The sequence below is a fragment of the Babylonia areolata genome, chromosome 20 (genome assembly GCF_041734735.1).
Source record: "Babylonia areolata isolate BAREFJ2019XMU chromosome 20, ASM4173473v1, whole genome shotgun sequence".
Classification (NCBI taxonomy): domain Eukaryota; kingdom Metazoa; phylum Mollusca; class Gastropoda; order Neogastropoda; family Buccinidae; genus Babylonia; species Babylonia areolata.
This window is the reverse complement of record NC_134895.1, coordinates 55,247,507-55,319,595: the sequence shown is the minus strand read 5'-3', so window position 1 is coordinate 55,319,595 and position 72,089 is coordinate 55,247,507. Positions and strand designations below refer to the sequence as shown.

Below are 72,089 nucleotides of genomic sequence, written 5' to 3'. Positions count from 1 at the left end.
CTCCTGGTCAGTTTGTGTGTATGCTTGTGGGGGGGTGGAGGGATGGTGTGGTTGGGGGTGTTTGTGTGGGGTGAATGGGGGTAGGGTGTGTGTGTGGTGTGTGTGAGTGAGTGCATGTGTGTGTGGTAGGGTTTGGGGAGGGGGGGTATTTGTGTGTGGGTGAATGGGGGTATGATGTGTGTGTGTATGTGCGAGTGAGTGCATGTGTGTGTGTGTGTGTTTTTGGGGGGGGGGGTTGTGTGGGGGTGAATGGGGGTGGTGTGTGTGTGTGTGAGTGAGTGCATGTGTGTGTGGGAGTGTTTGGGGGTGGGGGGGTGCTTGTGTGTGGGGGTGAATGGGGGTATGGTGTGTGTGTGTGTGTGAGTGAGTGCATGTGTGTGTGGGAGTGTTGGGGGGGGCGGGTGTTTGTGTGGGGGGTGAATGGGGGTGGTGTGTGGGTGGGGTTGGGGGTGGGGGGGTGTTTGTGTGTGTATGTGACTGACTGTGTGTGTGTGTGCAGTAATGCCTCCCTGAGAAACAGAAACAGAAACTCTTTCATTCCTTCCTTCCTTCCTGTGCCCACAGACAGCTACGTGAAGACCTACCTGGTGGAGGGCCACAAGACCATCCAGAAGAAGAAGAGTCAGGTGGTCAAGGCCAGCACAGACCCCATCTTCCGGCGCAAGATCAAGTACTCCGCCTGCAACGTCCACGGCAGGCACATGAGGGTGAGACAGCTGTGTGTCTGCAACCCTCCTCACACCCCCAGCCCCACCTTCCTCTTCTTCTCCGTCATCATCATCATCTTCTTCTTGATAATTGCGAATTTGTGCGTGTTTTTTTCTTGTGTGTGTGTGTGTGTTCTTCTTTTTTCTTTGTCCAGGGCTGGGTGGAAAAAAGCATGTGTACTTGCTTATCTCATTACCCTGGTGAAATAAAATTTCGTTTTGTTTCGTTTCGTTTCATTTCGTTTCTTCTTCTTCTTTGTCTTCTCCATCATCATCATCATCTTCTTCTTCATCATCTTCTTCGTCGTCTTCTTCATCCTACTTCTTCATAATCTTCATCGTGTTCTTCTTTTTCTTCTACCTCCTATTTTTTCAATCTTTTTCTTCTTCTGATACTTCCTCTTCTTCTTTTGAAAACTGCTGTCTTAGCAGTGATCGCTGACAGCTACTGTCTTAGCCGTGATCACTGACTCTATATCCTCTTATTAAATTCACGCACGAATATGTGTCGACCAAGCATGATTTGATATGCATGTTTATCTTGTTTCCAAGTTATTCATCTAATCATCGACGTTTTTACCCCCTCTTTCTCAACACACTTTCCCTCTTGTTTCCACGTTATTCATCTAATCATTAACATTTTTACCCTCTTTCTCAACACACTTTCTCTCTTGTTTCCAAGTCATTCATCTAGTATTATTTTCTACTGAATTATTTTATTCATTTAACTTTTTTTGAGCGCTATTATTTTATCTATGTAATGATTTCATTCATTTACATATTTTTTTGTTCTTGTTTTCTGTTTTGGATAACCAGATCGTGGTGTGGGAAACGCTGCAGAACTTTGAGAACTAATATTTTATCTATGTAATGATTTCATTCATTTACATATTTTTTTGTTGTTGTTTTCTGTTTTGGATAACCAGATCGTGGTGTGGGAAACGCTGCAGAACTTTGAGCACTAATATTTTATCTATGTAATGATTTCATTCATTTACATATTTTTTTGTTCTTGTTTTCTGTTTTGGATAACCAGATCGTGGTGTGGGAAAAGCCGCGGAACTTTGAGCGCAAACAGAGCCTGGGGGAGACAGTGGTGAGGCTGGACGCCCTGGACCTCAGCATGCACACCATGACCTGGTACAAGCTGTTCCCTGTCAACAGCACTGACCTCGGCTCCACAGACTCCCTCAGTCAGTGGTGATGGTGATTGGTGACTACACACTGCTGCTGACTCCCCCTCTGTCAGTGGTGATGGTGATTGGTGACTACACACTGCTGCTGACTCCCCCTCTGTCAGTGGTGATGGTGATTGGTGACTACACACTGCTGCTGACTCCCCCTCAGTCAGTGGTGATGGTGATTGGTGACTACACACTGCTGCTGACTCCCCCTCTGTCAGTGGTGATGGTGATTGGTGACTACACACTGCTGCTGACTCCCCCTCAGTCAGTGGTGATGGTGATTGGTGACTACACACTGCTGCTGACTCCCCCTCTGTCAGTGGTGATGGTGATTGGTGACTACACACTGCTGCTGACTCCCCCTCTGTCAGTGGTGATGGTGATTGGTGACTACACACTGCTGCTGACTCCCCCTCTGTCAGTGGTGATGGTGATTGGTGACTACACACTGCTGCTGACTCCCCCTCTGTCAGTGGTGATGGTGATTGGTGACTACACACTGCTGCTGACTCCCCCTCTGTCAGTGGTGATAATACAGTAATGACCCCAATGTCAGTGGTGATGATCCCTCTGTCAGTGGTGATAATACAGTAAGGACCCCCTCTGTCAGTAGTGATAATACAGTAAGGACCCCCTCTGTCAGTAGTGATAATACAGTAAGGACCCCCTCTGTCAGTAGTGATAATACAGCAGTGACCCCCCACCCCCTCTGTCAGTAGTGATAATACAGCAGTGACCCCCCCCCCCTCTGTCAGTAGTGATAATACAGCAGTGACCACCCCCCACCCCCTCTGTCAGTAGTGATAATACAGCAGTGACCCCCCCCATCCCCTCTGTCAGTAGTGATAATACAGCAGTGACCACCCCCCGCCCCCTCTGTCAGTAGTGTCAGTAGTGATGATACAGCAGTGACCCCCCCCCCCCCTCTGTCAGTAGTGATAATACAGCAGTGACCACCCCCCACCCCCTCTGTCAGTAGTGTCAGTAGTGATGATACAGCAATGACCACCCCCCACCCCCTCTGTCAGTAGTGTCAGTAGTGATGATACAGCAGTGACCACCCCCCACCCCCTCTGTCAGTAGTGATGATACAGCAGTGACCCCCCACCCCCTCTGTCAGTAGTGATAATACAGCAGTGACCACCCCCCCCCCTCTGTCAGTAGTGTCAGTAGTGATAATACAGCAGTGACCCCCCCCCCCCCTCTGTCAGTAGTGATAATACAGCAGTGACCACCCCCCACCCCCTCTGTCAGTAGTGTCAGTAGTGATGATACAGCAATGACCACCCCCCACCCCCTCTGTCAGTAGTGTCAGTAGTGATGATACAGCAATGACCACCCCCCCCCCTCTGTCAGTAGTGATAATACAGCAGTGGCCACCCCCCACCCCCTCTGTCAGTAGTGTCAGTAGTGATGATACAGCAATGACCACCCCCCACCCCCTCTGTCAGTAGTGATAATACAGCAATGACCACCCCCCACCCCCTCTGTCAGTAGTGATGATACAGCAATGACCACCCCCCACCCCCTCTGTCAGTAGTGATGATACAGCAGTGACCCCCCACCCCCTCTGTCAGTAGTGATGATACAGCAATGACCACCCCCCACCCCCTCTGTCAGTAGTGATAATACAGCAGTGACCACCCCCCACCCCCTCTGTCAGTAGTGATGATACAGCAATGACCACCCCCCACCCCCTCTGTCAGTAGTGATGATACAGCAATGACCACCCCCCACCCCCTCTGTCAGTAGTGATGATACAGCAGTGACCACCCCCCACCCCCTCTGTCAGTAGTGATACAGTGACTCCCCTCAGTCAGTGGTGATACAGTGACTCCCCTCAGTGGTGATACAGTGACTCCCCTCAGTCAGTGGTGATACAGTGACTCCCCTCAGTGGTGATACAGTGACTCCCCTCAGTCAGTGGTGATACAGTGACTCCCCTCAGTGGTGATACAGTGACTCCCCTCAGTCAGTGGTGATACAGTGACTCCCCTCAGTCAGTGGTGATAAAATGACTCCCCTCAGTGGTGATAGTGACTTCCCTCAGTGGTGATACAGTGACTCCCCTCAGTCAGTGGTGATACAGTGACTCCCCTCAGTGGTGATACAGTGACTCCCCTCAGTCAGTGGTAATACAGTGACTCCCCTCAGTGGTGATACAGTGACTCCCCTCAGTCAGTGGTGATACAGTGACTCCCCTCAGTGGTGATACAGTGACTCCCCTCAGTCAGTGGTGATACAGTGACTCCCCTCAGTCAGTGGTGATACAGTAACTCCCCTCAGTGGTGATACAGTAACTCCCCTCAGTGGTGCTACAGTGACTCCCTCAGTGGTGATACAGTGACTCCCCTCAGTCAGTGGTGATACAGTGACTCCCCTCAGTCAGTGGTGATACAGTGACTCCCCTCAGTCAGTGGTGATACAGTGACTCCCCTCAGTCAGTGGTGATACAGTAACTCCCCTCAGTGGTGATACAGTGACTCCCCTCAGTGGTGATACAGTGACTCCCCTCAGTCAGTGGTGATACAGTCACTCCCCTCAGTCAGTGGTGATACAGTAACTCCCCTCAGTGGTGATACAGTGACTCCCCTCAGTCAGTGGTGATACAGTGACTCCCCTCAGTGGTGATACAGTAACTCCCATCAGTGGTGATACAGTGACTCCCTCAGTGGTGATACAGTGACTCCCCTCAGTGGTGATGAAGTGACTCCCTCAGTGGTGATACAGTCACTCCCCTCAGTCAGCGGTGATACAGTGACTCCCTCAGTGGTGATACAGTGACTCCCCTCAGTCAGTGGTGATACAGTGACTCCCCTCAGTCAGTGGTGATACAGTGATTCCCCTCAATCAGCGGTGATACAGTAACTCCCCTCAGTGGTGATACAGTGACTCCCCTCAGTCAGTGGTGATACAGTGACTCCCCTCAGTGGTGATACAGTGACTCCCCTCAGTCAGTGGTGATACAGTCACTCCCCTCAGTCAGTGGTGATACAGTGACTCCCCTCAGTCAGTGGTGATACAGTGACTCCCCTCAGTGGTGATACAGTGACTCCCCTCAGTCAGTGGTAATACAGTGACTCCCCTCAGTGGTGATACAGTGACTCCCCTCAGTCAGTGGTGATACAGTGACTCCCCTCAGTCAGTGGTGATACAGTGACTCCCCTCAGTGGTAATACAGTGACTCCCCTCAGTGGTGATACAGTGACTCCCCTCAGTCAGTGGTGATACAGTGACTCCCCTCAGTGGTGATACAGTGACTCCCCTCAGTCAGTGGTGATGCAGTGACTCCCCTCAGTCAGTGGTGATACAGTGACTCCCCTCAGTCAGTGGTGATACAGTGACTCCCCTCAGTCAGTGGTAATACAGTGACTCCCCTCAGTGGTGATACAGTGACTCCCCTCAGTGGTGATACAGTGACTCCCCTCAGTCAGTGGTAATACAGTGACTCCCCTCAGTGGTGATACAGTCACTCCCCTCAGTCAGTGGTGATGCAGTGACTCCCCTCAGTCAGCGGTGATACAGTCACTCCCCTCAGTCAGTGGTGATACAGTGACTCCCCTCAGTGGTAATACAGTGACTCCCCTCAGTCAGTGGTGATACAGTGACTCCCCTCAGTGGTGATACAGTGACTCCCCTCAGTCAGTGGTAATACAGTGACTCCCCTCAGTCAGTGGTGATACAGTGACTCCCCTCAGTGGTGATACAGTGACTCCCCTCAGTCAGTGGTGATACAGTGACTCCCCTCAGTGGTGATACAGTAACTCCCCTCAGTGGTGATACAGTGACTCCCCTCAGTCAGTGGTGATACAGTGACTCCCCTCAGTCAGTGGTAATACAGTGACTCCCCTCAGTGGTGATACAGTGACTCCCCTCAGTCAGCGGTGATACAGTGACTCCCCTCAGTCAGCGGTGATACAGTGACTCCCCTCAGTCAGTGGTGATACAGTGACTCCCCTCAGTCAGTGGTGATACAGTGACTCCCCTCAGTCAGTGGTGATACAGTGATTCCCCTCAGTGGTAATACAGTGACTCCCCTCAGTCAGTGGTGATACAGTGACTCCCCTCAGTCAGTGGTGATACAGTAACTCCCTCCGTGGTGATACAGTAACTCCCTCAGTGATGATTACTCACTCTGGGGTAATACACACTCCTCTAGAGGTGATATTGTCTCCCCTCAATATATAGACTCATGTAGAAGTGATACCAAATCCTTTCGAGGTAATATTGACTCCCCTCAGAGTATGTGACTTACTCTGTGGTGATACCAACCCCTTTAGAGGTAATATTGACTCCCCTCAGAATATGTGACTTACTCTGTGTTGATACACACTCCTTTAGAGGTAATACTCTCAATACATGATTTGCTCAGTGGCACTGTCAACTCCTTTAGAGGAAATATTGATGCCCCTCAGTACATGAGTAATATTGACTCCCCTCAGTATGTGACTGTACTCAGTGGTTATATCAACTTTAGAGGCTATACTAACTCACCTCAATATGTGACAGTGGTGATGCTCCTTTAGGTAATATGGACTCTCCTCAGTGGTTAACAGTGGTGATACCCACCCCTTTGGAAGTGATGCTGATTTTCCCTCAGAATATTATCTACATCATTCTGGTGGCACTGCTGTTTTGCCTTTGTGATGATACTGGATTCCCTCATGCAGTCCGTAGTGGCACTTGCTCCCTCAGTCAGCAGTGATACTGTCACTCCCATATTGTGTTTAACATACTTTCTCCCTCTCACATCAAGGATGGGTTCAGATTCTAACCAAAGGCACTGTGCTGTTTGGGTGGCAATTCGGACTCCCCTCTGTGGTAATACGGTGATGATACTGACTGTCCTGAGAGGTAATATATCACAACACTGGTGATACTAAGTCCCCTCAGAGCTGATGCTGATTCCCCATCATATCATGGTGTGCTGAGAGTATGGTATTACACTTCAAAAGTGTTTCATCACTCACTAAAGATACCAACTAAGCACCAGATATCAAATAATATTCATGTATTTCAGTGTTTAACGGAAGTCAACTCTGAACAAACAAATACACACAAAAAAAACCAACCATTCAGCCTTGTCTCATTTCAAAATCAGATTTTAGTTTCATTGTCATTGTTAACTGCTGTTGTTTTCATCTCCAAAACGCAAACAAGGAACGTGATTGTCCAATTCATTTTACATTTTCCTCCGACTTTGAACGAGTATGCACATGCATGTGAGTTCTTGATACATGTTTACTTGTGTGTAATGAACATCAATTTATACTGAATGACAGGGAAAAAGTTGTCTGCTGTTGATGTTTGCAGCAATGTTGGCCAGTGCCCCCCACCCTCCATTTACAACCAAATTAATGTGACATGTGGTAAAGGATAGTTTGTGTGTGTGTGCTCTCACACATTTGTGTGGGTGAATGTCTGTATGTGTAAGGGGGATAGGTGGGTGGGTGCACATGCATGTGAGTATGTTTACATAATTTTACTTGTGTGTAATTTGAAGGGTGAATATCACTCTGGATGATGGGGAGGTGGGGGGGGGGGGAGAGAGTTTTTCTACAGTGGATGTTTCCAGCCAGCAGTGTATTTGACTCCCACCCAACCCTCTAACACTGGATATGACATGTGGTAAAGGAATATTTTGTATCAGTGTTGCCCTTACTTTTCTATCAGATTTTGTAATTTCATTTGTTTATGAAACTAGCTGCAGGACTTGCAATATATATGTGAAGAACAGAACAGGGGTTATATACATGTGCTTTGTGCCTAATTAAGAGCTGTCTGCGCCCTTACACAAAGTCCACACACAATTTTCAATTCGCCAAAGTGTATTAATACAAAGAGCATTTACAGCATTAAGAGAGAGAGATTTATAACTTTTGTATACTTATTTTGTGTACAGCTGTTGTATTTGCAGCCCGTCTTGTGCCTAAAATGATGTAATCATTTGCATTAATTAATGCTGTCAAAAGTGAGCATTCATGTCACCATAATTATGACACCTGTCATTGCAGCTGTTATGTTCCCATGTCCGGCTGAATCTGCAGAATTCATTATTGGCCTGGTCATTAATGTGTTTCGTTCAGGGCTTTTCATTTGGGTTATGCGCCATGTCCATGGTGGCAGTCGGCTGTTGCTTTTTCACTTTAGTGAAGGTGACCACACAGATACCCATCCCCACCCAGTTTCCCATCTATCAAACTATGCTGTATTCTTTTGGTGTCTATGCTGTGTATTTTGTTGTGCCTTTCAAGTTTAATGCTTGCAGCAGGTGTTCGTCTTTTTTTCTATTTATTTGCTATGTGTCACAAGACATTGTGTTCTGATGTGCAATGTGTCACAAGGCATTGTGTTCTGATGTGCTATGTGTCACAAGATATTGTTCTGATGTGCTATGTGTCACAAGGCATTGTGTTCTGATGTGCTATGTGTCACAAGGTATTGTTCTGATGTGCTATGTGTCACAAGGTATTGTTCTGATGTGCTATGTCACAAGGCATTGTGTTCTGATGTGCTATGTGTCACAAGGCACTGTGTTCTGATGTGCTATGTGTCACATTGTGTTCTGATGTTCTATGTGTCACAAGGCATTGTGTTCTGATGTGCTATGTGTCACAAGGCATTGTGTTCTGATGTGCTATGTGTCACAAGGCACTGTGTTCTGATGTGCTATGTGTCACATTGTGTTCTGATGTGCTATGTCTCTCAAGGCATTGTGTTCTGATGTGCTATGTGTCACAAGGCACTGTGTTCTGATGTGCTATGTCTCTCAAGGCATTCTGTTCTGATGTGCTATGTGTCACAAGGCACTGTTCTGATGTGCTATGTGTCACTAGGCATTGTATTCTGATGTGTTATGTGTCACAAGGCATTGTTCTGATGTGCTGTGTGTCACTAGGCATTGTGTTCTGATGTGCTATGTATCACTAGGCATTGTTCTGATGTGCTATGTGTCACAAGGCATTGTTCTGATGTGCTATGTGTCACTAGGCATGGTGTTCTGATGTGCTGTGTGTCACAAGGCATGGTGTTCTGATGTGCTATGTGTCACAAGGCATTGTGTTCTGATGTGCTATGTCTCTCAAGGCATTGTGTTCTGATGTGCTATGTGTCACTAGGCATTGTCCTCTGATGTGCTATGTGTCACAAGGCATTGTGTTCTGACGTGCTATATGTCACAAGGCATTGTGTTCTGATGTGCAATGTGTCACAAGGCAGTGTTCTGATGTGCTATGTGTCACAAGGCATTGTGTTCTGATGTGCTATGTGTCACATGTCACAAGGCATTGTGTTCTGATGTGCGATGTGTCAGTAGGCATTGTCCTCTGATGTGCTATGTGTCACAAGGCATTGTGTTCTGATGTGCTATGTGTCACATGTCACAAGGCATTGTGTTCTGATGTGCGATGTGTCACAAGGCATTGTCCTCTGATGTGCTATGTGTCACAAGGCATTGTCCTCTGATGTGCTATGTGTCACAAGGCATTGTGTTCTGATGTGCTATGTGTCACATGTCACAAGGCATTGTGTTCTGATGTGCGATGTGTCACAAGGCATTGTCCTCTGATGTGCAATGTGTCACAAGGCATTGTCCTCTGATGTGCTATGTGTCACAAGGCATTGTGTTCTGATGTGCTATGTGTCACTAGGCATTGTGTTCTGATGTGCTATGTGTCACTAGGCATTGTGTTCTGATGTGCTATGTGTCACAAGGCATTGTGTTCTGATGTGCTATGTGTCACAAGGCATTGTTCGATGTGCTATGTGTCACAAGGCATTGTGTTCTGATGTGCTGTGTCACAAGGCACTGTGTTCTGATGTGCTATGTGTCACTAGGCATTGTGTTCTGATGTGCTATGTGTCACTAGGCATTGTGTTCTGATGTGCTATGTGTCACAAGGCATTGTGTTCTGATGTGCTATGTGTCACAAGGCATTGTGTTCTGATGTGCTGTGTGTCACAAGGCATTGTGTTCTGATGTGCTATGTCTCTCAAGGCATTGTGTTTTGATGTGCTATGTGTCACAAGGCATTGTGTTCTGATGTGCTATGTGTCACAAGGCATTGTGTTCTGATGTGCTGTGTCTCTCAAGGCACTGTGTTCTGATGTGCTATGTCTCTCAAGGCATTGTGTTCTGATGTGCTATGTGTCACAATGCATTGTTCTGATGTGCTATGTGTCACAATGCATTGTGTATTGCTGTTCACATAGTGACTCATCAATTCTGGTGACAAGTGGCCAACCCTGAAATGAAATATTAGGGAGCAGAGTTTGAAGAGCGAAGACAAACACACACACACACAAAAAAAACATACATGGTCAGATTCCTAAGTCAGACCTGACATCTTTTGCCTCCATGGTGAGTATGGTGGTCAGTTGTGTCCAGCCATGACCAACAGAGCTTTAAGGAAGAGGCAACCACAGCCCCCGACTATCTGAGCTGTAATTTGATTTCAGTGGAGAGTATCTTGAATCTGATTTCAGTGGAGAGTATCTTGAATCTGATGATAGTGGAGAGTGTCTTGAATCTGATGATAGTGGAGAGTGTCTTGAATCTGATGATAGTGGAGTGTCTTGTCTAAGATGCATCCCCACTCTCTCGGCCAAGTGGGTGTCAGGAGAGTTGGCGGCAGTGGGTATTGTTCAACTGACAAAACCCTGATCTCTGTGCTATCATCTCCGCATGGTTGACAGTGAAACAGAGCGTGGCACATCAGTGTACTGGAACTTGAGTCTGATCAGTCTCTTCACACCTTTTGGTGTCCACGGCCAGGTGGAAAAAGCATTATACACAAATGTATAGGCAGCTGTTTTTCTGATGAACATTCTCCACACACACTTTATTGTGATGATTTTCATGAAGGTTCTTTCATCATACATGCTTGTAAAGCTTAGCGTTAAAATTACACACCCCTCCAAAAAAGTGAGACCAAGGAAAAGTGCCATCACCCACTACAAAGACTGCAACTGGCAGTTTCTGAGCAGGTGGTAGAGCATTCGAAACATGCTGGTTAAACTGAAAAGTCAAATGCTGCCATTCTTGTGGTGTCTCAAGTGTAAAACAGAAAAAGTGTGTGTGGAGTCAAGTCTTGTGCCCTGATAGCTTATGGTCCAAGTTGTCTGGTGCTGGGTTTCTGTGGTGTGACTACTGTACATGTCACTCCAATGTAGCTTCCTTATATTAGAGTAGCTTGCTTCTCTGAATAACTCAGAGCAGGACTCTATCTCTGTCAATTCAATGACAAGCCAAACAGATAGTTTGGTTCATATCTTATTTCTATTATTCTGCATCTCTATCACAAAGGATTGTGTATCTCCAGATAGAGCTGTGATATCTTATTTCTGATATTCTGTATCCCCATCGCAAAGGATTATGTATCTCAAGATAGAGAGAGCTCAGTTATTTCCAGTCCAGTTGTGCAAAATGGCAACTTCATGCTTTAAAAGAAGACAAATCTGTGTGGAAAATATTACAATGCAGTGTGAGAATCGTAATCAGAATATATTTGAACTTTAATTTCCTTTTTGTGTGTATCATTTGTCAAAATAACTTCAGTCAATCACAATATATAATCTGAGCTTTGGTAATTTGGGTGTGGTATATTCATGCATTGACTGCCAATTTGTTCATTATTCTGTGGATTATGTTTGTTACATCTGGTATATTCCTGTATTGACTGCCAAATTGTTGGTTATTCTGTGGACTGGTATATTCCTGTATTGACTGCCAAATTGTTGGTTATTCTGTGGACTAGTATATTCCTGTATTGACTGCCAAATTGTTGGTTATTCTGTGGACTGTGGATTATGTCTGTAACATCTGCAGTAGCCTTAACAAGTGCTTGCTTCCATATCATTTCAGGTGTCAATATCAAAATGTATATCTTCAGTTAAAATGAACATTGAATAAACTGTTTGGATTTGAAATGTCTGTGTGTGCATACCCATGCTGACATGGTTGTACATTCCATCCTGAAATGTGTGCTTGTTCAACACCCATTTTGGGATGCCTGGCATTTCTTCACTGATAAATAGTATCCCCCACATTCCACAGATTCTGTGCCACTAATTTCCTCTTTAGCTATGCTCTTTAATATATCTTTGCTGCACTGTGTATGTTCATGTTCTTTTCACATCCTCTGGTGAGAATTGTGTAAAAAAAAAAAAAAAAATTTTTTTTTAAGAAAAAAAAGGGTCAATGTCAGATATCATGGGGGTTTTGGCTGTCATGGGACCACCACCAAAACACTGACAAGAGGCATCAGGAACACAGTGACAGACCAGAGAGAATTACAACACAGAATTTTCAGGTGGGGGTATAGGACTGAGAAGTTCAACATGGTTACACGTTCTGCACATTTCAAAATACAAACTTAAATTCTTTCATTTTTACGTTCAGACATTGGTGGATTCTGCAAACTGATGACAAAAAATGATCAGAATATATATGTGTGTATGTATACCAGTATTCATGTGAGAGTGTGCCAAGCATGTATCTCGTTTGTACTGTATACATGTAGGTTCACGTCAGATGAACACACAAACCATGGGCTGAAATGAGCTAGACTACTTAAAAGTCTTTGTTTCAACACCAAGCTTACAGAAACAGACATGCCAACCCCTGTCAAGGGTTTGTAGAACAATCAGGAAATTTGGTAGGAACACTCAGACTTTGAGCCACATCAGCAAACGTTCATTTTATCCACAAGACAAACAAACACATGGGCCTACCTGCAACACGGTGTTACTGCTGCCATTAAGCTGATTGGTCCACTCAGTGCTGTTTCAATGTAAACATGCACGCCATTAGCTGAACATCATGACGAGAGGTTAACAATCACCGTCCTGGCTGCATGATCGATAGCTCTAGAGCGTCTGGGTAATGGTAAGACAGGAAAGAAGCTATCTAGTCAAAAATGAACTCATTAGACAGTGGTGTAATGTCAGAACACACTGCAATGAGTGTAACAAAATACGGCGAAATCTGACATGTACTCGCATAACTGTATAAATGATACATGCTTGGCACATGCTCACATAAACACTGATGTACATACATACCACACACATGCATACATGTATACTGTATATACATACTGTGGCACTGTTTTTGATAACAGAATGCATCCACTGTTTCTGATATCCATGCCATGTTACCTGGAGATGTACTTCCATAACAAATTTAGATAAACTTCAACGACAAGGTATCTAAACATTGATGAAATACAAGAGGACTTTAATGGAGATAATTTTACAATGAAACTTTCACAGCTCCACAAATCACAGAAATTTGATGGCAGAACAGTTAAGTCAATACACCTTAAGAACAAACCAAACAACAACAACAACAACAAAAAACCAACCCCCCCCCCCCCAACTCCCACCCCCCCCCCAAAAAAAAAAAAACAATGGTGATAAAGTGAAATTTTCAAAGAAATGCAAACTTCAGTGGCAATAAAGTTGACTAAACTTCAATGGCAAAATATTTAAACCTAAATGGCAATGCTTTGAAACTTCACTGAAAATCCTGCTACACCTACATGGGAAAACATTTTAAATCTCAATGGCAACACACACTCAAATTTAAATGGCAAAAACAAACACAGGGGAAAAAAAAACACAAAAAACTTCAATGGAGATTGGTTTAAACTTCAAACCAACCAGCATGGCAAAGTGGTTTGCGTCATGGACCAGTTACTGGGAGGATGTGGGTTCAAACCCTATCAGAGATGGGGAAAGGGGGGGGAGTTGACCACCACTGCAGGAATGTGTGTTGACCAGGCCTGGTTGATCCTGGGCTGTATCAAGAAAGGAAGCTTAGCTGCAACCTCATCACAAAGCTCCAAACCTAAACCAACATCCACAGCAGCATCGTCATCATCTCCATAATCATTCGCCAAAACAAAATTGCACATAATTCTGAAGCACTAATGGAAAAACAAAATAACCAAAAAAACACAAAAAAAACATAAAAAAAACCAACAAAAAAACATAATCAAAAAAAAAAAAAAAAAAAAATTCAGTGGCAGTACAGTCTAATCTTCAATAGAGATAACACTGAACTTCAATGGCAGTACAGTGAAAAAAAAACAAAACAAAAAAACTCAGATACAGTTGAGCATCAACTCCTTTATGAACTTCAATGGCAGTACAGTCAAAAATAAACTTGAACACAGATGCAGTTGAGCATCAACTCCTTTATGAACTTCAATGGCAGTCAGAAATAAACTTGAACACAGATACAGTTGATCATCAACTCCTCAATGAACTTCAATGGCAGTGCAGTCAGAAATAAACTTGAACACAGATACAGTTGATCATCAACTCCTATATGAACTTCAATGGCAGTGCAGTCAGAAATAAACTTGAGCACAGATACAGTTGATCATCAACTCTATGAACTTCAATGGCAGTGCAGTCAGAAATAAACTTGAGCACAGATACAGTTGATCATCAACTCTATGAACTTCAATGGCAGTGCAGTCAGAAATAAACTTGAGCACAGATACAGTTGATCATCAACTCTATGAACTTCAATGGCAGTGCAGTCAGAAATAAACTTGAACACAGATACAGTTGATCATCAACTCCTATATGAACTTCAATGGCAGTGCAGTCAGAAATAAACTTGAGCACAGATACAGTTGATCATCAACTCTATGAACTTCAATGGCAGTGCAGTCAGAAATAAACTTGAACACAGATACAGTTGATCATCAACTCCTTTATGAACTTCAATGGCAGTGCAGTCAGAAATAAACTTGAGCACAGATACAGTTGATCATCAACTCCTATATGAACTTCAATGGCAGTGCAGTCAGAAATAAACTTGAACACAGATACAGTTGATCATCAACTCCTATATGAACTTCAATGGCAGTGCAGTCAGAAATAAACTTGAACACAGATACAGTTGATCATCAACTCTATGAACTTCAATGGCAGTGCAGTCAGAAATAAACTTGAACACAGATACAGTTGATCATCAACTCTATGAACTTCAATGGCAGTACAGTCAGAAATAAACTTGAGCACAGATACAGTTGATCATCAACTCTATGAACTTCAATGGCAGTGCAGTCAGAAATAAACTTGAACACAGATACAGTTGATCATCAACTCCTCAATGAACTTCAATGGCAGTGCAGTCAGAAATAAACTTGAACACAGATACAGTTGATCATCAACTCCTATATGAACTTCAATGGCAGTGCAGTCAGAAATAAACTTGAACACAGATACAGTCAAGCCTCAACTCCTCAATGAACTTCAATGGAATTGCAGTTTATGAAAAACTTTAACCAAGATACATTCAAGAGAAGGAAAACGCTGCCAGCAGGAAACATTTCAACAGATGAGTACAACCTGCCCTTGCACACACACACACTGCCACACTCATGCCACAATCCATTCTGTTCATGTGTTGCTGCAAGTTCCCTAACTTCTCCACTTTTCAACAGAACTTCAACAACACAGTGCGGCACAGGGGGTGGTGGTGTTGCTGCAAGTTCCCTAACTTCACTTTTCAACAGAACTTCAACAACAGAGTGCGGCACAGGGGGTGGTGGTGTTGCTGCAAGTTCCCTAACTTCTTCACCTTTCAACAGAACTTCAACAACAGAGTGCGGCACAGGGGGTGGTGGTGTGACTGCAAGTTCCCTAACTTCACTTTTCAACAGAACTTCAACAACAGAGTGCGGCACAGGGAATGGTGGTGTGACTGCAAGTTCCCTAACTTCACTTTTCAACAGAACTTCAACAACAGAGTGCGGCACAGGGGGTGGTGGTGTTGCTGCAAGTTCCCTAACTTCTCCACTTTTCAACAGAACTTCAACAACACAGTGCGGCACAGGGGGTGGTGGTGTTGCTGCAAGTTCCCTAACTTCTCCACCTTTCAACAGAACTTCAACAACACAGTGCGGCACAGGGGGTGGTGGTGGGGCTGCAAGTTCCCTAACTTCTCCACGTTTCAACAGAACTTCAACAACACAGTGCGGCACAGGGGGTGGTGGTGTTGCTGCAAGTTCCCTAACTTCTCCACGTTTCAACAGAACTTCAACAACAGAGTGCGGCACAGGGGGTGGTGGTGTTGCTGCAAGTTCCCTAACTTCTCCACTTTTCAACAGAACTTCAACAACACAGTGCGGCATAGGGGGTGGTGGTGTTGCTGCAAGTTCCCTAACTTCTCCACGTTTCAACAGAACTTCAACAACAGAGTGCGGCACAGGGGGTGGTGGTGTTGCTGCAAGTTCCCTAACTTCACTTTTCAACAGAACTTCAACAACAGAGTGCGGCACAGGGGGTGGTGGTGTTGCTGCAAGTTCCCTAACTTCTCCACTTTTCAACAGAACTTCAACAACAGAGTGCGGCACAGGGGGTGGTGGTGTTGCTGCAAGTTCCCTAACTTCTCCACGTTTCAACAGAACTTCAACAACACAGTGCGGCACAGGGGGTGGTGGTGTTGCTGCAAGTTCCCTAACTTCACCTTTCAACAGAACTTCAACAACACAGTGCGGCATAGGGGGTGGTGGTGGGGCTGCTGGGATATCTCATTATTCCCAGGCCAAAAATAACCCTACACTTTTTTTACTTCTATATATAGTTTTCTTATACAATGTTGACATACCTTGATTTGAAGGTGATGCTGCCCATCATGTCTGCATTTTTTCAAGTTCTTTTGGAAAAGACATGGGTATGAACACGTAAAAACCATTACATACATGACATCCAAGTGACACACACATATATATATCTCTCTCTCTTTTATTTGGGGGGGTCCTGTTTTTTGTCTTTGATAAAGAATCTCAGCATCTTCCCTCTGAAACAGAACAACAATGACGACAAAAAAGAAAAAAAAAAAGAAAATAAAAGTAATCAATGTAGTAGTAGTCGTAGTTGTGGGTAGTTCCTTTCAAACCATCAGTGAAGTACCTCAGGATCGCTATTGATCAGACTTTATCCATGCACAAACATATTAGTTTCATTGTGCTTGTTACTTTGCGTTAAGACATATATCCATTTGGTCATTTCTTTCTACCACCACGTGTGCTTGTTACTTTGCATTAAGACGTATCACCCATTTGGTCATTTCTTTCTTTGCATCAAGACATATCATCCATTTAGTCATTTTTTTCTACCACCATATGTACTTGTTACTTTGCATTAAGACGTATCATCCATTTGGTCATTTCTTTCTACCACCACGTGTGCTTGTTACTTTGCATTAAGACGTATCATCCATTTGGTCATTTCTTTCTACCACCGCGTGTGCCTGTTTGCATTAAGACGTATCATCCATTTGGTCATTTCTTTCTACCACCACATGCCCTTGTTTCTTTGCATTAAGACGTATCATCCATTTGGTCATTTCTTTCTACCACCACATGCCCTTGTTTCTTTGCATTAAGACGTATCACCCATTTGGTCATTTCTTTCTACCACCACGTGTGCTTGTTTCTTTGCATTAAGACGTATCACCCATTTGGTCATTTCTTTCTACCACCACATGCCCTTGTTTCTTTGCATTAAGACGTATCAACCATTTGGTCATTTCTTTCTACCACCACGTGTGCTTGTTTCTTTGCATTAAGACGTATCACCCATTTGGTCATTTCTTTCTACCACCACATGCCCTTGTTTCTTTGCATTAAGACGTATCAACCATTTGGTCATTTCTTTCTACCACCACATGCCCTTGTTTCTTTGCATTAAGACGTATCAACCATTTGGTCATTTCTTTCTACCACCACATGCCCTTGTTTCTTTGCATTAAGACGTATCAACCATTTGGTCATTTCTTTCTACCACCACATGCCCTTGTTTCTTTGCATTAAGACGTATCAACCATTTGGTCATTTCTTTCTACCACCACATGCCCTTGTTTCTTTGCATTAAGACGTATCAACCATTTGGTCATTTCTTTCTACCACCACGTGTGCTTGTTTCTTTGCATTAAGACGTATCACCCATTTGGTCATTTCTTTCTTTGCATCAAGACGTATCATCCATGTGGTCATTTCTTTCTACCACCAAATGTACTCGCCTTAACTACACTCCCCGTTGAAGCAGTTTCACAGTTACAATGAGTTCAAAACAGCCATGCGCAGCTGATTCTAAGAAAAAATATGCATGATCACGTTATACTACTTGTGAGAGAGCTACTTTGATTACCTGTTAAGTTCTGCAGTCCCTGCCTACTGCCAATTTGATGGGACATTTCCACCTTACCTGTAGGCCATCACAGTGATGTATACATGAAAAATAAATAAAAATACATACTCAATTTGTTTTTCTAGAAGAGGTAACAACGGACTAGACTGCTTCAATCAAGGCACACACACACACACACACACACACACACACACACAAGAAATCAGCAACAGAAATAGGCCATCACAGTCATGTATAGACAAAAACATCCTCACCCACAGGCGACAGCTTCCTCTTAATTTGACATCTTCCCCTCCCACACTTCTAGAACCACACGCCATATGCACTGATCACAACTGATATTCCACAGACCCTCCCATACTTCTAGAACCACACGCCATATCCACTGATCACAACTGATATTCCACAGACCCTCCCACACTTCTAGAACCACACGCCATATCCACTGATCACAACTGATATTCCACAGACCCTCCCACACTTCTAGAACCACACGCCATATCCACTGATCACAACTGATATTCCACAGACCCTCCCACACTTCTAGAACCACACGCCATATCCACTGATCACAACTGATATTCCACAGACCCTCCCACACTTCTAGAACCACACGCCATATGCACTGATCACAACTGATATTCCACAGACCCTCCCATACTTCTAGAACCACACGCCATATCCACTGATCACAACTGATATTCCACAGACTAACACGGAAACAAAACAAAAACTTTCTTCTTTTTTTTAAGATAAAAAAAAAACTACTTCCATTTAACAATATCACAGGCTCATAACAAACTGACAAGAGATACACTGTGGCCGAGTCAATATGTATTATATACATCCTATTTCAGAGTCAATATGTATTATATACATCCTATTTCAGAGTCAATATGTATTATATACATCCTATTTCAGAGTCAGATCAGCGTTAAAAGGTTGTTTTGTTTTGTTTTGATCTCATGTACAGAGAAGAAACAAATGATAAAATTACTTTATGTGGCAGTTTCCCTTTAACAACAAGAAGAAGAAAACTAGGGGACTTGCTATTGGTTTTCAGAGTTCTGTGTTTATGGATGTTCTCGGTTATTTGCATAGGGTTTTTCCCCTTTTAAAAGTTTTAATTTTATGATGAAAGTACTAGTGTGTTCCTTGACTTCCAATACCCCTCCCCCCCCCCCCCCCCCACAACCCCCTCCCCCATGCACACTCCTGCCTCAACGTCCCCAATACTCAGATTTCTTTCTTTTTTTTTCTCAGATTAAGGTTTCACACATTTTTCATTCACAAGTAAAATGTTTGGCACAACATACACTTCATTTCTTATGAAAGAAAAAAAGAGAGTGTAAAATCAATGAATCCATTTAGTAACATGCTTCAACTTAAAAAAAGACTTTATAACATAACCCCCAAAACCAAAATAATGATGAAACAAAAACACCCAAACACTGACCAGATCAGTATTTGTCATGAAAAACAAACAACATGTGCATTAGCAGTGAGCAGACATCAACTCTTCAGACTAAACTGAGATTAATAAAAGAAAAGAAAAAAAGCTGAGCTGATTAAAAACAAACAACATCTTTACCTTCACTCACTACTTACATGTAGTTGGTTAAAATGGATTCCATGACACATGTGCATCCATACCATACTTGTAACAAACCTATATGTATACCTATCATACTAACAGCCTGAAATTTCTCAACATCAAAACACACACACACACACATGCACACACACACACACACACATATACACATACACACACACACACACACACACACACACACACACAGAAGCCCAAAGGTGTCTGGGGGTGGGGCGATTCAGGTTTTTACTGTTTGAGACATGTAATTCTGAAATATCTGTAGACGTGTAATTTACAACATGTGATACACACTTTTTGCAGGTCGCATTCCATTTAAATGACCCTTAATGATAAATCAATACATTGAGAACGTTTTCAAATATCTGTATATTTATATGAGGCCACAACAGATTACCTCATGGTGAGAGACAAAAAAAATGTATACTTCATTTTCACACACATGAACAACCCACGACGCTAACGTTTTGTTTCCTCCACAGAAATATTGTAGGGGAAAAATCTATATCTATATACATCTGTGTGTGTGTGTGTGTGTGTGTGTGTGTGTGTGTGTGTGTCTGTGCATGCGTGTGTGTGTGTGTGTGCGTCTGTGTGTGTGTGTGTGTGTGTGTGTGTGTGTGTGTGTCTCATCCATATACATATATATATATATATATATATATATTGGAAAGAAGGGTGGGAAGTGGGAAGTAAAAAAAAAAACAACCACACACACACAAAAAAAGAAAAGATGAATGGGAGGAAGGAAAAAAGAGGTAGACAGAAGAATTTTTTTTTTTTAAATAATAATAAAAAACCACAGATTTTTAACATGACATTACCTCTCCATTAACAGTCCAGAAAGCTCTAAGTTATGAAAACACAACTTACAACTCTTTGACTAACAATACATGACAGAAACAAGCACGCCCCAAAGTCTGAATGTTTCAACATCTCAACAAGGTGAAAAAGCTTCAAACAGCAAACAAGCCAACAAAGTTGTGGACAACACTGATGGTCACGTTACCAACACAACTGAGTCGTGGACAAGCCCTGATGAGCGATGCAGCAGTGAGGCTGACCTCAATTTGATGCATGTTATGGGCGCAAGAACTCAGCAAAACTGGAATTACATGACATGATTTTCTTTTTTTTAAGTCCTGACAGAAATACAAGGAGAGGGGTTGTTGGGGTGGGGAAAGGGGCGATCCTGGGGAGGGGGTGGGGTGGCGATGATTGTGGGTGTGCAGGTGTGTGTGTGTGTGTGTGTGTGTGTGTGTGTGTGTGTGTGTGTGTGTCTCCTCTGTGTGCCTGTGTTTCTTCACTCTTTCATTTACTACTGTCTATCCACAAATGTGATTTCTAGATGAAAATCCAGCCAACACATACCCTAAGTCATCACTGCTTTCCCTGTTCATCTCTCCTCAATTAGCATTAAAAAAAAGAATATAAACGAAATAAAACTAATTCTCTGTGTGTTTGTGTTTCTGTATGAGTGTGTTTTTGTGTGTGTGTGTGTGTGTGTCTATGTGTCACTGTGTCTGTCTGTGTCTGAATTTCTTCGTGTGTGTCTATCTGTGTGTGTGTGTGTGTGTGTGTGCACGCGCGCACGTGCACGCATGTGCAAGTGTGTGTGCAGTAGCCTGTCTCGCAAAACAAAACACCAAAGGATTGCTCAGCTGGTGTTATACTACAGAGCGGAAACAGCCACTTGAAAGGAAACATTTTGACCTGACTCCGTTCAACAGAAATCCCAGATGATAAGCAGTGTCACTAGTCCATTGAAATGAACACATGCCCTATACTGATTAGAGAAAAAGATTCACTGGTCCATTGACATGAACACATGCCCTATATTGATCAGAGAAAAAGATACACAGGTCCATTTAAATGAACACATGCCCTATATTGATTAGAGAAAAAGATTCACTGGTCCACTGACATGAACACATGATGCCCTATATTGATTAGAGAAAAAGATACACTGGTCCATTGACATGAACACATGCCCTATATTGATCAGAGAAAAAGATACACTGGTCCATTGACATGAACACATGATGCCCTATATTGATCAGAGAAAAAGATACACTGGTCCATTGAAATGAACACATTATGCCCTATATTGATCAGAGAAAAAGATACATTGGTCCACTGACATGAACACATGATGCCCTATATTGATCAGAGAAAAAGATACACTGGTCCATTGACATGAACACATGCCCTATATTGATCAGAGAAAAAGATACACTGGTCCATTGACATGAACACATGATGCTCTATATTGATCAGAGAAAAAGATACACTGGTCCACTGACATGAACACATGCCCTATATTGATCAGAGAAATAGATACACTGGTCCACTGACATGAACACATGCCCTATATTGATCAGAGAAATAGATACACTGGTCCATTGACATGAACACATGCCCTATATTGATCAGAGAAAAAGATACATTGGTCCATTGACATGAACACATGATGCCCTATACTGATCAGAGAAAAAGATACATTGGTCCATTGACATGAACACATGCCCTATATTGATCAGAGAAAAAGATACACTGGCCCATTGACATGAACACATGCCCTATATTGATTAGAGAAAAAGATACACTGGTCCATTGAAATGAACACATGCCCTATATTGATTAGAGAAAAAGATACACTGGTCCACTGACATGAACACATGCCCTATATTGATCAGAGAAAAAGATACACTGGTCCATTGACATGAACACATGCCCTATATTGATTAGAGAAAAAGATACACTGGTCCATTGACATGAACACATGATGTCCTATATTGATCAGAGAAAAAGATACACTGGTCCATTAACATGAACACATGATGCCCTATATTGATCAGAGAAAAAGATACACTGGTCCATTGACATGAACACATGATGTCCTATATTGATCAAAGAAAAAGATACACTGGTCCATTGACATGAACACATGATGCCCTATATTGATCAGAGAAAAAGATACACTTTTCCACTGACATTAACACATGATGCCCTATATTGATCAGAGAAAAAGATACACTGGTCCACTGACATGAACACATGCCCTATATTGATCAGAGAAATAGATACACTGGTCCATTGACATGAACACATGCCCTATATTGATCAGAGAAAAAGATACATTGGTCCATTGACATGAACACATGATGCCCTATACTGATCAGAGAAAAAGATACATTGGTCCATTGACATGAACACATGCCCTATATTGATCAGAGAAAAAGATACACTGGCCCATTGACATGAACACATGCCCTATATTGATTAGAGAAAAAGATACACTGGTCCATTGAAATGAACACATGCCCTATATTGATTAGAGAAAAAGATACACTGGTCCACTGACATGAACACATGCCCTATATTGATCAGAGAAAAAGATTCACTGGTCCATTGACATGAACACATGATGCCCTATATTGATCAGATAAAAAGATACACTGGTCCATTGACATGAACACATGATGCCCTATATTGATCAGAGAAAAAGATTCACTGGTCCATTGACATGAACACATGATGCCCTATAGTGATCAAAGAAAAAGATACACTGGTCCACTGACATGAACACATGATGCCCTATAGTGATCAGAGAAAAAGATACACTGGTCCACTGACATGAACACATGATGTCCTATAGTGATCAGAGAAAAAGATACACTGGTCCATTGACATGAACACATGATGTCCTATATTGATCAGAGAAAAAGATACACTGGTCCATTGACATGAACACAAGATGTCCTATATTGATCAGAGAAAAAGATACACTGGTCCATTGACATGAACACATTATGTCCTATATTGATCAGAGAAAAAGATACACTGGTCCATTGACATGAACACATGATGTCCTATATTGATCAAAGAAAAGATACACTGGTCCATTGACATGAACACATGATGCCCTATATTGATTAGAGAAAAAGATACACTGGTCCATTGACATGAACACAAGATGTCCTATATTGATCAGAGAAAAAGATACACTGGTCCATTGACATGAACACATGATGCCCTATATTGATCAGAGAAAAAGATACACTGGTCCATTGACATGAACACATGCCCTATATTGATCAGAGAAAAAGATACACTGGTCCATTGACATGAACACATGATGCCCTATATTGATCAGAGAAAAAGATACACTGGTCCATTGACATGAACACATGCCCTATATTGATTAGAGAAAAAGATACACTGGTCCATTGAAATGAACACATGCTCTATATTGATCAGAGAAAAAGATACACTGGTCCATTGACATGAACACATGATGTCCTATATTGATCAGAGAAAAAGATACACTGGTCCATTGACATGAACACATGATGTCCTATATTGATCAAAGAAAAGATACACTGGTCCATTGACATGAACACATGCCCTATATTGATCAGAGAAAAAGATACACTGGTCCATTGACATGAACACATGATGCCCTATATTGATCAGAGAAAAAGATACACTAGTCCATTGACATGAACACGTGATGCCCTATATTGATCAGAGAAAAAGATACACTGGTCCATTGACATGAACACATGCCCTATATTGATTAGAGAAAAAGATACACTGGTCCATTGAAATGAACACATGCCCTATATTGATCAGAGAAAAAGATACACTGGTCCACTGACATGAAACACATGATGCCCTATATTGATCAGAGAAAAAGATACACTGGTCCATTGACATGAACACATGATGTCCTATATTGATCAGAGAAAAAGATACACTGGTCCATTGACATTAATACATGATGCCCTATATTGATCAGAGAAATAGATACATTGGTCCATTGACATGAACACATGCCCTATATTGATCAGACAAAAAGATACACTGGTCCATTGACATGAACACATGCCCTATATTGATCAGAGAAAAAGATACACAACAAAAAGAATACAACACAACCATGAGAAGACAGGCAGGCAGACTGACAAGAGAGAGCGAAAGTGGGACATGTGAGCAAAAGAAGAAGAGGCTCTGTCTGACTCACCTTCCACCGCTTCCCACAGTCGTTACACAGCACAAAGGTGGTCATGGGTTCATCGGAGCTCCTCGTCTGCAGCTATGACACAACATCAATACATGATCTGTGTCAGTTCTGAGAGGTCATAGATAATCCCTTGCCACTGTACCTATGGTTTTAGAAAACCTGAGTTGATTCTATAAATGCAGTAACATACATTACCCTTGGTAAATTGGTAGAGTGTAGTTCTGATTGAAAAAAAAAGGAAAAAATGTGGGTGGTGCTGGCAACAAACTTCAGACAGAAAAATCTTCTATGACAAAAAAGTAATAAAAGTGAACTGTTCACACAAATGACTGTTGTAAACACACACACACACAAACACACACCCTCTCTCTCTCTCTCTCTCTCAAACACACACACACACATTATCGTGGTGTGCATATGACAGTTTCAGAATAGCATATGACTTGATATATACAGGAATGCGTTCATGTGTGTGTGTGTGTGTGCATGTGTGTGTGTGTGTGTGTATGTGTGTGTGTGTGCATGTGTGTGTGTGTGTGAGCTTATGAGAATGCTGGTATTTTCTCAAAGAATCAGAATCTCCATTTAAATGGGTCTGCTCTTGTGTTTCAAGAACTGTTGATCTGTAGAAGAGGTAAATGTTGAATCAATTTTGCTGTTTCATCAACACTAAAGCTTACTGTCTGTGTGGTGACAAAAACACAGTAAGGCATCAACAGGAAAGACCAGTTTCTGAAAACCTGTGGTTAATAACAATTTGTTTAAAGGTCCTACTTCCTTTCATGACCCATGGGGACAGTGAATTCCTGTCTGCGGTATCCAGGGCATAGCACAGGATAGCACGGCCCTATCCTCTCCTTCCTCCATTTTCTCCTTCCCTGACCAGTTGTGTACACCACTACATCTGTTCCCTGACCAGTCCTGTACACCACCACACCTGTTCCCTGACCAGTCCTGTACACCACCACACCTGTTCCCTGACCTGTCCTGTACACCACCACACCTGTTCCCTGACCAGTCCTGTACACCACCACACCTGTTCCTGACCATTCCTGTACACCACCACACCTGTTCCCTGACCTGTCCATGTACACCACCCACACCTGTTCCCTGACCAGTCTGTACACCACCACACCTGTTACCCTGACCTGTCTGTACACCACCACACCTGTGCCCTGACCTGTCGTACACCACCACAATGTTCCCTGACCTGTTCCTGTACACAACAAATGACCAGTTCTGTTCACTACCAACTGTTCCCTGACCGTCCTGTACCCACCACACCTGACCAGTTCTGTACACCACCACACCTGTTCCCTGACCAGTCCTGTACACCACCACACCTGACCAGTTCTGTACACCACCACACCTGTTCCCTGACCTGTCCTGTACACCACCACACCTGTTCCCTGACCTGTCCTGTACACCACCACACCTGTTCCCTGACCTGTCCTGTACACCACCACACCTGTTCCCTGACCAGTCCTGTACACCACCACACCTGACCAGTCCTGTACACCACCACACCTGTTCCCTGACCAGTCCTGTACACCACCACACCTGACCAGTCCTGTACACCATCACACCTGTTCCCTGACCTGTCCTGTACACCACTACACCTGACCAGTCCTGTACACCACCACACCTGTTCCCTGACCTGTCCTGTACACCACCACACCTGTTCCCTGACCAGTCCTGTACACCACCACACCTGTTCCCTGACCTGTCCTGTACACCACCACACCTGTTCCCTGACCAGTCCTGTACACCACTACACCTGACCAGTCCTGTACACCACCACACCTGTTCCCTGACCAGTCCTGTACACCACCACACCTGTTCCCTGACCTGTCCTGTACACCACCACACCTGACCAGTTCTGTACACCACCACACCTGTTCCCTGACCTGTCCTGTACACCACCACACCTGACCAGTCCTGTACACCACCACACCTGTTCCCTGACCAGTCCTGTACACCACCACACCTGTTCCCTGACCAGTCCTGTACACCACCACACCTGTTCCCTGACCAGTCCTGTACACCACTACACCTGACCAGTCCTGTACACCACTACACCTGACCAGTCCTGTACACCACTACACCTGACCAGTCCTGTACACCATCACACCTGTTCCCTGACCAGTCCTGTACACCACCACACCTGTTCCCTGACCAGTCCTGTACACCACCACACCTGTTCCCTGACCAGTCCTGTACACCATCACACCTGTTCCCTGACCAGTCCTGTACACCACCACACCTGTTCCCTGACCTGTCCTGTACACCACCACACCTGTTCCCTGACCAGTCCTGTACACCACTACACCTGTTCCCTGACCAGTCCTGTACACCTGGCTGGAGTGAAGAAAACAGTAACGTGCATTAGAGCCAGGAATAAGACACCATGCCAGGGACAAGACACCATGCCAGACACCATGCCAGGGACAAGACACCATGCCAGGGACAACACAAGACACCATGCCAGGGACAAGACACCATGCCAGGGACAAGACACCATGCCAGGGACAACACAAGACACCATGCCAGGGACAAGACACCATGCCAGGGACAACACAAGACACCATGCCAGGGACAAAACACCATGCCAGGGACAAGACACCATGCCAGGGACAAGACACCATGCCAGGGACAAAACACCATGCCAGCGACAACACAAGACACCATGCCAGGGACAAAACACCATGCCAGCGACAACACAAGACACCATGCCAGGGACAAGACACCATGCCAGGGACAACACAAGACACCATGCCAGGGACATGACACCATGCCAGGGACAAGACACCATGCCAGGGACAAGACAAGACACCATGCCAGGGACAAAACACCATGCCAGGGACAAGACACCATGCCAGGGACATGACACCATGCCAGGGACAAAACACCATGCCAGCGACAACACAAGACACCATGCCAGGGACAAGACACCATGCCAGGGACAAGACACCATGCCAGGGACATGACACCATGCCAGGGACATGACACCATGCCAGGGACAAGACACCATGCCAGGGACATGACACCATGCCAGGGACAAGACACCATGCCAGGGACAAGACACCATGCCAAAACAGGGCCCTGAACCCTGAGCACTGCTGAACAATGGATGTCAAGTCCAACTTCTCACTCATTCTGCCATGGCACCTCCTCAAACACCTCACGTCAGTCATCAGCACCTCCTCAAACACCTCACGTCAGTCATCAGCACCTCCTCAAACACCTCATGTCAGTCATCAGCACCTCCTCAAACACATGTCACCTCATGTCAGTCATCAGCACCTCCTCAAACACCTCATGTCAGTCATCAGCACCTCCTCAAACATCTCACATCAGTCATCAGCACCTCCTCAAACACCTCATGTCAGTCATCAGCACCTCCTCAAACATCTCATGTCAGTCATCAGCACCTCCTCAAACACATGTCACCTCATGTCAGTCATCAGCACCTCCTCAAACACCTCATGTCAGTCATCAGCACCTCCACAAACACCTCACGTCAGTCATCAGCACCTCCTCAAACACCTCATGTCAGTCATCAGCACCTCCTCAAACACATGTCACCTCATGTCAGTCATCAGCACCTCCTCAAACACCTCATGTCAGTCATCAGCACCTCCTCAAACACCTCATGTCAGTCATCAGCACCTCCTCAAACATCTCACATCAGTCATCAGCACCTCCTCAAACACCTCATGGCACCTCATGTCAGTCATCAAAATTAGTCCCTCACCACTTTCCTTTGATTATCGTCTCCTGATCGCTTTCACAGCAGTGTTTTGTGCCTACTGCTGTTGATAACACTGATCCACAATGCACTGGTCGGTTCATTTTCACAGCAGTGTTTTGTGCCTACTGCTGTTGATAACACTGATCCACAATGCACTGGTCGGTTCATTTTCACAGCAGTGTTTTGTGCCTACTGCTGTTGATAACACTGATCTACAATGCACTGGTTGGTTCATTTTTCTTTCTGTTTCTTTTTTTTTTTTTTTTTTTTTTTTTAGGTGAATAACAATATTCATTCAATGTTTCATGAAATGCTGATATGCAATGGCTGCAGAGTTATTTCCCCTGCCTTGAGAACCAAGCAGTCATGGTTGGATCTGGGGAATCTCAAAGTGTGTGTGGAGGGTCAGAGTCTTGTTTCCCATCAAATTACTTCATTGTGTGATGATGATGATGATGGCAGTTTCTGTGCATCTGAAGATGAGGGAGAAGATGTTTGCCCAAGGTGGCATGATTTCTGATGACTGCAGAGACTGGTCCTTGGTCTCCATCTCTTCAGCAGGAAGGGCAGGTACCCAGACTGGATGTGTGGGTGTCTGCAAGGCAGCATCCTTTCTACTCTTTTGCCTTTCCTCAACAGCTGCCCTCCTAGACATGTCAGCCAAATATGCTGCTGTACAGCTGGAAACCTAACAAAGGGTAAAGCAGCACACTATTCAATCGTGGAAGGTTTGAAAAGTTCATCCTTGAAACCACAATTATTTGGGGCCACCCTGCTATGGGGTAGACCTCAGATCAAACTTAAACTTACAGGCAAGTCTCGTTTATGCCTCACTTTGAGTTTCTCAAGGAGGCATTATTGTATTCAGACATCCAAATGTGATACACCACACCTGCTAGGCCCATGTCTGACCTTAACCAATTCTGCAACCGTCCTCTCAAGTTTCATTTTATCTTCAAATCAAACTCTACTTACACACATGTACAGCCTTTATAAAATAAAATGTGATGATGTAGATGTGTGGTTTACCTGGCTGTAGGTGCAGTTCTTGTTGCCGCACCTCTTGCACCTGAAGAGGTCAGTGGTGGTGCCCATGGTGGTGTTGGTCATCTGGTGGTCCTTGATGGCCTCCTCCGTCAGCCGGGCCCGCAGCTCCTTCATCTGGTCACTGGCCATCTCCTGCTGACCACAGGAGTTAGCCCTCACTTTTCTCTTCAGGCCATACACTTAAATCCCACATGTAGATACAACATTTAGAGTTATAGCCACTAAACAAAAAATACAAGTCAACACCCATCTCAGGTGGTACAACTAACTGGAAAAACCAGCCCTGGGTAGTTGGATGGTCCAGGGGGAGAGGGGAGGAGAGGAAGGGAGGAGGGAGAGGACTGGGGTGGGGGAGGGAGGAGGGGCACTGACACTATGCTGTCAAGCTTCCAGGCTTGATACCACCCACCCAGAGTGCAAAGCCCACCTTCATTAGTTGATAACTTTCCAAGACTTTTTCACAATACTGACAGAGCAGATGTTGGCAGAAGCGATCTATGTTCTGGTTATGTACCCCTAGCACAAACAGATCCTCCAGCTGCCCAATCAGCACTGCACTGTATCACACGGCTGTTTCCCCTGGCTTGGGGGCCAACATGACCCACAATGTTTTGGACCTACTTCATTTCAACAATCACACTGATCAAACAGTATTCCTGCCATCAAACTATGCACTGTATCACACGGTTGTTTCCCCTGGCTTGGGGGCCAACATGACCCACAATGTTTTGGACCTACTTCATTTCAACAATCACATTGATCAAACAGTATTCCTGCCATCAAACTAAGCACTGTATCACACGGCTGTTTCCCCTGGCTTGGGGGCCAACATGACCCACAATGTTTTGGACCTACTTCATTTCAACAATCACACTGATCAAACATTGTATTCCTGCCATCAAACTAAACACTGTATCACATGGCTGTTTCCCCTGGCTTGGGGGCCAACATGACCCACAATGTTTTGGACCTACTTCATTTCAACAATCACACTGATCAAACAGTATTCCTGCCATCAAACTAAGCACTGTATCACACGGCTGTTTCCCCTGGCTTGGGGGCCAACATGACCCACAATGTTTTGGACCTACTTCATTTCAACAATCACATTGATCAAACAGTATTCCTGCCATCAAACTATGCACAGCGATAAACACCATCAAAACAACTGTCAGCTTTATCACATACAAAGCTATCAAGATACAAAAGACTTAGGAAATGCACAAGTTGCTGTGTGTGTGCACAGTGAACGTTGACAAAACTGAGCCACCTAACTCCCCATGAGTGAGGTAATCCACAACGATATTGAAACAACATTGAGTGTCAGCACATATCAGGCATGCCAATAATCCAAAATTACCTTTTCTTCCAGTTTCTTTTTTCCATACAATATCAACATGCTTGCCATAAAAATCACTCACATCAATTGTCAGGACCATCACATTTCTGAAGAAAAATATCTGCACATGCACAACCTAAAGTTGGGTCAAAGTGAAGGAATGAGGTGTGAGGCTTTCAACACTGAACTGAGTGTGCAAAGAACAGAAATCTGTACTGATTACCGACCAACACTGAACTGTGAGAGTGTGCAAAGAACAGAAATCTGTACTGATTGATGACCAACACTGAACTGAGTGTGCAAAGAACAGAAATCTGTACTGATTACCGACCAACACTGAACTGTGACAGTGTGCAAAGAACAGAAATCTGTACTTATTGCTGACCAACACTGAACTGTGACAGTGTGCAAAGAACAGAAATCTGTACTGATTGCTGACCAACACTGAACTGTGACAGTGTGCAAAGAACAGAAATCTGTACTGATTGCCGACAAACATTGAACTATCTGAGTGTGCAAAGAACAGAAATCTGTACTGATTGCCGACAAACATTGAACTATCTGAGTGTGCAAAGAACAGAAATCTGTACTGATTGCCGACCAACACTGAACTGTGAGAGTGTGCAAAGAACAGAAATCTGTACTGACTGCTGACCAACACTGAACTGTGAGAGTGTGCAAAGAACAGAAATCTGTACTGATTGATGACCAACACTGAACTGAGTGTGCAAAGAACAGAAATCTGTACTGATTGCTGACCAACACTGAACTGTGAGAGTGTGCAAAGAACAGAAATCTGTACTGATTGCTGACCAACACTGAACTGTGACAGTGTGCAAAGAACAGAAATCTGTACTGATTGATGACCAACACTGAACTGTGACAGCGTGCAAAGAACAGAAATCTGTACTGATTGCTGACCAACACTGAACTGAGTGTGCAAAGAACAGAAATCTGTACTGATTGCTGACCAACACTGAACTGTGACAGTGTGCAAAGAACAGAAATCTGTACTGATTGATGACCAACACTGAACTGTGAGAGTGTGCAAAGAACAGAAATCTGTACTGACTGCCGACCAACACTGAACTGTGAGAGTGTGCAAAGAACAGAAATCTGTACTGATTGATGACCAACACTGAACTGAGTGTGCAAAGAACAGAAATCTGTACTGATTGCCGACCAACACTGAACTGTGAGAGTGTGCAAAGAACAGAAATCTGTACTGATTGCTGACCAACACTGAACTGTGACAGTGTGCAAAGAACAGAAATCTGTACTGATTGCTGACCAACACTGAACTGTGAGAGCGTGCAAAGAACAGAAATCTGTACTGATTGATGACCAACACTGAACTGAGTGTGCAAAGAACAGAAATCTGTACTGATTGCTGACCAACACTGAACTGAGTGTGCAAAGAACAGAAATCTGTACTGACTGCTGACCAACACTGAACTGTGAGAGTGTGCAAAGAACAGAAGTCTGTACTGATTGATGACCAACACTGAACTGAGTGTGCAAAGAACAGAAATCTGTACTGACTGCTGACCAACACTGAACTGTGAGAGTGTGCAAAGAACAGAAATCTGTACTGATTGCTGACCAACACTGAACTGAGTGTGCAAAGAACAGAAATCTGTACTGATTGCTGACCAACACTGAACTGAGTGTGCAAAGAACAGAAATCTGTACTGACTGCTGACCAACACTGAACTGTGAGAGTGTGCAAAGAACAGAAGTCTGTACTGATTGCTGACCAACACTGAACTGTGAGAGTGTGCAAAGAACAGAAATCTGTACTGATGCCGACTAATACTGATTGCACATGCATCCTAGCTGCGCTTTACTATCTGAACAACATACTGAGATGGGGAGTGATAAATGCCAGTTTTTATGACATGTGCCAATGATTCAGAGTAATCTGAACTCAACTTCAGTGCTCTGCCAATAGAACTAACTAGGCGAGCTTGGTTAATACCAGGATATTGTATGAAAGGAAGCGCAGAGTACAGCCAAGTCACACAATCCCAAAACAAAATGGACCTCCACAGCAGCCCCATCGTCATTCTTATCTATCATCATTCTCTTCCAGGACCATGCATACAAGCCGCCAACTCAAGAACCACTTCACGGTGCTGTATGAAAAACAATTACTTCAAACACAGTACAGAACCTCAAACAGTTGTAAGAGACCTGGATACTACATACTGACCTCAGCGCTCATGGACGCAATCTCCTCGGAGGATATGAGCCCCTTCAGGACGTTCTGCCTCAACTGTGGGTTTCGCTGATCCTTCAGGTTGGAGACCCGACTGCGAACACGATTCTTGTATCTATGGTCTGTGCTCTTCTGCTCTTGGTAGATGGCTGGTGGGTCAAGGCTTTGATGGCATGTTGTCAAGTGTGCACCATGCGTACTCTGCACTCCTCCCATCTCCATCCTCCTTTCAACTGTACTTTGTTCAGCAAATAACCTTCCCCATCTTTTCTCTCTCTTTGTTCAGCAGTTCACTCTCCCTCATCCTTTCCTGTACTTTGTTCAGCTGTCTAAATCTCCCCCATCTTTTCTCTCTCTTACTTTGTTGAGCAGTTCACCCTCCCTCGTCCTTTCCTGTACTTTGTTCAGCTGTCTGAATCTCCCCCATCTTTTCTCTCTCTTTGTTTAGCAGTTCACCCTCCCTCATCATTTCCTGTACTTTGTTCAGCAAATAACCTCCCCCATCTTTTCTCTCTCTCTTTGTTGAGCAGTTCACCCTCCCTCGTCCTTTCCTGTACTTTGTTCAGCTGTCTGAATCTCCCCCATCTTTTCTCTCTCTTACTTTGTTGAGCAGTTCACCCTCCCTCGTCCTTTCTCTCCATCATTCTGCACAGCAGATCATCATCTATCCAAACCTCCCTCATCCCTCTGTTACCTTGTTCAGCAGATGGCCATCTACCCAAACATTCACCCATCCTTTCTATTACCTTGTTCAGATGATCACTGTCCATCCCCCACACCTCACCCTTTCCCTCTGTTACCTTGTTCAGATGATCACTGTCCATCCCCCACACCTCATCCATTCCCTCTGTTACCTTGTTCAGATGATCACTGTCCATCCCCTCACACCTCATCCATTCCCTCTGTTACCTTGTTCAGATGATCACTGTCCATCCCCCACACCTCATCCATTCCCTCTGTTACCTTGTTCAGATGATCACTGTCCATCCCCCACACCTCATCCATTCCCTCTGTTACCTTGTTCAGATGATCACTGTCCATCCCCCACACCTCATCCATTCCCTCTGTTACCTTGTTCAGATGATCACTGTCCATCCCCTCACACCTCACCCTTTCCCTCTGTTACCTTGTTCAGATGATCACTGTCCATCCCCCACACCTCATCCATTCCCTCTGTTACCTTGTTCAGATGATCACTGTCCATCCCCCACACCTCATCCATTCCCTCTGTTACCTTGTTCAGATGATCACTGTCCATCCCCCACACCTCATCCATTCCCTCTGTTACCTTGTTCAGATGATCACTGTCCATCCCCTCACACCTCATCCTTTCCCTCTGTTACCTTGTTCAGATGATCACTGTCCATCCCCTCACACCTCATCCATTCCCTCTGTTACCTTGTTCAGATGATCACTGTCCATCCCCTCACACCTCATCCATTCCCTCTGTTACCTTGTTCAGATGATCACTGTCCATCCCCCACACCTCATCCATTCCCTCTGTTACCTTGTTCAGATGATCACTGTCCATCCCCTCACACCTCATCCTTTCCCTCTGTTACCTTGTTCAGATGATCACTGTCCATCCCCTCACACCTCATCCATTCCCTCTGTTACCTTGTTCAGATGATCACTGTCCATCCCCCACACCTCATCCATTCCCTCTGTTACCTTGTTCAGATGATCACTGTCCATCCCCTCACACCTCATCCTTTCCCTCTGTTACCTTGTTCAGATGATCACTGTCCATCCCCTCACACCTCATCCATTCCCTCTGTTACCTTGTTCAGATGATCACTGTCCATCCCCTCACACCTCATCCATTCCCTCTGTTACCTTGTTCAGATGATCACTGTCCATCCCCCACACCTCATCCATTCCCTCTGTTACCTTGTTCAGATGATCACTGTCCATCCCCTCACACCTCATCCTTTCCCTCTGTTACCTTGTTCAGATGATCACTGTCCATCCCCTCACACCTCATCCATTCCCTCTGTTACCTTGTTCAGATGATCACTGTCCATCCCCTCACACCTCATCCATTCCCTCTGTTACCTTGTTCAGATGATCACTGTCCATCCCCTCACACCTCATCCTTTCCCTCTGTTACCTTGTTCAGCAGATGGCCATTTATCCAAACTTCCCTATCTCTTCTATTACTTTGTTCAGCACATCACCTTCTATCCAAATGTTCCCCCATTTTTCTACCACTTTGTTCAGCAGATCACGATCTATCCAAATGTTCCCCCTATTTTTCCTATCACTTTTTTCAACAGATCACCTTCTATTCAAATGTTCCCCCATTTTTTTCTATCACTTTGTTCAGCAGATCACGATCTATCCAAATGTTCCCCCATTTTTTCTATCACTTTGTTCAGCAGATCACCATCTATCCAAATGTTCCCCCATTTTTTCTATCACTTTGTTCAGCACATCACCTTCTATCCAAATGTTCCCCCTTTTTTTTCTATTACTTTGTTCAGCACATCACCTTCTATCCAAATGTTCCCCCTTTTTTTTCTATTACTTTGTTCAGCACATCACCTTCTATCCAAATGTTCCCCCTTTTTTTTCTATTACTTTGTTCAGCAGATCACCATCTATCCAAATGTTCCCCCATTTTTTTCTATCACTTTGTTCAGCAAATCACCATCAATCCAAACATTTCCCAATCTTCTCTATCACTTTGTTCAGCAGATCACCATCTATCCAAACATTTCCCAGTCTTCTCTATCACTTTGTTCAGCAGATCACCATCAATCCAAACATTTCCCAGTCTTCTCTATCACTTTGTTCAGCAAATCACCATCAATCTAAACATTTCCCAGTCTTCTCTATCACTTTGTTCAGCAAATCACCATCAATCTAAACATTTCCCAGTCTTCTCTATCACTTTGTTCAGCAGATCACCATCAATCTAAACATTTCCCAGTCTTCTCTATCACTTTGTTCAGCAGATCACCATCAATCCAACTTCCCCCATCCTTTCTGTTACTTTGTTAAGCAGAACAACATATATATCCAAACCTTCCCCTTCCTTTACTTTTCACTTTGCTCAGCATGTAAATGATCATTATTTGCTGTCCTCACCATACCCTCCATAGTTCTGTTACCTTGGTGCAGTACTGGTCCCGTGGATGTGGAATGGTGGTGTTGTCATGGAAACAGGAATGGTTCTGTTGTGTACAAGTCTGTAGTGGATGATGGTTCAGAACTAGAGCTGATCTGGACTAGACTGTTTTCAGCCTGATGGAAGGTACAATGTCTGATTGTTTTTTTCCTTCTCCTTACCAAAATGTGTCATGCTTTTGTCAATTTCGTCCTCCGTAAGATACGTCCTTCTTTTATCAACTTCATGGGTACTGGAGTTTCTCGTTTCGTATTTCTCTCTCACAGTCATTTGAGATAAGAGATGCATACACATACTCACACACACACACACATATACACACACACATACACACACACACATGCACACAGACACACACACGTTCTCTCGTTCTCTCTCCCTCTCTCTCAAACACCCCAAACTCCTGACTATAAAACTGTAGTGAAAGACACTGTGGATACCCAATTCAATTTCAGCAGCCAAAGCATCTGGATCACGTCCACCCTCTGGCATCTCTGCAACACGAGTGATCACCGCATCAGTTCCCGACACAAGTATATAAATACAAGGGATATAAGTTTCCATATCATTCATCCTCACAATGAGGTAAAGACAGCAGCACAATCACAGCTTAGCAACCAGACTAGCCTCCCACCTCTCAAAACTGTTCACACAGCATGGGTCAAATAGTTTGGTGGATAATCAGGGCCACAGTAATAACTATGGGTCAAATAGTCTGGTGGATAATCAGGGCCACAGTAATAACTATGGGTCAAATAGTCTGGTGGATAATCAGGGCCACAGTAATGACTATGGGTCAAATAGTCTGGTGGATAATCAGGGCCACAGTAATAACTATGGGTCAAATAGTCTGGTGGATAATCAGGGCCACAGTAATAACTATGGGTCAAATAGTCTGGTGGATAATCAGGGCCACAGTAATAACTATGGGTCAAATAGTCTGGTGGATAATCAGGGCCACAGTAATAACTATGGGTCAAATAGTCTGGTGGATAATCAGGGCCACAGTAATAACTATGGGTCAAATAGTCTGGTGGATAATCAGGGCCACAGTAATAACTATGGGTCAAATAGTTTGGTGGATAATCAGGGCCACAGTAATAACTATGGGTCAAATAGTCTGGTGGATAATCAGGGCCACAGTAATAACTATGGGTCAAATAGTCTGGTGGATAATCAGGGCCACAGTAATAACTATGGGTCAAATAGTCTGGTGGATAATCAGGGCCACAGTAATAACTATGGGTCAAATAGTCTGGTGGATAATCAGGGCCACAGTAATAACTATGGGTCAAACAGTTTGGTGGATAATCAGGGCCACAGTAATAACTATGGGTCAAATAGTCTGGTGGATAATCAGGGCCACAGTAATAACTATGGGTCAAATAGTCTGGTGAATAATCAGGGCCACAGTAATAACTATGGGTCAAATAGTCTGGTGGATAATCAGGGCCACAGTAATAACTATGGGTCAAATAGTCTGGTGGATAATCAGGGCCACAGTAATAACTATGGGTCAAATAGTCTGGTGGATAATCAGGGCCACAGTAATAACTATGGGTCAAATAGTCTGGTGGATAATCAGGGCCACAGTAATAACTATGGGTCAAATAGTCTGGTGGATAATCAGGGCCACAGTAATAACTATGGGTCAAATAGTCTGGTGGATAATCAGGGCCACAGTAATAACTATGGGTCAAATAGTTTGGTGGATAATCAGGGCCACAGTAATAACTATGGGTCAAACAGTTTGGTGGATAATCAGGGCCACAGTAATGACTATGGGTCAAATAGTCTGGTGGATAATCAGGGCCACAGTAATAACTATGGGTCAAACAGTTTGGTGGATAATCAGGGCCACAGTAATAACTATGGGTCAAATAGTCTGGTGGATAATCAGGGCCACAGTAATAACTATGGGTCAAATAGTCTGGTGGATAATCAGGGCCACAGTAATAACTATGGGTCAAATAGTCTGGTGGATAATCAGGGCCACAGTAATAACTATGGGTCAAATAGTTTGGTGGATAATCAGGGCCACAGTAATAACTATGGGTCAAATAGTCTGGTGGATAATCAGGGCCACAGTAATAACTATGGGTCAAATAGTCTGGTGGATAATCAGGGCCACAGTAATAACTATGGGTCAAATAGTCTGGTGGATAATCAGGGCCACAGTAATAACTATGGGTCAAATAGTTTGGTGGATAATCAGGGCCACAGTAATAACTATGGGTCAAATAGTCTGGTGGATAATCAGGGCCACAGTAATAACTATGGGTCAAATAGTCTGGTGGATAATCAGGGCCACAGTAATAACTATGGGTCAAATAGTCTGGTGGATAATCAGGGCCACAGTAATAACTATGGGTCAAATAGTCTGGTGGATAATCAGGGCCACAGTAATAACTATGGGTCAAATAGTCTGGTGGATAATCAGGGCCACAGTAATAACTATGGGTCAAATAGTCTGGTGGATAATCAGGGCCACAGTAATAACTATGGGTCAAATAGTTTGGTGGATAATCAGGGCCACAGTAATAACTATGGGTCAAATAGTCTGGTGGATAATCAGGGCCACAGTAATAACTATGGGTCAAATAGTTTGGTGGATAATCAGGGCCACAGTAATAACTATGGGTCAAATAGTCTGGTGGATAATCAGGGCCACAGTAATAACTATGGGTCAAATAGTCTGGTGGATAATCAGGGCCACAGTAATAACTATGGGTCAAATAGTCTGGTGGATAATCAGGGCCACAGTAATAACTATGGGTCAAATAGTCTGGTGGATAATCAGGGCCACAGTAATAACTATGGGTCAAATAGTCTGGTGGATAATCAGGGCCACAGTAATAACTATGGGTCAAATAGTCTGGTGGATAATCAGGGCCACAGTAATAACTATGGGTCAAATAGTCTGGTGGATAATCAGGGCCACAGTAATAACTATGGGTCAAATAGTCTGGTGGATAATCAGGGCCACAGTAATAACTATGGGTCAAATAGTCTGGTGGATAATCAGGGCCACAGTAATAACTATGGGTCAAATAGTTTGGTGGATAATCAGGGCCACAGTAATAACTATGGGTCAAATAGTCTGGTGGATAATCAGGGCCACAGTAATAACTATGGGTCAAATAGTCTGGTGGATAATCAGGGCCACAGTAATAACTATGGGTCAAATAGTCTGGTGGATAATCAGGGCCACAGTAATAACTATGGGTCAAATAGTCTGGTGGATAATCAGGGCCACAGTAATAACTATGGGTCAAATAGTCTGGTGGATAATCAGGGCCACAGTAATAACTATGGGTCAAATAGTCTGGTGGATAATCAGGGCCACAGTAATAACTATGGGTCAAATAGTCTGGTGGATAATCAGGGCCACAGTAATAACTATGGGTCAAATAGTCTGGTGGATAATCAGGGCCACAGTAATGACTATGGGTCAAATAGTCTGGTGGATAATCAGGGCCACAGTAATAACTATGGGTCAAATAGTCTGGTGGATAATCAGGGCCACAGTAATAACTATGGGTCAAATAGTCTGGTGGATAATCAGGGCCACAGTAATAACTATGGGTCAAATAGTTTGGTGGATAATCAGGGCCACAGTAATGACTATGGGTCAAACAGTTTGGTGGATAATCAGGGCCACAGTAATAACTATGGGTCAAACAGTTTGGTGGATAATCAGGGCCACAGTAATAACTATGGGTCAAATAGTTTGGTGGATAATCAGGGCCACAGTAATAACTATGAGTCAAACAGTTTGGTGGATAATCAGGGCCACAGTAATGACTAGAACAATGGATGTTGATAGGGAGGATCAATCCAGGTGACACACCAAGGTATCAAAAGGCACACTGTTCTTGTAATGTTTAAATGTGTGTGTGTGTGTGTGTGGGTGGGTGCACAAGTTCAAATATTGATATGCACATGTATGTGTCCTAAATTCTAACTGTATTTGTGTTTGTGTATGATTTTCAATTTATGTTTGTACCTTTTATATCCTATCCATCCCAATATTGCATGTGACCCCGGTACACTTGGTAATAAAGACATATTCTATTTTTCTATTTAAATCTATTCTAATTCATTTTACAATGTGGGACACACACAGAACATGTAAAGGGGAAATTAATCCAGGAGACAGGACCAAGGTATAAAATGACACACTGTCCCTGTAATTCATTTTACGATGTGGGACACACACAGAACATGTGAAGGGAAGATTAATCCAGGAGACAGGACCAAGGTATAAAATGACACACTGTCCCTGTAATTCATTTTACGATGTGGGACACACACAGAACATGTGAAGGGGAAGATTAATCCAGGAGACAGGACCAAGGTATAAAATGACACACTGTCCCTGTAATTTTACGATGTGGGACACACACAGAACATGTGAAGGGAAGATTAATCCAGGAGACAGGACCAAGGTATAAAATGACACACTGTCCCTGTAATTTTACGATGTGGGACACACACAGAACATGTGAAGGGAAGATTAATCCAGGAGACAGGACCAAGGTATAAAATGACACACTGTCCCTGTAATTTTACAATGTGGGACACACACACAGAACATGTGAAGGGAAGATTAATCCAGGAGACAGGACCAAGGTATAAAATGACACACTGTCCCTGTAATTTTACAATGTGGGACACACACACAGAACATGTGAAGGGAAGATTAATCCAGGAGACAGGACCAAGGTATAAAATGACACACTGTCCCTGTAATTTTACGATGTGGGACACACACAGAACATGTGATGGGAAGAGTAACTCATTCAACCCTGTGCCCACCTGAGAGGTGCCGCCGATCGCTGTTCTCCGCCTGAGCCTGCCTGATAGGCAGGGTGAAGAAACCTGTTCATCTAAATGGGTTCGTCAGCTCATTATTATGCATGAAACTGCTAGGTAAGGGAAGTAACCCCAATTTAACTTCCTTCCTCACTGGCAAGCAAAGTTTCACTCCAAAAATCGAACAATTAGTGTGTTTTTTATCCAGTTTTCCGCATTGATATGATAAAAAAAAAAAGGCGTGCGAGCAGAATCGAACCATGCATGATCAGTTCCGAAGCAAGCAGACTAGCCCACACTGCTGCAGCCCATCTGACATCATTTGACATTGCTATCACTTCAAGCCTAACGCAACATGGTAGAGCTCTAGATCTGCACTGACGAACCAGTCTACAACGGGCTGAAAGAAACAATCGATTCAATTTTTCTTTTATGTTCATTCCAGTTAATTCAGTGTCCATTTCAGAATATTTATATGCAGCAAACAAGTCAATGGTGTAGGTAGTATCACTGTAAATGTTCTGTCCAGAATTTGCATTTCTTGCCTTTTAATTGTGAACAATAAAAAAACAACAAAAAAAAACAGGTCGTCATCCTCGAACACAACCTACCTTCTAGTAGGCCAGAGTCAGTGGGAAGCTGTTTTTAGAATTTTTTGATATCAGAGCGAACCTCAACAAAATAAACCATTAATGATTAGGAAATATGGCTTAATTCGGGAGACTTACAACCTGTTATTATTATGACTGTGAAGATTTTTTTTTCATATTATGTTTAAGCCAAATTTGGTATTGGCAGACAAAGTATTTCCAGAGAAACTGGCAATGTTAAAGTTTACCATGGACACACAGACACACACACACACAGACAACCGAACACCAGGTTAAAACACAGACTCACTTTGTTTGAACAAGTGAGTCCAAAAGCAGTTATGGACAAAGCCACACATCACACCTCCCTCACTCACCGCCTGATCTCAAAGCCGACACAAGCAGCTCCCGACACTTTATTCGAACAGGGTCGTTCATCTCGTCAGCAGTGGAAACAGTGGATGATGAAAGTGGGACTGACACGCTGCTGTTGCTGTTGTTGCTGCCAGTCTCCGGCTTCTCGTTTTCTTTGTTGTTGCCAACAGCGACAGAGACTGGTGCCAGAGGGGTTGAATCTCCAGCTGCACATGCTCCAGCCTCTTTGTCTTGCTCTGGAGGTGCTGTCTCTGTGGTAGTGGTGCCACCACTGAGGCCAGGCGTGGAATCACCAGAGGAGGAGGAGGAAGAACGACGATTAAGGCCTGTATGGGAGCTCCCCTCTGGTTAAAATCACAACAACAGGAAGGAAGGAGGGAATGGATGGATGGATGGATGGGTGGATGGATGAAACGGTAAATGAAAAAGAAAGAATAAAAGAATGAATGAATGATGGCTGAAGCATGTGTGGGACCTCCTCTCTTGTTAAAACCACAACAGAAAGGAAGGAAGGAAGTAATGGATAGATGGATGAATGAATGAATGATTGAATGAGTAAATGAGAAAGAATGAATGAATGAGAAGCATTAATGACTGTGGGAGCTCCCCCCTAGTTAAGATCACAACAGAACAACAAGTGGAATGAATCAATCAATCAATGCATGAATGAATGAGGAGCAGCAATGATGGCTCAGGCCTGTATGGGTGTTCCCCCCTAGTTAAGATCACAACAGAACAACAAGTGGAATGAATCAATCAATCAATGCATGAATGAATGAGGAGCAGCAATGATGGCTCAGGCCTGTGTGGGTGTTCCCCCCTAGTTAAGATCACAACAGAACAACAAGTGGAATGAATCAATCAATCAATGCATGAATGAATGAGGAGCAGCAATGATGGCTCAGGTCTGTATGGGTGTTCCCCCCTAGTTAAGATCACAACAGAACAACAAGTGGAATGAATCAATCAATCAATGAATGCATGAATGAATGAGGAGCAGCAATGATGGCTCAGGCCTGTATGGGTGTTCCCCCCTAGTTAAGATCACAACAGAACAACAAGTGGAATGAATCAATCAATCAATGAATGCATGAATGAATGAGGAGCAGCAATGATGGCTCAGGCCTGTATGGGTGTTCCCCCCTAGTTAAGATCACAACAGAACAACAAGTGGAATGAATCAATCAATGAATGCATGAATGAATGAGGAGCAGCAATGATGGCTCAGGTCTGTATGGGTGCTCCCTTCTAGTTAAAATCACAACAGGAAGGAGGGAAGAAAATGATGGATGAATGAATAAATATAATGAATGAGTTAATGAATGAATGAATGATGAAGGAAGAAAGGAAGGAATAAAGAAATGAGGAAATGAGTGAATGTGAAGAAAGGAAGGATTGGATGAATGAAGGAATGAATGAATGAATGAATAAATGTAAATAAATGAAAGAACTTAGAGCAAGAATGCATCATGGCATTTGGATAAATAAATGAATGGAACTAAACAAATTAATAAATCAAATTCAAATCTAATTGAAGGAAGGAAGAAAGACATGAACAAACGGAACGCAGTAAAATTTGAATACATCAGTGAATAAAAATGAACAAATAAATGCATTTCAAAGAAATCAAACAAAACATTTCAAATACGCAAAATAGAGAAGAACCATTTTCATTTGTTCACTTTTCAAAAAAGGATGTTTGCATGCATGTATATATATGTGAGTGCTCATGTAAACAAAAACATTACTTTTAGTGAAGAATTAGTGATTATCTTTCTTCTGATATAACCCTTGTTCAGCCTTCATCATTCAGTTTTCTTTGGAATGAAAAGGGTTAATGGTAATAAAGTGATGCTGCATTTTGTACACAATGAGTAAAGCTACTTTGTCAATCAGTAAAAAAAAAAAAATTTTTTAAAAACCCATTACCTGCTGGCAGTAGTTTTTTCCAGTTTTTAATGAGTCTCTTGGACAGAGCAGTAACATCCGTACTGGAGGTCACCTTACGCAGACTGTTCACCGTCACGCCAATTTTGGTTTTCTGAAAACATACATATATTCAAATGATGCCTGCAGCTGCACCGTCACCCCCACCCTGACACCCCCCCCCTCACTCAATCCCCAAATCCTCCCCTTTCATCTACAAAGCCATATCCCCCCCACCCCCACCCCCTCCACCCCCACCCTGACACACACCCCTCACTCAATCCCCAAATCCTCCCCTCATCTACAAAGCCATATCCCCACCCCCACCCCGACACACACCCCTCACTCAATCCCCAAATCCTCCCCTCTCATCTACAAAGCCATACCCCCCCCCCCCCCACCCTCACCCTGACACACACCCCTCACTCAATCCCCAAATCCTCCCCTCTCATCTACAAAGCCATACCCCCCCCCCCTCCACCCTCACCCTGACACACACCCCTCACTCAATCCCCAAATCTTCCTCTCTTATCTACAAAGCCATACCCCCCCCCTCCTCCACCCTCACCCTGACACACACCCCTCACTCAATCCCCAAATCTTCCTCTCTTATCTACAAAGCCATATTCCCCCCACCCCCCCTCCACCCTCACCCCGTCCACCCCTACCCTGACACACACCCCTCACTCAATCCCCAAATCTTCCTATCTACAAAGCCATATCCCCCCCCCCCTCCACCCTCACCCCCTCCACCCCCACCCTGACACACCCCCCTCACTCAATCCCCAAATCTTCCTCTCTTATCTACAAAGCCATATTCCCCCCACCCCCTCAACATCCCTCCTCCCCCTCCTGACACACACACCTCCATTCCACCTTCTATCTTCAAACATACAGTCACACAGACGCAAAACCACACACACACACACGCACACACACACACACACACACACACACATGGTGGATGCAAGTAAACCTGCTGTGGGTAGGCAGTTTCTAAAAGATGGTTTTTAAGATGTGTTTCAAAAACAGAGGGTGACTGAATATTGCAGAGGTTGATGGGCAGACGGTTCCATACATGTACATAAGCCAGCACAGGAAAATGCTCGGCAAGACTGGTGTGTGAGTGTGAGTGGCTCAGACATCTGGTGTTAGCAGATGAACAAAGGTGTCTGTCAACCCAAGCTGGAGATGAGAAGCAAGTCAGACATGTATACTGACGGCCACAACAGCCATATGGTTAAAGCGTTGGACTTTCAATCTAAGGGTCCCGGGTTCGAATCCTGCTCACAGCACCTGGTGGAGTAAGGGTGGAAATTTTGTTCTGATCTCCCAGGTCAACAGATGTGCAGACCTGCTAGTGCCCGAACCCCCTTTGTGTGCATATGCATGCAGAAGATCAAATACGTTCGTTAAAGATCCTGTAATCCATGTCAGTTATGGAAACAAGAACATACCTGGAGAACTGTACTTCCGCTCTCATGGCCTTATTTGTATGTGGTGCTGATACGTCTTTGTTCAATGAATGCAGATCTATCTACAGAGGTGTGGTAAAATGCTTATCTAAAGACATGTCAGAAATCAGAAAGCCAAGATTTCCAGAGAGAAGAAAGTGGTTTTATGTACAAGGTGAAAAACAAGGGTCCAAGGACAGAACCCTGTGAAATACTATACTGACCATTAGAAACTTTTAAAGGAAAAGCACTTGAAAAAACAAAAAACAAACAAACAAACAAAAAAACAAACGTGTTGAGACCTGTCTGAGGAATACGAAGAAAGCCATGGAAGAAGAGAACCACAAAAGCCATCAAGATCATCAAACTTTTGCAGGACCTTATCAAAGGCAGCTGACAGGTCCCCAAGAACAGCCCATTTCCTTTATCAAGAAAGGGAATACCCTTCACTTTAAGAAGCACAGTTTCTGTGCTAGGACCTGGACAGTTAGCAGACTGACATGGACAGGGAGGTGGTGAGAGTGGAGATAAGCAAAGGTTTGCTGCTGGACAGCAATGATATTTCAATCTCAACAAAGGCTTGCTGCTGGACAGCAATGATATTTCAATCTCAACAAAGGTTTGCTGCTGGACAGCAATGATATTTCAATCTCAACAAAGGTTTGCTGCTGGACAGCAATGATATTTCAATCTCAACAAAGGTTTGCTGCTGGACAGCAATGATATTTCAATCTCAACAAAGGTTTGCTGCTGGACAGCAAGGATATTTCAAACAATCACTGAAAACATTGGCAGGTACTTTTAAGTGATCTACAGGAACTGTTACGTCCAAGTTTTCAAAGTCATTTACACATCTCTGCTGTAAAGGTAACACCTCCCAGGCAGGGACAATCACACATTGTGAAGTCCATGCAGTGCTGAGAGGGTCAGAAAGGGCAGACCTACTTTACAAACAGCTACAGCCATACCTGCAAGATCTGAAGAGAGATGGGCAGGTCCTGAAGTGTCTTTAACAGATCCAATGAGACAGTATGTTCCTGAAACAGGTAAAAACACACTCTGTGAGAGAAAGTGTGTGCGTGAGAGAGAGAGGAGAGAGAGAGAGAGAGGAGGAGAGAGAGGGAGGGTGGAGGGGGAGAGAGACAGACATATAGACAGAGACTGTGAAAAAGAAAAGAGAGAGGGGTGGAGGGGAGAGAAAGACATACAGACAGAGACTGTGAAAAAGAAACAGAGAGAGGGGGGAGAGAGAAAGACATACAGACAGAGACTGTGAAAAAGAAACAGAGGGAGGGGGGGGAGAGAGTCAGACATACAGACAGAGACTGTGAAAAAGAAAAGAGGGAGGGTGGGGGGGAGAGAGTCAGACATACAGACAGAGACTGTGAAAAAGAAACAGAGAGAGGTGGGGGAGAGAGACATACAGACAGAGACTGTGAAAAAGAAACAGAGAGAGGGTGGAGGGGAGAGAGACATACAGACAGAGACTGTGAAAAAGAAACGAGGGAGGGTGGAGGGGAGAGAGAATAAACAGGACTTGAAAAAGACAGAGAGAGGGATGGAGTAGAAAAGAAGAGAGAGACAGAGAGATGAAGTTGTTGTTGTGTTTTTATTGAGGGAAGTGGAGATAGTCTACATGTCTTTTCTTATCCAGCCCTAGGGCAAATGGAAAAGAAAATGAACAAAAAAAAAAAAAAAAAAAAAAAAAAAAAAAAAAAAAAAAAAAAAAAAAAAAAAAAAAAAAAAAAAAAAAAAAAAAAAAAAAAAAAAAAAAAAAAAAAAGCAGATAGGAGACTGTATAATGAAAGCCAGACAGGAAAATGCTCGGCAAGACTGGTGTGTGAGTGTGAGTGGCTCAGACATCTGGTGTTAGCAGATGAACAAAGGTGTCTGTCAACCCAAGCTGGAGATGAGAAGCAAGTCAGACATGTATACTGACGGCACAACAGCCATATGGTTAAAGCGTTGATTTCAATCTAAGGGTCCCGGTTCGAATCCTGCTCACAGCACTGGGGAGTAAGGGTGAAATTTTGTTCTGATCTCCCAGGTCAACAGATGTGCAGACCTGCTAGTGCCCGAACCCCCTTTGTGTGCATATGCATGCAGAAGATCAAATACGTTCGTTAAAGATCCTGTAATCCATGTCAGTTATGGAAACAAGAACATACCTGGAGAACTGTACTTCCGCTCTCATGGCCTTATTTGTATGTGGTGCTGATACATCTTCATTCAATGAATGAGTGTGGTAAAATGCTTATCTAAAGACATGTCAGAAATCAGAAAGCCAAGATTTCCAGAGAGAAGAAAGTGGTTTTATGTACAAGGTGAAAAACAAGGGTCCAAGGACAGAACCCTGTGAAATACTATACTGACCATTAGAAACTTTTAAAGGAAAAGCACTTGAAAAAAACAAAAAACAAACAAACAAAAAAACAAACGTGTTGAGACCTGTCTGAGGAATACGAAGAAAGCCATGGAAGAAGAGAACCACAAAAGGCATCAAGATCATCAAACTTTTGCAGGACCTTATCAAAGGCAGCTGACAGGTCCCCAAGAACAGACCCATTTCCTTTATCAAGAAAGGGAATACCCTTCACTTTAAGAAGCACAGTTTCTGTGCTAGGACCTGGACAGTTAGCAGACTGACATGGACAGGGAGGTGGTGAGAGTGGAGATAAGCAAAGGTTTGCTGCTGGAGAGCAATGATATTTCAATCTCAACAAAGGTTTGCTGCTGGAGAGCAATGATATTTCAATCTCAACAAAGGTTTGCTGCTGGAGAGCAATGATATTTCAATGATATTTCAATCTCAACAAAGGTTTGCTGCTGGACAGCAATGATATTTCAATCTCAACAAAGGTTTGCTGCTGGACAGCAATGATATTTCAATCTCAACAAAGGTTTGCTGCTGGACAGCAATGATATTTCAATCTCAACAAAGGTTTGCTGCTGGAAAGCAATGATATTTCAAACAATCACTGAAAACATTGGCAGGTACTTTTAAGTGATCTACAGGAACTGTTACGTCCAAGTTTTCAAAGTCATTTACACATCTCTGCTGTAAAGGTAACACCTCCCAGGCAGGGACAATCACACATTGTGAAGTCCATGCAGTGCTGAGAGGGTCAGAAAGGGCAGACCTACTTTACAAACAGCTACAGCCATACCTGCAAGATCTGAAGAGAGATGGGCAGGTCCTGAAGTGTCTTTAACAGATCCAATGAGACAGTATGTTCCTGAAACAGGTAAAAACACACTCTGTGAGAGAAAGTGTGTGCGTGAGAGAGAGAGAGAGAGAGAGAGAGAGGGAGAGGGAGGGAGGGAGAGAGAGAGGGAGGGTGGAGGGGAGAGAGTCAGACATATAGACAGAGACTGTGAAAAAGAAAGAGAGGGAGGGTGGAGGGGAGAGAGAAAGACATACAGACAGAGACTGTGAAAAAGAAACAGAGGGAGGGTGGAGGGGAGAGAGTCAGACATACAGACAGAGACTGTGAAAAAGAAACAGAGGGAGGGGGGGGGAGAGAGTCAGACATACAGACAGAGACTGTGAAAAAGAAACAGAGGGAGGGTGGAGGGGAGAGAGTCAGACATACAGACAGAGACTGTGAAAAAGAAACAGAGAGAGGGTGGAGGGGAGAGAGACATACAGACAGAGACTGTGAAAAAGAAACAGAGAGAGGGTGGAGGGGAGAGAGACATACAGACAGAGACTGTGAAAAAGAAACAGAGAGGAGGGTGGAGGGGAGAGAGACATACAGACAGAGACTGTGAAAAAGAAACAGAGAGAGGGATGGAGTAGATCAAGAGAGAGAGAGAGACAGAGAGAATGAAGTTTTGTTGTTGTTGTTTTTATTGAGGGAAGTGGAATAAGCATACATGTGCTTTTTTTCATCCAGCCCTCAGGGCAAATGGAAAATGAAAATGAATCAAAACATCCACAAAGTAGCAAAGAGATGTTGAAATAAGGACATGACATTCACATACACATTTAAACATGCACATCTACATAATCCTGATACAAACATCATATTATGAAGGAAAAAGATCAACCCCCCCCTCCAAAAAACAAAAGAAACAAACAACCCCCCCCAAGCCCCCCCCCCCCCCCCCCCCCAAAAAAAAAAAAAAAAAAAAAAGTATACAGGACACTTTGTCCTGATTGTGGTTGTATATCATTAAGTATTGCGATAGCGGTTAGACATACAATTAAACTATATATACGTATTCAATAAGATAAAGTCAAGTTAAGTAGGATTGTTGACATATTTGTCCATAAGGTGTGTATGGTAATGTTTTTTGAATTCTTGAATGCTTTTCTGAACATTAAAATTGGATGAAACAGCCTCCTGAATAAATGAGACTGGATTTAAACAGATCTACTCTTGGGATGGAGATCTTAATCTTGTTGGTGGGTTTAAACAGATCTACTCTTGGGATGGAGATATTAATCTTGTTGGTCTGACGGACTAGCATGGCGGGAAATTTATCTCTCAAAGATGGAGCATAATTGGACATGATTTTAAACATAAAAAGTGCTTTGTTGTATTCAAGTTTAAGCTTTAGGGGAAGAATATCTAAATGTCTGTAGTCGGCAGCAGTCAGTGATGAAGATTTCAGAAGGATTAATTTAAGAGCTCGTCTATGCAGACTTAGTAAAGGTTTTAGTATATTATCGCCAGCTGAATCCCAAAGTGTTGACGCACAGTTAATATGTGATTCAATATAGCAAAAAAGAATAATTTTCAACAATGCAAATCAAGAAAATGTTTAATTCTGGAAAGCTGATCAATCTTTTTGGATAGAGTTTTGCATAATGACATAATATGACTGGACCAAGATAAGTTGTTATCAATGGTGACTCCAAGAATTTTATGATTATCAACTTCTTCTATTGGATGACCATTTATGGCAAAGAGTGGAAGGTTGTGTGAAAAGTTTTGGTGTTTCTGTCTGGTGGTGAGTACGAGACATTTCATTTTGGGGGGGATGGAGACGCATGAGACGCATTTAAATTGGACCATCTAAGAGAGAGAGAGAGAGAGAGTGTATACATGTGCATGCATGTGTGCATGTGTGTGTGTGTGTGTGTGTGTGTGCATGTGCGTGCGTGCGTGTGTGTGAGAGAGGAAGAGAGAGTAGGAAGAGGATGGCGATGGGAGGGGGCAAACTGGGCAGATGGTGAGCAGGTGTGGCTTTGTAGACAGGCTTTAAACTGTTTGTTATGTGGGTAGCAGGAGTGATGTGTGTGTGTGTGCATGCGTGCGTGCATGTCTGTGTGTGTGAGTGTGTGTGTGCATGCATGTGCGTGTGTGTGTTTGCGTGTGTGTGTGTGCATGTGTGCGTGCATGTCTGTGTGTGTGTGTGTGCATGCATGCATGTGTGTGTGTGTGTGTGTGTGTGTGAGTGCGTGTGTGTATGCATCTTGTGTGTGTGTGACTGTGTGTGTGTGTGTGTATGAGAGAGAGACAGACAGACAGACAGAGTGTATGTGTGTGTGCGTGGGGTGGGTGGGGGGGGTGATATACAAAAGGATAACTTTGTCATCTTTATTGTGAAATTGTTCCTAAGTCTTTATTGTTTATTCTTTTTATTGACTGTTATACCTGACCATGTTTATCACTGTATGTCTAATATTGTGTACAGGGTGTTCAGCCTGTATTATTGTTTATTCTTTTTATTGACTGTTATGCCTTACCATGTTTATCACTGTATGTCTAATATTGTGTACAGGGTGTTCAGCCTGTATTATTGTTTATTCTTTTTATTGACTGTTATGCCTTACCATGTTTATCACTTTATGCCTAATATTGTGTACAGGGTGTTCAGCCTGTATTATTGTTTATTCTTTTTATTGACTGTTATGCCTTACCATGTTTATCACTGTATGTCTAATATTGTGTACAGGGTGTTCAGCCTGTATTATTGTTTATTCTTTTTATTGACTGTTATGCCTGACCATGTTTATCACTTTATGCCTAATATTGTGTACAGGGTGTTCAGCCTGTATTTTGGGAGAACTGTGGTCATTGTTGTAACTGTTGCTGTTGTTGATTATCTTGTTGTTGCTGTAGCTGCTGCTGCTACTGCTGTTGTCATCATTATCATTGTTATTTATCATTATCATTATCGTCATAATCATTATGATTCTCAGTAACAGTAGTAGTAGTAGTAGTAGTAGTAGTAGTAGTAGGAATGTTGTTGTAGTGATGTAACTGCAATTATTATTTCCATTATCATGATGATGCTGATGATGATGATTATTGTAGTCATTATTCTCATTATCATTAATACCAATCACGATGAATAATACCATTATCATTGTACCACTATCACTCAGTATAATCTGTACTGACAGAACTCAAATCAACAGATAACTTACATTTGTGTTTGTGGAGATGAGTTTCTCTATTTTTTTGCCAATGGTCAAGACTTCTTCGGTGCACTCCATCAGACAACTTGTGTGCTGAGACAGGGTTCACTTCACTGTGCCTGGTCACTCACCTAGGACTGCTGCTTCCTTCTGCAAAACAAAGAAAAAACATAGCACACTGCCTTGACTTTACAGTGTCACAGGTCACTCACCTAGGACTGCTGCTTCCTTCTGCAAAACAAAGAAAAAAAACATAGCACACTGCCTTGACTTTACAATGTCACAGGTCACTCACCTAGGACTGCTGCTTCCTTCTGCAAAACAAAGAAAAAAAACATAGCACACTGCCTTGACTTTACAATGTCACAGGTCACTCCCCTAGGACTGCTGCTTCCTTCTGCTAAACAGAAAAAAAACATAGCACACTGCCTTGACTTTACAGTGTCACAGGTCACTCACCTAGGACTGCTGCTTCCTTCTGCAAAACAAAGAAAAAAACATAGCACACTGCCTTGACTTTACAGTGTCACAGGTCACTCACCTAGGACTGCTGCTTCCTTCTGCAAAACAAAGAAAAAAACATAGCACACTGCCTTGACTTTACAGTGTCACAGGTCACTCACCTAGGACTGCTGCTTCCTTCTGCAAAACAAAGAAAAAAACATAGCACACTGCCTTGACTTTACAGTGTCACAGGTCACTCACCTAGGACTGCTGCTTCCTTCTGCAAAACAAAGAAAAAACATAGCACACTGCCTTGACTTTACAATGTCACAGGTCACTCACCTAGGACTGCTGCTTCCTTCTGCAAAACAAAGAAAAAAAAACATAGCAGACTGCCTTGACTTTACAATGTCACAGATAATGAAGATTTCAAAATACCATGTGGATCTATGAACAGATCAATAGACAGACAAGACTGTCTAAGACAGAAGGAAAGCAGGCAGAGGAGGTGGTGCTGTTTTTTTTCCTAAAGAGAACCCAGCTGGTAGAAAGGTATCTGTAAAAACATATACTGTGTAAAACAACAATAATGATGATAACAATATGATGATGATGATAATGATAATGTTAATAATCTTTTAAACACAAACACTTTGGATATTAGTGCTGGACAGACAGACATATACTGAGATAGTGGACAGAAAGACAAAGAGAGACACAGAGAGAGAGAGAGACAGAGAGAGAGAGAGAGAGAGAGAGGGAGAGAGAGAGAGACAGAGAGAGAGAGAAAATTCTGAATGATTTAATGAACAGGCCTCAGGCCCATGTCAATGAGGGTGGTTACAAAGTCATATTCACAACAGAAGGATAGTTTCCTGCATGTTAACAAAATATGTGATCACAAAGTTTTTTACATGTATCAACTTGTACACGTGTACATAATATACGTACCATCATACATGCACATCACTCACACACACATGCACACACAAATGCAAACACACACACACAGACACGCGCACACCCACACATGTGCAAAAAGATACAAAAATATACACACATGCATAGAGACAGAAAGGGAGAGACAACACAAAGAAAAAGGCCCATGTAAATTTGGAATGTAACTTATTCCTACCCTCTGCAGGAACTGCACCAGTAATCATCACTACCTCAAAGTCTTTTCAGCCAACTCACCAAGAGGTGAAAGTGAAAATGGCAACCCTCACTTCAAACTGGCTGTGAGGCCTGACCTGTGCACTGCATTTAGACAGAGACAACACCTGGGCTATGTTGGGTAAGCAATCTTAGCAGCATTAACTTTGCTTTATGCTAAAAATTGTGCTTAGCCAACACGACAGGAAGGAAGGTGGCAGAATGGTGAAGACACTTGTCTGCCATTACACGGTTGGTGAGGGTGTGGGTTCACTTCCCACTCTCACCCCTGGTCCCAAGTTTGACTGCAAAATCAAACCTAGTGTCTGGTCATTCCGATCAGATACATGGAAGTTTCGTGTCCAACCGAAAAAGAACCCATGGCAACAACAGTGTTGTCCTCTGGCAAACTTTTACTAGAAAAATCCCCCATGATAGGCACACAAACAAAATATATATACGCAGTCAAAGCCTGACTAAGCATGTTGAGTTAGGCTGCTGGTCAGGCATCTGCCTAGCAGATGTAGTGAAGCATATACATGGAATTTTCCAAACAGTCTTGCATCTTTCAGAAACTGAAACAGCAAGTTCCATGAACTTAACAATGCAAATGCAGCATGGCTATGATCTATTGTGAAACCCAGCCTGCTCCCTTCTAGTTTTAATTTTCCGTTTTTCTTTTAAAACAAATATAGAGTGTATGGATCAGTCTGCACACTCAGACACATCCTTCAAACTGAAGCTGAAACTGAAACTGAAACCAGCTGAGATGGTGCTGACAGCTGGGGAGATCGTTTGCGTGTGTGTGTATGTGTGTGTGTGTGTGTGTGTGTGTATGTGTGTGTGTGTGTGTGTTGGTGGTTGACACAAGTCAGGAAACTTAATGCTATCACTTTTCTTTAAAAATAATAATAATAATAATAAAATAAAAAGATGTTCCAAAGAATATAAAAAGGTGTCTTTCAAATGACAAGGTGGGTGGTGTGATCAACAGTAACATGATGCTGTCTTGTATGCACACTGCATGACATTTGTTGGGTTTTTTGTTGTTGTTTTTTTCTTCTTTCAGACTTTTTTTTTTGTTTTTTGTTTTTGGTGCGTGTGTGCGTGTTCTCTCTTTAACATCTTTTCACTTTGAGTGATATTTGACTGCGTGCATGCGTGCGTGCGTTTGTGCGTGTTGTTGTTGTTGTTCTACATTTCCCCTGGTATGTGTGTGTGTGTGTATGTGTTGTTCTATATTTCCCCTGGTATGTGTGTGTGTTTGTATGTATGTGTTGTTCTACACTTCCCCTGGTATGTGTGTGTGTGTATGTGTTGTTCTACATTTCCCCTGGTATGTGTGTGTGTTTGTATGTATGTGTTGTTCTACACTTCCCCTGGTATGTGTGTGTGTGTATGTGTTGTTCTACATTTCCCCTGGTATGTGTGTGTGTGTATGTGTTGTTCTACATTTCCCCTGGTATGTGTGTGTGTGTATGTGTTGTTCTATATTTCCCCTGGTATGTGTGTGTGTGTATGTGTTGTTCTACATTTCCCCTGGTATGTGTGTGTGTATGTGTTGTTCTACATTTCCCCTGGTATGTGTGTGTGTGTATGTGTTTTTCTACATTTCCCCTGGTATGTGTGTGTGTATGTGTTGTTCTATGTTTCCCCTCGTCTTAACTAACAGCAGTCCTGCAAACTGATCATCTGAAAGAACTTGATTATCTATTACATTATTTACAGCCTTAATCACAATCTGATGGTCACATCTTAAACATGGTGGTGGTGGTGGTGTGTCCATTGAGATCGATGATGACCATCGTTGTCATCCAGCTGTGGGATAGGGGGAGGGTGGTGGTGGGGTGGGGGGAGGATGCTCATGAATCTATCTGTGAATGCGCAGATGGCTGAATAGTCCAATCTGCGCACGAAATGTTCGCTGACAGTTGGGGCAGACAAAGACAGGCATACCATTGTCAGGGAGCTTGTTTGCCCGTGACTTTCTGGCCTGCCTCTTCTGAACAGCTGCAGCAGTCCTGTTGGCCTCGCACAACTTGGCGCCTTTGTGCACAGCAGCGCGCCATTTGTCACGGTCCACTGCAGATTCCTCCCAGGAGTCAGGGTTCATATCAAACGCTTTCAGAGAGACTTTCAGAGTATCTCTGAAGCGCTTCTTCTGACCTCCGTGTGATCTCTTCCCTTGTTGCAGCTCGCCATAGAAGAGCCTTTTGGGCAGCCGATGGTCTGGCATGCGCGCCACGTGTCCAGCCCAGCGAAGCTGGGACTGCATCAGGATGGTGAAGACACTGGGAAGGGTGGCTTTTGCGAGCACCTCTGTGTCTGGGGTCCTGTCTTGCCACTTGATGTTCAGTAGCTTCCTGAGGCATGTTGTGTGGAAGTGGTTCAGCTTCTTGGCATGTCGTTGGTACACTGTCCACGTTTCGCAGGCGTACAGTAGTGTGGGGAGAACTACTGCTCTGTAGACCTTTAGCTTGGTCTCAAGACTAATGCCTCTTCTGTTCCAGACATTTGCATTGAGTCTACCAAAAGTTGCGCTTGCTCTTGCAATCCTGACGTTCACTTCATCGTCGATTGTCACATTTCGTGACAGTGTGCTGCCAAGGTATGTGAACCGCTCCACCGCACTGAGTCTCTGACCGTTGACTGTGATGTTGGGCTCAACGTAGGGTTTCCCTGGGGCTGGCTGATGGAGAACTTCAGTTTTCCTCGTGCTGATATCAGGTAAGGCTGAAGTTCCTGCTGGCAGTGGCAAACTTGTCGACGCTGAGTTGCATGTCAGCTTCAGATCCAGCGTTGAGGGCACAATCATCAGCAAACAAAAAGTCTCTGATGATGTCTGTCATGACCTTCGTTTTTGCTTGAAGCCTTCTGAGGTTAAACAGCTTGCCATCTGTTCGATACTTTAGGCCGATTCCAACATCGCCATCTCTGAAGGCATCAGTAAGCACTGCAGAGAACATGAGGCTGAACAGCGTTCGAGCCAGGACGCAGCCTTGCTTGACACCATTTGTGACAGCAAAAGGAGCAGATATCTTAAACATAATAAGATAATTGTTACATAAATGACAAGATATTATTAATAAACTATGTATCTTGTAATCAAGCAGTTTGATTCCTATAAAATGTATACACCCACGTAAACATGCATGTATGTATGTACACCCACACCCACCCACCCACCCACACACACTTGTAGCTGAACATATATTTTTCATATATGAACAAGCAAGCTAGTATGCATACACCCAAACAGTCTAAAGAAACATAAGATTAAATCAATGACCTTTTACATGTTATATACTGAGCAACCACACCCTTGGATGTAATGCAACATTAGGCACAGAGAGAGAGAGAGAGAGAGAGTGAGAGAGACTGAGTGAGAGAGAGAGAAAGAGGGGAGGGGGGGAATCAGATCAGTATTATTTTTTAGGTAATGAATGGCCATAGCTCTTTAAGAAAGAGTGGTGTGAATGATCAATCATAAGGTACCACAAAATGTTTACAACAAAAGAGGAAAAATGGGGAAAGAATCCAGTTCATGATTTCAAATCTTTCATGGTAAATAAGCAAGAAAATTGTATCTGACAAGTTCAAAAGGTCAACTAAAACCACAGAAAGCACATTTTTGGGGTTGAATTTTTATGTGTTTCTGTATCTAGATATGAAACTGGAAGTTGTCTTCTATTCCACACACACACAATCACAAACACACACACACACACACACACACACACACACACAATGACACAGTTATAAACACTGAAAAGCAAAAACATCTTAAAAAAGAGAGAAAAAAAAGATTAAACTGCACATTCTGTTCATTTCTCAGCAGCTACTAACACAGATAATAAGAATTACTCAAACTGACACAGCATCTTCTTTCCTTCTTTCATGACAGTGGCTGAGTAAGAAAATAAATAAATAAATAAATAAATAACAGATAATAAAATAAAACCAATCCTTTTTTTGTACAGTATTACTTTATATCCATTCAACAGATAAAAACTTTTAAATGGAATCTGATGTTTTTATTTAAAAACAATCATGACAATTGACATTTCACTATTTTTGGCACCAATCCAGTTTAGACTGAACAACATTTTTATAATTTAGAAAACATGAAGAATGAGTTCCCCCTCCTCCATTTCTAAATAACATATGTATGCTTTCTTTAACAGACTACTCTGAGCTTGCTTGTATATAATATTTAAGATTATGATTATTCAGAATACTTTACAATGTCAACAACAAGAAATCGCAGCCATTGGGAACTGCTGACATCAAAGTGGGGAGGGGTCTGACAAATGGAAGGCTCCTCACCATGGACCATTTGAGTCATAAGGTGCAGTCATCCTGTCTGGCATGTTGTTTGCAAAGAATCATAAGGTGCAGTCATCATGACAGGCATGTCGTTTGCAAAGAGTCATAAGGTGCAGTCATCATGTCAGGCATGTCGTTTGCAAAGAGTCATAAGGTGCAGTCATCATGTCAGGCATGTCGTTTGTAAAGAGTCATAAGGTGCAGTCATCATGTCAGGCATGTCGTTTGCAAAGAGTCATAAGGTGCAGTCATCATGTCAGGCATGTCGTTTGCAAAGAGTCATAAGGTGCAGTCATCATGTCAGGTATGTCGTTTGCAAAGAGTCATAAGGTGCAGTCATCATGTCAGGCATGTCGTTTGCAAAGAGTCATAAGGTGCAGTCATCATGTCAGGTATGTAGTTTGCAAAGAGTCATAAGGTGCAGTCATCATGTCGGGTATGTCGTTTGCAGAGAATCATAAGGTGCAGTCATCATGTCAGGCATGTCGTTTGCAAAGAATCATAAGGTGCAGTCATCATGTCAGGCATGTCGTTTGCAGAGAATCTGAGTCTTGGGTTCCAGTCCTGGCAGTTACTGGTGGGAAGACTAATATTTTTCTGCTGTCCCATATCAACATATGAGCAGGCTTATTATTGCCTAAAACCCTTTCATGCAACCACTATGAATCTGTATATCTTCTGTGTACATGTGGAAGATTGAAATTTGAATTCTATGTCAGTTTGGTCAGTACACAAAGAATTAAAGATACCCCACTGATTGGAAGCAGTAGCAATGGGGACTGACTTCCAGTTGTACCTAAGCTTCACAGCTAAAACATGTATAAACACCCCATCAATTCAGTTTTAAAGCTTTTTGGAGTTTGTATTGCATGCACTTAGTGTACATTCTGTCTTCATTACCAAATGTAAGAAATAGTTCTACTTGCTTGCTATCAAGATTTTGACGCTGCTTGCAATTTTTGCTTGCTTAATTTCCTGTGACAGGAATATCAACAGGTTTACAATCTGGTTTCTGAAATAGTATAATTGGGTGGAAAAAATGTGAAATATGTGCATTTTTATTTTTCAGTTGAAATAAAATCTTCACTCTGGATTAAGATTTTATGATTGGTTTTGTGTTGCTTTTTTGTCTTTTTGGGCTTTCCTTTGAATTTGTGATTCGTAATATGAAAATTTCATTTTATTATCCTTGCCTCAGTCTCTTTGTAGTTTTAAATGATTAACATTCTTTTTCTGCCAAGAGACTGAAGGATCCAGCTTTCGACCTAGAACCCAGGGCTCAAACTTTCTTCTCCCTGGGCGAGAATCGTCACCTAAACTCAACTTACTCTTTTAAGATTTCCTGGCAACCGTCGTTGATTACAATCACGCAGTTTTGCAGTTCTCTTGAACTTAGCTGGGACAAACTTGTATATAATATTTAAGATTATGATTATTCAGAATACTTTACAATGTCAACAACAAGAAATCGCAGCCATTGGGAACTGCTGACATCAAAGTGGGGAGGGGTCTGATAAATGGAAGGCTCCTCACCATGGACCATTTGAGTCATAAGGTGCAGTCATCATGTCAGGCATGTCATTTACAAAGAGTCATAAGGTGCAGTCATCATGTCAGGCATGTCGTTTGCAGAGAATCTGAGTCTCGGGTTCCAGTCCTGGCAGTTACTGGTGGGAAGACTAGTATTTTTCTGCTGTCCCATATCAACATATGAGCAGGCTTATTATTGCCTAAAACCCTTCCATGCAACCACTATGAATCTGTATATCTTCTGTGTACATGTGGAAGATTGAAATTTGAATTCTATGTCAGTTTGGTCAGTACACAAAGAATTAAAGATACCCCACTGATTGGAAGCAGTAGCAATGGGGACTGACTTCCAGTTGTACCTAAGTCTCACAGCAAAAACATGTAAAAACACCCCATCAATTCAGTTTTAAAGCTTTTTGGAGTTTGTATTGCATGCACTTAGTGTACATTCTGTCTTCATTACCAAATGTAAGAAATTGTTCTACTTGCTTGCTATCAAGATTTTGAGGCTGCTTGCAATTTTTGCTTGCTTAATTTCCTGTGACAGGAATATCAACAGGTTTACAATCTGGTTTCTGAAATAGTATAATTGGGTGGAAAAATGTGAAATATGTGCATTTTTATTTTTCAGTTGAAATAAAATCTTCACTCTGGATTAAGATTTTATGATTGGTTTTGTGTTGCTTTTTTGTCTTTTGGGGCTTTCCTTTGAATTTGTGATTCGTAATATGAAAATTTCATTTTATTATTATCCTTGCCTCTGTCTCTTTGTAGTTTTAAATGATTAACATTCTTTTTCTGCCAAGAGACTGAAGGATCCAGCTTTCGACCTAGAACACAGGGCTCAAACTTTCTTCTCCCTGGGCGAAGATCGTCACCTAAACTCAACTTACGCTTTTAAGCTTTCCTGGCAACCGTCGTTGATTACAATCACGCAGTTTTGCAGTTCTCTTGAACTTAGCTGGTAAACTAAATATATGAACTTGTTGAATGAATGTGATGGGCAATGGTTAAAAGAGCACGTTAGAATTACAGACAGTAAAGAAACTTCGCGATTAGCTAACGTGATTTACGTGGTGCAGCTGCAAAAATCACTTTGTGTTCAGCGGCTGCTGCGGTGTCTCTTTACCAGAATGTAAACTAATGTACCGTTTTTTGTCCCAAAATTCTCATAAACTTACAGAGACGCAGGGAATTCTATATTTCCGAGGAAAGTGAGGGATATTGATACATTGCAAGAGGTGCGGTATTCGAAGAACTGTGTGTACATACTAAGCCTTAATGTTTCCTCACGACACATTCTTCGGTAATTTGACTAAATTTCCTGATTAGTCACGGTTGAACCAAACGGGCAACAAGCAATGGATTGACACACACCTTAATTCCCTTGCCTTGCTCTGAAGAAGAAAGAAAGAAGGAAAGAAAGAAAGAAAGAAAAAAGAAGAAGACGGACTTGTGTGCAGCCTTGAACCCAGCCCCTCGATCATCACGGTACCTTGGAGGACAGTGACCCAGGCCATGAAGATGAACGATCTCCTGTCCGTCGTCAATGGCCTCCGTGACGTGTTTATTTCTGGTGATCCGTGGAGGTACATGAGAATGTAATGTTGTTCAAGTAACAGATACAAAACGTCAGTGACACATGTTAGCATTGTGCTCACAATCCGGTTACAATTACAGCCATACCGGACGGGCCGGCTAAAGAGCCGAGTGGTCAAAGCGTTGGGCTTTCCGAATCCGTGCCGTGAGGGTAACGGGTTCGAATCTCGGTAACGGCACCTGGTGGGTAAAGGGTGGAGATTTTTCCGATCTCCCGGGTCAACATACATGCAGACCTGCTTGTGCCTGAACCCCTTCGTGTGAATACGCATGCAGAAGATCAAATACCGGTGCACCGGCTTTAAAGATCCCCGGCGTAATCCATGTCAGCGTTTGGTGGGTTTTGGAAAGAACTTATCAGACATTGAGGTGAGTCCTATCAGGGTCTTCAGTGTCAGCAGATTCATAGGGGACTGTCGCTGGAAGGACGTGGTGGCGGTATCCACTCTGAGAGAGACGTCGGGGGCTCACCGGCTCAGTTTGGTTCTGCGACCAGCCCATTATATTGACATCAGTAGGGGGATCAGTAGGTGGTGTCATAAGTACGTTGAATCCGGAACATTGGGCACTACTGAACACTGATCACCGAAATAACTCAGCACCAGTGCAGGGTCTCCTCAGTCTGGTGTGTGGCCTCCTGTCGACATAACACCGATGGCCCCGGAAAAATAAAGAAAGAAAAAGAACTGACATACCCAGCATGCACCGCCCGGCATGACTGCCCACATGGCGGGGGTAAAAACGGTCATACATGGAAAAGCACACTGACTCATCACAGTGCAAACTGTACGAGGGAACGTGGGAGTCGCAGCCCACGTGCGACTGAAGAAGGAGAAGAAGAAGGGGAAGAAGAAGGAGAAGAAGAAGGAGAAGAAGGGGGAAGAAGAAGGGGAAGGAGGAGAAGGGGAAGAAGGAGAAGAAGGAGGAGAAGAAGGGGAAGAAGAAGGAGAAGAAGGGGAAGAAGGAGAAGGAGAAGGGGAAGAAGGAGAAGAAGAAGGGGAAGAAGGAGAAGGGAAGAAGGGGAGGAGAAGGGGAAGAAGGAGAAGAAGAAGGAGAAGAAGACAGCCGTACTGGCCGGTTCGCTGCATGATACATTTATTTGGAGGGAAAAAAAACATAAGCGTCTCCTAAGCAAGATATAAAGTTTGGGTTTTGTTGTTGTTTTGTTTGTTTGTTTGGTATACAGTGCAAGAAGTTAATGAATATGTATTATGAACATAAATAATAGGTATTCGTTAAAAGAATTTGTAAATAAGTCAACTCAGGCTGGTCACCTGGCCTTGACCAGAAATTGTTTCCTACCACCCAGTTCTTCACAGGTACATGTTTGTCCACTCTTGTAGGAGAGTCTCAGTGTAGTTCCATATGCTTCTTCCCTTCCCTTCATTGCGTTTGGACAAAATCCATATACGCTACACCACATCAAGCAGATGCCTGACAGCAGCATAACCAAACGTGCTAGTCAGGCCTTCAGTGCTATGATGTATCTATTTTACAATTAGATTTTTGTGTACCTATCAGGGTGGATTTCATCAACAGAATTTTGCCAGTGGACAACACGTACTGTTGTTGCCATGGGTTCTTTTTCAGTGCGCCAAGTGCGTGCTGCACACAGGACCTCGGTTTATCGTCTCATTCGAATGCCTAGAGGTTCAGTTTGATTTTCCATCAAACGTTGGAGACCATGGAAAGACGAGAGCGGGAATGGAACCCGGACCCTGGCGGACACTGTGCTGGCGGACACTGTGCTGGCGGACACTGCGGACACTGTTACTGGCGGACACTGTGCTGGCGGACACTGCGGACACTGTGCTGGCGGACACTGTGCTGGCGGACACTGTACTGGCGGACACTGTGCTGGCGGACACTGTGCTGGCGGACACTGCGGACACTGTGCTGGCGGACACTGTTACTGGAGGACACTGCGGACACTGTGCTGGCGGACACTGTGCTGGCGGACACTGTGCTGGCGGACACTGTTACTGGAGGACACTGCGGACACTGTGCTGGCGGACACTGTGCTGGCGGACACTGTGCTGGCGGACACTGTACTGGCGGACACTGTTACTGGCGGACACTGCGCTGGCGGACACTGTACTGGCGGACACTGTTACTGGCGGACACTGCGCTGGCGGACACTGCGGACACTGTACTGGCGGACACTGTACTGGCGGACACTGTGCTGGCGGACACTGTACTGACAGACACTGTACTGACAGACACTGTACTGGCGGACACTGTACTGGCGGACACTGTGCTGACAGACACTGTACTGACAGACACTGTACTGGCGGACACTGTGCTGGCGGACACTGTACTGACAGACACTGTACTGACAGACACTGTACTGGCGGACACTGTACTGGCGGACACTGTGCTGGCGGACACTGTGCTGGCGGACACTGTACTGGCGGACACTGTACTGGCGGACACTGTACTGACAGACACTGTACTGACAGACACTGGCGGACACTGTACTGGCGGACACTGTACTGGCAGACAGGCGTTTTAACCACTCTGGCAAAGCAGTCTGTTTTAATGGACCCACTGCTCCCTGTTGATGACAGTACTTTTCTTCTTCTTCTTCTTCTTCTTCTTCTTCTTTTTCTTCTTCTTCTTTTCCCTTCCTCTCTTCATCTTTACTAAAGATGGTCTTGAAGACCATTGAAGCCATTGCTGTCCAGACCGCGTGTCTGTCTGTGTGTTGTTATCAAACTAGGCATCTGTGTATGTATATATGTATGTATGTATGTATGTATGTATGGTGGGAGGGGAGGGGAGGGGAGGGAGAGAGGGGCACTTTGCTTGATCAGATTTGTTTCCAAGCTGCGTGCGTGCGTACGTAATATATACTATGAGGATGGTGTGGATAATTTTCTGCGCGCGCGCGCGCGCGCGTGTGTGTGTGTGTGTGTGTGTGCGCGTGCGCGCGCGCGCGCAAATGTGAATTCATTATGTTATGTTCTTGTGTATAATGCGCGCGCGCGCGTGTGTGTGTGTTTGTTTGTGTGTGTGCGTGTGTGCGTGCGTCAGTGCGTGCGTGCGTGTGTGTGTGTGTGTAAATTCAGTCGGGCATGTCCAATGCATTGCTAACCTCTTAATGTGAAGTATATAACTTTAAACTGAACCAGAAGAGTGCATCATAGAATTTGTTAACAGTAGTAGTAGTAGTAGTAGTAGTAGTAGTAGTAGTGTGGTGGTGGTGATAGTGGTAGTAGTAGTGGTGGTGGTGGTGATAGTGGTAGTAGTGTGGTGGTGGTGGTGATAGTGGTAGTAGTAGTGGTGGTGAAAAATCCCTCTCAAGATTCATAAACCCAAACAAACAGTTACTGCCTTAAGCTAATCTGTCTTTCTCGTGACGTCTAAGATCATTGAGAAGGGCGTTCTTAACCATGTCTTTCCGAGTGTTTTAACACACAATCACATTGCTCATCTGCAATCATTGTGCTGAATTACAGGCCGTAACCATGTCTTTCCGAGTGTTTTAACACACGATCACATTGCTTATCTGCAATCATTGTGCTGAATTACAGGCCGTAACCATGTCTTTCCCAGTGTTTTAACACACGATCAGGTTGCTCATCTGTAATCATTGTGCTGAATTACAGGCCGTAACCATGTCTTTCCCAGTGTTTTAACACACAATCACATTGCTCATCTGTAATCATTCTGCTGAATTACAGGCCGTAACCATGTCTTTCCCAGTGTTTTAACACACGATCAGGTTGCTCATCTGTAATCATTGTGCTGAATTACAGGCCGTGACCATGTCTTTCCGAGTGTTTTAACACACGATCACATTGCTCATCTGTAATCATTGTGCTGAATTACAGGCCGTAACCATGTCTTTCCCAGTGTTTTAACACACGATCACATTGCTCATCTGTAATCATTGTGCTGAATTACAGGCCGTAACCATGTCTTTCCGAGTGTTTTAACACACGATCAGGTTGCTTATCTGTAATCATTCTGCTGAATTACAGGCCGTAACCATGTCTTTCCCAGTGTTTTAACACACGATCACATTGCTTATTTGCAATCATTGTGCTGAATTACAGGTTGCAGGGTACTAAAATATCCCAGTAATGAAGGTCGACAAGTGACGTTTTTGCCCCAGAGGGTGCAAGAGAGCTGATAATAATTATATATACTTCACAGAAATTATGGATCACTCTATAAAGTGCGTTTTATAAAATGTTTTAAAAACTGACAGACAGTTGAAATGAAGCAGACTACACGTGGTCTGTCTCTGGCCTCTGAATGCATACACGTCTGTTTCAGCATCGACTGCATCATGAACAGCTTCCAAAAATACATTTGATATATCGATGTTCAGGCCATATGTCCACAGTTATTCGGTGGTTTACATAGTTGACGTTTTTCATTGCTGAAAAAAAAAAAAAAAGAAAAGAAAAGAAAGCGCACACCCAGGAGCGCAGCTGCAGTTATGAGTGACGCTCAGTGCATTGCCTGCAGTCTACCAGTTATGAGTGACGCTCACTACATTGCCTGCAGTCTACCAGTTATGAGTGACGCTCACTGCATTGCCTGCAGTATACCAGTTATGAGTGACGCTCACTGCATTGCCTGCAGTCTACCAGTTATGAGTGACGCTCACTACATTGCCTGCAGTATACCAGTTATGAGTGACGCTCATTGCATTGCCTGCAGTATACCAGTTATGAGTGACGCTCATTACATTGCCTGCAGTCTACCAGTTATGAGTGACGCTCACTACATTGCCTGCAGTCTACCAGTTATGAGTGACGCTCAGTGCATTGCCTGCAGTCTACCAGTTATGAGTGACGCTCACTGCATTGCCTGCAGTCTACCAGTTATGAGTGACGCTCACTACATTGCCTGCAGTCTACCAGTTATGAGTGACGCTCATTGCATTGCCTGCAGTCTACCAGTTATGAGTGACGCTGATTGCATTGGCTGCAGTATACCAGTTATGAGTGACGCTCACTACATTGCCTGCAGTATACCAGTTATGAGTGACGCTCATTGCATTGCCTGCAGTCTACCAGTTATGAGTGACGCTCACTACATTGCCTGCAGTATACCAGTTATGAGTGACGCTCATTGCATTGCCTGCAGTATACCAGTTATGAGTGACGCTCATTACATTGCCTGCAGTCTACCAGTTATGAGTGACGCTCACTACATTGCCTGCAGTATACCAGTTATGAGTGACGCTCACTACATTGCCTGCAGTATACCAGTTATGAGTGACGCTCACTGCATTGCCTGCAGTCTACCAGTTATGAGTGACGCTCACTACATTGCCTGCAGTCTACCAGTTATGAGTGACGCTCACTACATTGCCTGCAGTCTACCAGTTATGAGTGACGCTCACTACATTGCCTGCAGTCTACCAGTTATGAGTGACGCTCATTGCATTGCCTGCAGTCTACCAGTTATGAGTGACGCTCACTGCATTGCCTGCAGTATACCAGTTATGAGTGACGCTTATTGCATTGCCTGCAGTCTACCAGTTATGAGTGACGCTCACTGCATTGCCTGCAGTCTACCAGTTATGAGTGACGCTCACTGTGTTGCCTGCAGTTTTGGACACCGCTGTTTGTCAACAATGTCGGGAACATTTCACCACGCCCTCAAGAAGAACGCCGTCCAAAAGTTCCCCAAATTGTCCCTCACTTTTTGTGAGCCTTATACGTTGCTGCAGCAATTTGCCACTGTTGACAGTTCTCTCCGATCTCTTTCAGAAAACTCTTATCAGTGTCCTGTCATCGTCTTTTGAACAGCCCACTTCGCTTCCAACGGAAATCCCTCTGGAGTCACGGTCGACTTGCAATCAGTACTGATGGTTTTACGTGTGATCCAGAGCGAGACGGCCAAGTTTCTTTGGTGTGCTTCAGTGCAACTTAAAGCCCGTTCACTCGCTCGCTGGAAACTGTACGCCACAGTCATTACCATTCATAGACAGTTTACATACAAACTATACCAGCAAATATATCAGTCAATAGATCTTGGATGACTGATCAAGCACAGTCAGTGACAACGCTAACTCCTCCGATAACTCCCTTTCATACAGCAAGCTGAGGAGTGTTGTATGGAAACGCCTGCTGTCAAAAGCGCTGTGCCTGGTTATGAATAGTTTTTCATTATCATAGTTACAACAGGTGTAGAACTAGGTCGCGCGGCCGGTAACTTCAAAGGACGTATATGTCTGCCAACACGACCTCGCCAAGTCTCCGCCGTTTCCAACACTGAGCTGGTTTTATCCAACACTGAACTGGTTCTATCCAACACTGAACTGGTTCTATCCGACACTGAACTGGTTTTATCCAACACTGAGCTGGTTCTATCCAGCTATGAGATGTGTTCTGGTTCCCAAATCAGCTTACAGTTGGGTCAACCAAACCAAAGTGGGAGCTGAATGGTTTTCTCCACTGCAGTGGAAGTTCATTTACAGCTCAGTCTTTTGTGGACTATGACTCACAAAAGGCAAAACTGCACTGGCTCTTAGTGCTGCAGCCTTGGGGGCTAGTTGGCCTTGGGGGACCATCCCAACACTGACCGTCCAAAGGCCCTTTTGGCTGAGAGAGTGGGGATGTAATTCGGGCAAAATGATCTCCACTAAAATCAAATTCTCGCCCATTGAAATATTGGGAAGAACAGTTGCCCCCTGTGGTTTTGTGACGGCCACAGTGGACCTGACGATCATACACACCGTACACTGTTTCCCTGCTTCCTGAAAGAACGTGTAATCATTTCCTTTGTTTCAAGGAAGAACACACACACACACACACACACACACACACACACACACACACACACACACACACACACAGAGAGAGAGAACAGACACACAGACAGAGACGAGGCAACAAAAAGACTTTCTTTCTTTCTTTCTTTCTTCTTTCCTTCTTTGTTTACTTATTCATTTACATTCACACACCATCACCTTGCATGACTATGAACCAGGCCTACAACACACTGCATGATGACATGACTATGAACCAGGCCTACAACACGCTGTATGATGGAGAGACATGACTATGAACCAGACCTACAACACGCTGTATGATGGAGAGACATGACTATGAACCAGGCCTACAACACGCTGTATGATGGAGAGACATGACTATGAACCAGGCCTACAACACGCTGTATGATGGAGAGACATGACTATGAACCAGGCCTACAACACGCTGTATGATGACATGACTATGAACCAGGCCTACAACACGCTGTATGATGGAGAGACATGACTATGAACCAGGCCTACAACACGCTGTATGATGACATGACTATGAACCAGGCCTACAACACACTGTATGATGGAGAGACATGACTATGAACCAGGCCTACAACACGCTGTATGATGGAGAGACATGACTATGAACCAGGCCTACAACACGCTGTATGATGGAGAGACATGACTATGAACCAGACCTACAACACGCTGTATGATGGAGAGACATGACTATGAACCAGGCCTACAACACGCTGTATGATGGAGAGACATGACTATGAACCAGGCCTACAACACGCTGTATGATGGAGAGACATGACTATGAACCAGGCCTACAACACGCTGTATGATGGAGAGACATGACTATGAACCAGGCCTACAACACGCTGTATGATGACATGACTATGAACCAGGCCTACAACACGCTGTATGATGGAGAGACATGACTATGAACCAAACCTACAACACGCTGTATGATGGAGAGACATGACTATGAACCAGGCCTACAACACGCTGTATGATGGAGAGACATGACTATGAACCAAACCTACAACACGCTGTATGATGGAGAGACATGACTATGAACCAGGCCTACAACACGCTGTATGATGGAGAGACATGACTATGAACCAGGCCTACAACACACTGTATGATGACATGACTATGAACCAGGCCTACAACACGCTGTATGATGGAGAGACATGACTATGAACCAGGCCTACAACACGCTGTATGATGGAAAGACATGACTATGAACCAGGCCTACAACACGCTGTATGATGGAAAGACATGACTATGAACCAGGCCTACAACACGCTGTATGATGACATGACTATGAACCAGGCCTACAACACGCTGTATGATGACATGACTATGAACCAGGCCTACAACACGCTGTATGATGGAGAGACATGACTATGAACCAGGCCTACAACACGCTGTATGATGACATGACTATGAACCAGGCCTACAACACGCTGTATGATGGAGAGACATGACTATGAACCAGGCCTACAACACGCTGTATGATGACATGACTATGAACCAGGCCTACAACACGAATGGTGGAGAGACAAAATCATATATAATTATTCTTCCTGACATTCAGGGCAGTCGGGGACACTTGAATCATGAAAACCAGCAGTGTTGGTGGGGAAGTGAGCATTCCTTTGTGACATATACCTATTTTAAACAGTGTGTGTGTGTGTGTGTGTCTGTGTGTGTGTGTCTGTGTGTGTCTGTGTGTGTCTGTGTCTGTGTCTGTGTGTGTCTGTGTGTGTGTTGTTGTTGTTTTTACTCAGTGGCGGACACAGACACTGAGCAGACAGAGAAGCAAACGCACACACGTGCAGAGACAGACAGACAGAGAGACAGACAAAGTGGCAGACAGGGGGACAGTTAAAGAGAGAGCACGTGTTGTGTGTTTTATTGGAGGGGGCGGGGAAGGGGGCGCAGTGGGGAAGGGGGCGGGGCAGTCCAACTGGCAGGCATGCAGGACTCTCGGTGAAGATGGATGCGGCACAGAGAGCACGACTGTAGGTATGGGAGAGGTTTAGTACTGGAGAGGGCGGGGAGGGGAGGGGTAAAGAGGGGGTGGGAGTGGGGGGGGGAACAAGGGGAGGGGGTGAAAGATAGAGAGAGGGGGGGAGCTGGAATGCGAATGTAATAACATGTTTTATTGCGGGTAAAAGAAGAGAGAGAGAGAGACAGAGATCGGAGACAGACAGACAGACACAGACAGACAGACAGACAGACAGACAGAATAAAAGAGACTCTGAATGTCAATATGAATGTTTGGTGAAAGTTAGGTGAGAGAGAGAGAGAGAGAGAGAGAGAGAGAGAGAGAGAGAGAGAGAGAGAGAGAAATGACAGATAGACAGAATGAACGAATGAATCGATCAATCAATCAATTAATGTTTTATGCATCATGGCCACATAATTATACTTATATCGGGAGTCAGAGAATGCTTGTAAGCCATTAGCGAAAGATAATCTGCATAAATACAACAAATTCGGGGGGAGAGAGAGAGAGAGAGAGAGAGAGAGAGAGAGAGAGAGAGAGAGAGAGACGTTGAAAACAAATCGCAATTTATATGATTTTCATGGTTGAATGCAAAATCGAACTGGCTGACCTAGCAAGAGCGAGACGAGAGAGACAGACAGACAGACTGACAGAGACAGAGAGACCGGCAGAGAGACAGACAGACAGACAGACTGACAGAGACAGAGACAGAGAGACCGGCAGAGAGACAGACACAGAGAGACAGACAGACACACACACACACACACACACACACACACACACACACACACAGAGAGAGCAGGCGAAAGCGTCCGAGAACTTTTCCTGTTTATATATAATACATGCACATTTGCAACACCGTTTATAAATATGCCGGCCTCTCTCTCTCTCTCTCTCTCTCTCTCTCTCACACACACACACACACACACAGGGGGAGAGGCTATAGAATAAAGTCGGTATGAACAGAATAAAGTCGGTGTGAACTGGTTCAATCAGGTTCTGAACCAGGCATGTCGCGTCAGCCAAGCCTCCAAATTAATGTGTGGCTATCCGTCCGTACAGACGGCTGTTTGGTGTAACGGTGCACGCACACGCACGTTGACTTCAAAACAGTTGGTGGCGGGAGTCAGTCCGCGGAGGTGGGTAGCTGAGGTCCACACTGAGAGTTCACTGACATGCAGCCGACACTCTTCGACTGAAAGCATGAACAAAACAGAAAGAAGGAAAGAAACACGAAACAAACAACAGCAGCCCTGTTCCTCAGCGGTGTTGGTGTCAGTTGTTGTTGTGCTTGGTTTATTTGGGATTTTGTTGTTATTTGCTTTTGGTTTTCTGTTTCTGTTTCTGTGTGTGTGTGTGTGTCACGGTGTGTGTGTGTGTGTGTGTGTGTGATGGTGGTGGTGGTCGTGTGTGGCTTATTGCTAGTTTTATTAGATTCAAACGAGTAACCAACTTTGTCCACCCATACATGTGATGCAAACTTATGTTTATAACTGTTTCATCGTGTTGACCTTTGTGTTAATATCATGTTTGTTGTGTGTGTATTTTACAGATCCGCTATTGCATGCGCGCGTGGTCACCCCCCCCCCCTCCCACAGATACATTTGCCTAATACCCACTATTATTCATGTAATTTGTAATATTTTCTTTCATGTAAAGCGCCCTGAGAGATTATTATTTCAACTTACAGCAACTCACATACATATATAAATAAACATCAAGTAAAACGATATAATGCAATACGACTAACGTCTAATGATTTTTCTAAACTGAATGTGTATATCAGCATGACAACAAGGAATAACAACAATGTCTTTTTTTTTTTTACTGTTGTGAGAGAGGGGTAAGGGAGAGAGATAGGGAGGGAGGGAGAGAAGGGGGGTGGGGGAGCGAAAGAGAGAAGCAGGGAGAGACTGGGTGGGTGAGAGAGAGAGAGAGAGAGAGAGCGTCTCCATGTGTTCGTTGGCACATTCTCGTGAACACACACGTGAAATCGAGAAACACACATCCCAGCAGTGTTTTAAAGACCACTTTCAGAAACCCACCGCGCACAAACTAAAGCTAAGTCAGTGCTGCTGAGAGTTGATCTGAAGGCCGGGGATACTGAGCAGCTCTCTCCATTAATCCGTCACACTGTTTCACACATTTGCCTTGTAACTTGCAGCACACAGCGGACATTGGCGGGGTTGCATGAAGCCATCTTGGCAGCGCCAAATTTGCTGAGAGTTAAAAAATGTCCTTAACTGAACTCCACGGTAAATAATTAGTTTGGGGCATTCTTTACGGTCAGTAAACTTTACGCTGCAAAAATCACCTGATGCAACCTGGCCTAGCTAGTCGATAGTCTCCCCCCTCTCCCCAGCCCCCTCCCCCCACTGCATTCCACAAAAACGTGCTCAGTGCTGAGGTCCATGTATCTAGACATGTCCTGATAATCTATTTACACAGAGGGGTTGAGACCCTTTGGGCTTCGTTTAACACGTGTATTCTGCTCGCTCCTGTTGGTAATCACGCACACACACACACACACACACACACACACACACACACACAGGCAGACACAGACACACACAGACACAC

General features: G+C 43.7%; 2 protein-coding genes across 2 annotated transcripts in view; one reads left to right on the top strand and one right to left on the bottom strand.

Moving 5' to 3' along the window:
• The window catches only part of LOC143294658 (uncharacterized), a 149,613-nt gene extending 147,514 nt beyond the window's left edge, over nucleotides 1-2,099 (top strand). The window contains exons 17-19 of the mRNA XM_076606036.1: nucleotides 1-6; nucleotides 565-707; nucleotides 1,744-2,099. The exon at nucleotides 1-6 is cut by the window's left edge and continues 108 nt beyond it. Of these exons, the coding sequence (XP_076462151.1) occupies nucleotides 1-6; nucleotides 565-707; nucleotides 1,744-1,911 (317 nt within the window). The 3' untranslated portion in view covers nucleotides 1,912-2,099. The remainder of the gene's footprint in view (nucleotides 7-564; nucleotides 708-1,743) is intronic.
• Nucleotides 2,100-16,135: 14,036 nt separating this feature from the next.
• Nucleotides 16,136-60,247, bottom strand: LOC143295209 (transcription elongation factor A protein 1-like). Its single transcript, XM_076606783.1, has 11 exons — nucleotides 60,060-60,247; nucleotides 51,724-51,864; nucleotides 48,512-48,580; nucleotides 43,894-44,005; nucleotides 41,967-42,308; nucleotides 36,625-36,678; nucleotides 33,049-33,203; nucleotides 29,480-29,629; nucleotides 24,700-24,771; nucleotides 18,062-18,118; nucleotides 16,136-16,709 (listed from the first exon to the last, which is right to left on the bottom strand). Exons 2-10 carry the CDS (start codon nucleotides 51,790-51,792, stop codon nucleotides 18,065-18,067), a joined length of 1,077 nt encoding a protein of 358 aa, XP_076462898.1. The 5' UTR covers nucleotides 51,793-51,864; nucleotides 60,060-60,247; the 3' UTR covers nucleotides 16,136-16,709; nucleotides 18,062-18,064.
• Nucleotides 60,248-72,089: the final 11,842 nt, after the last annotated feature.

Bases quoted from the DNA above. Each gene is read 5' to 3' on its own strand.
- LOC143295209 (XM_076606783.1), bottom strand. From the start codon at position 51,792: ATGGAGTGCACCGAAGAAGTCTTGACCATTGGCAAAAAAATAGAGAAA. The intron at 44,006-48,511 runs GTATGGCTGTAG...GTATGTTTTCAG, and splicing joins TCTCTCTTCAGATCTTGCAG to AAAACCAAAATTGGCGTGAC. The intron at 42,309-43,893 runs GTAATGGGTTTT...GATTTTAACCAG, and splicing joins GAAAAAACTACTGCCAGCAG to AGGGGAGCTCCCATACAGGC.